Here is a 52,272-nt window from a genome sequence, read left to right as displayed (position 1 = left end):
ACTCGGCCCAGTGCCTCTCGGACCCACCCCACTCCTGGTTGCTCTCTTCCCCTCCACCCCAACCTGGAACCCCGCCCCTTCGGTCAGAGCCCCTCCCTGGGCCCCTTCCCCAAGCCTGGTCTGCCCTCTCAGCTGCCGGGGTTCTCCTCTGACCCTGGGCCTGGGCCAAGACCCTCCGGGCACATAGTAGGCATTTTGAATTGAAAGCCTCCCCGGGGCTCCTCGGGCCTCTAGCGCTAAAGGTGAGGAGGAATTAAGAGGTGTGGATTGGGCCTTCTGACCCAAAAGAGAGCGTAATTGATTTAGCCGGATCTCTTCCGTTTGCAGTCAGAGAAACTGAGGCCCTTAGGGTATAAGTGACTTGGCTCGTCGCAAAGGTAGCAGGGCTAGGATTTGAACAAAATGGATTTAGAGCCCGCAGGGACCTTTATAGCGTGTCTGGTCCAAACTTTTCATTTTACAGATGAGGACCCTGAGGCCCCAGGGTCACACTAGTGACAAAGTGTGGCAGAACCCGGGTATGAAGCCAGGAAATAGGATTCCAAATCCCACTGTCCCCTAGGCCAGGTCCTCTGACTCTCTCTCCAGAATCATTCCAGCACCTACTCCAATGGAAGTGCCTTTTGTCTCCTGGGTGCCTAGCCCGGGATGCCTAGTGACCACAAGTTAGATCCCACAGTTTGGGGCAGGAGGGCCTTAGCTTAACTATGGTCAAGGACAGAGGCATGTGATTTTCTCAGGTCACAGGGCAGTCAGATTTAAGTCAGGAGGGGTCCTCTGAGGCTGTAATCTCCTCATGGTACAGGTGGGGAAACTGAAGCCTGGAGACTCGTCTAAGGTCATCTTTGGGGCTATTGGAACCCATGCTTCTGACTGCAGTCAGTGGTTTTCTACTGAATCGGGAGGCCTCCCAGCTTTGTCATTTTACATGAAGAAAACGAAATGACTCTGAGATTGAGAGAGCAAAGGGACTCCCCCAAGGTCATACGAGGAATATCTACTTCTCTCTAGGTGACTTGAGAGGTGGAGGACATATTCTTGTGACTCACAGTGGTGACAGCAGGAAGGAGGATCCTGGGGATGGATCTGTGACCTTCCAGAGTTCTTTATTTAAAAGTTCTGAGCTCCAGGAGGAGGGTGTGTATGTGAGTGAGGAGGGGGGGGTGGGGAAGTGGCAGCCCAGAAGGGACCCGCCTTCTCTCTCCAAACTACCCTCAGGCCCCATCTCTGACACCAAAAATATCCTGACTCTACTGCCTCTGTTTCCCCAGTGCCCAGAAATAGCCTTGACCTTTGGGGCCCTGGGGAGAGCCTGGTGATCCTTGATCCCTTGATCCCAGGACTTTTAGAGAAGTCTAAAAAGGAGAAAGGCCAGTGGCCGGGGGGTGGGGTGTTGGAGCTTTTTTTGCTCCAGCCTACTCCTGTGCCATAGGAGGCTGGGTGACTGCCTGCCTGCTGCCAGTGACACCCTGTCCCCTCCAATGCTTTGATACACCCCCACCAGGGGACGATGGGGCTTGTCACCAGAAATAAATAGCCCCTGAGTGTTTAGGGGAGGGAAAGGGAGGGAGGTGAGGAGGCTCTGCTGGGACTGTTTGCAAAATAAAGGGACAACAAACTGATCCTGGAAATAACCTTCCAGATAAACTGGCTCCAGGGACAATTAAGAACAGAAATTCAAGTCCCAGGAGAGATTCCCCTCCCTCTGTCCCCCTGTGAGGCTCTTGGCCTCTAATTCTGCTTCTCTTTTTGAGGCCTAAGTGGGGTTCAGAGCAGGGTGCTAAATTTATTCTGAGCCCTGTGGTGAAGGAAAACTTGGCCTGGGAGGCTTTTCATGTGGTCAAGGGGCAGATCCTTTCTAGTGTCTGTATACCAGTTTTCTTATTTGTAAAATGAGGGGGTTGGCCTAGATGGTCTAAATTTCCTTTCAGCTGAAAGGATCTATGAGGAGGCATCAATAGTGGAGGGTCTGAACCTCTGGATACTGTCTTGTGGTCTGGCCTACTGGAGAGAGCCTGACCATTTAGAGGGAGGGGATTCTGCCCTGGGAAGAGGCGGGAACCTTGGGCAGAAGGGGAGCATCCAAGAATGGAATAGATTCCTGGATCCTGGTCCTTGTGGGAAAAGAGTGAAGAAGAAACTAAAGATTCACAGCTTACTGAAGGAGGCTGAAATATTTGTCTTTATCACTTGTTAAGGGGTTCAGTTATTGAAAGGCTGGGCCCTAGGGGATGGAATGGCAGGAAAGAATGAAAGATATACAGAGAACATCAGATCTAGGAGGAATCTTCGACCCCAGAGCACCACAGAATGTAAGGAACCTGAGGACAGGTCAGAACTGGAGGGCAACTCAAAGGTAGTGTGATCACTTATTTTACAGAGGAGAAAATCAAGGTCACATTTAGAGAAAGAGGCAGAGCCAGGGCTAGACTTCAGGACTTCTGACTTAGGATCATAGATCTCAAGCTGGAAGGGACCTTAAAAGTCATCTTGTCTAACTGCATACATGCTTCTGGTATGGATCAGCTAGGGTTCAATGGGGAGTCAAAGGGTGGTAGGAGGTTCAATGGAGAGGCAAACAGAGGAAACTGAGGCCAAGTGACTTGCTTACGGTCATATATGTAGTGACGGTGGTAGAATTTGAAGATAGGTCCTCCAGATCAAACCCGACACTCATTCCACTGTACCAGACTATGTGGTATACTATGACATTGTGTACCTATTATGTTAAACTCACAAAAAGATGGTCCCTGCCCTCAAGGAGCTTACAGTCTTATAGGGAAGTGAGACCTGTACTCAAATAGTATGTTGTTCAGTTGTTTTCCAGTCATGTCCAACTTTCATGACCTCATTTGGGATTTTCTTGGCAGAGATACTGGAGTAGTTTGCCATTTCCCTCTCCAGTTCATTTATAAAATGAGGAAACTGAGGCAAGCAGGGTTAAGTGACTTGCCCAGGGTCACACAGCAAGAGTCTAACACTGAATTTGAACTCAACAAGTCACGAAGTTGAATCTTCTTGATTCCAAACCTATCCACTGTACCACCCAGCTACCTACTCAAACAACCACAATACAAAACAGACTGTAAAAGCACAAGAGAGCTGGCAATGTAACAAGAGAATTATGAGGTAGAGATCCTTTTTAGCTAGCAGAGGTAGCCAGGGAGTGGGTGTTAAGGATGGGTAGATCTTAGAATCCTAAGATTTAGAATTTAAATGGACCTTAGAGACCTATTGGAATCACTGAATTTTGTAGTCAGTCAATAAATAATTATTAACACCCACTCTATGACAGGCACTGTGCTAAAGGGGAAGGGTGTAGGGTGAGGAAGGTGGGATAACCAGGGAAGGTAAAAGATAATCCCTGCCCACAAGGAGCTCACAGTCTAATGGGAAAGACAACATGGAAATGGTAGGGTGCAAACAGGTTATATAAGGATAAATTGGAGATAATCAACAGAGGGGAAATACTAGCAATGAGGGGGATTGGGGAAGACTTCTGGGGAGGGTGTGATTTAACTGGGTCTTAAAGGAAGCCAGAGAAACCAAGAGGCTGAGATGAGGAATTAGAGCATTCCAGGTGAGAGGAAATGGACTGATTTGGCCAAGGTCATAAAAGTAGTAAATAGCAAGACTGGGATTCAGAAACAGTTCACTGATCATTTTTGCTTGGCTATACTGCTTGTGGAGCAGTTAGGTGGCACGAAGGGCCTGGAATCAGGAAGACCTGAGTTCAGATCTGGCCTCTGATACTTACTAGCTATGTGACCCTGGGCAAGTCACTTTACCTTATTTGCTGCAATTTCATCTTCTGTAAAATGAACTGGAGAAGGAAATGGAAAACTACTCCAGTATCTTTGCCAAGAAAACCCCAAAAGGGGTCACAAACAGTTGGACATGACTAAAATGATTGCACAACAATGTGGCCTCTGCTCTGGAGAAGGCTGCAAAACTGGTCATGCCTTCTTGCCTTCCTCCACAGCCCAAGGTCTCCACCTGGCCTGTCTGGAGCTTCAAGGATCTGGGTGTCCCTTTCCATTTTGTCTTCTTTGGCTTTTGGGGGATATGCCATGGGGGTCTCTGTAGGGTTCGGGCCACTTGGACTTTCTGTTCTTTCCTTCCCCCACCCTAAAGGCTCCATGGAACAGGTGCACAGAAGCAGGCAGTCAGGCAGCTGCCCCTGATCCACCCCTGGCAGCAGGAAATGGCACGTGGATGGGGACAGTGGAGAGGAGGGAGGAGGAGTAATGTGCAGTGAGGGTTAGCAGGGGTCGGTTGCAGCACACACATTCCTTTTGTCCAGCCAGGGCTTGGCCCCAACGAATAGGAAGGAGCTCAGTTGCCCCACGAAAGTGTGACCTCTAAATATAAAAACTCCAAATGGGTTGAAAATAGCCTTACTTTTCCTCTCTGATGGCTAAACTGTTTCTCTGCTCCAACCCCTCCTTTCTCCCACTTAAAGAAAACTTCCTTCCTCCTCAGAATTAATTAATCTTTACTTCTGAGTGCTGCCTACAGCCTGTGCTAGATCCTAGGTCCTACTGGAAGATGAGGATGTGGGAAAGTCCCAGGGAGGAGGTTGTCTGAGGGTACTCTCTTTGGGGTACAATTGGTCAGTAGTGACATACCTTTAAATTTCCAGGCATCAAAGGGAAACCAATATTGCTTTGTATACTCCCAGAAAGGCCCTCCCTTTTGAGAGGTAGAGTGACTCAGAATGGGAAGAAGATTGGACTGAAGGTTGGAAAGCCTGGGCCTGAGTTCTGGCACTATTACTAACTTGGCTGAGTAACTTCATCTCTGAGTCTGTCTTCATCTATAAAATGGAGATAATAATACCTATCCTGCAGGAGCATCAGATGATATAATTGTATGTGGAGGTGCTTTGGAAGCCAGGACATAGTTGAGGCATTATTCAGTAAATTCTTACTGATGGGTTTATGACTCTTGGGGATGAGTTGGTGAAATGGGTCTTTTCTTCTCAATTAGATTCTTATGTCCTTTAAGCTATGTCTGGAGGCAGATTGCAGAAGCAGCTATTCCCAAGGTGGGTTTTGTCATAAACCTCCCATCCAAATCCCCCAGCATTGTAGCGAGGACACAGAATTCCTCAGACACCCTTTATCTGGAAGTTCTGATCAGAGTAATACTAGTTGATATGGGGTAGATGTGGTGAGAGCCACCCAGAGGAAGGAAACCCTTTTCTCTGTAAAGACTGGATTGATCCCAGATTCCAGGATCCTTGAGACACTGTCCCCCTAAGAGTACGTTTGTGTCAGAGAACACAAATCGACAGTTAAAAGAATATCTTGAGGGGCAGCTGGGTAGCTCAGTGGAGTGAGAGCCAGGCCTAGAGACAGGAGGTCCTAGGTTCAAACCCGGCCTCAGCCACTTCCCAGCTGTGTGACCCTGGGCAAGTCACTTGACCCCCATTGCCCACCCTTACCAATCTTCCACCTATGAGACAATACACCGAAGTACAAGGGTGTAAAAAAAAAAAAAAAAACAAATAAAAGAATATCTTGAACTTGGATTGTTAGAGCTGGGAGGGCCATTAGAACCCAGAATGTCAGAGCTGGTTGGGGAGAGGATTAGAACCCAGAATGTCAGAGCTAGGAAGGAAGTTGGAAGGAGACTTTGGACACAGAAGGTAAAAGCTGAGAGGGGGGTGGTTAGGACATAGAAGGTTAGAAGTGAGAGGGCTCTGAGAACATAGATTGTTAGAATTGAAAAGAACCAAATGTCATCTAGTCCAGCTTACTCATTCTATATGTGAGAGACTTTGGCACAGAGAAGGGAAAGGACTTGTCCAAGGTCATACAGTTTATTTGTAGCAGAGCCCAGAAGAAAAGTTTCTGTTATATATTTAGATTCCATATCTAGAAGGGGTCATCCCTTCTGGCAGCAAGTTGGAGGTTATTATTTCTATTTTCCAGATGAAGCAACTGAGGACCAGAATTGCTCATCAAAGCATTCAGGTAGGATTGGGGACATCTAAAACGAGAAATGGTCAAAGACCCCAAATCTAACAGAGTAGACAAGATGTGTGTGAAAAGTTAAGTAACGTATGAAATGTATGGGCATGGTGACTTAGAAGAGTATTTTGCCCAGGATTCCAAAATCCCTGGGGTCCTAGAGAAGGGAAATCTGCTGAGATAGAATTATTGTCAGGAAGCTTTAGTTTGTGTTGTAAAAGAAGCCCTGATTGTAGTCCAAGTGACCAGAGGGTCCAGGCTTCCCTACTAACAAGCTCTTGGTGTAAAGGTTTCTCCAGGCACAAAGGAGAGAGATTGGGTAGCTGGGATTTCATCCTACCTCTGACAGTTTTAGTCTGTATAACTTTGAGTAAATCATTGATTTACTTTGGGCCTCAGTTTCCCCATCCGTAAGATAGGAGGCTGAAGAAGATACTCTCTGAGATGTCTTCAAGCTTTGGGTATAGCTATGACCCTATGCTTTTGTGTGAGTTACTTGATTGGCTCAAAGGTGGATTTGGGTTTAAGTTTTCAATTTTTCAAAATGAAGGGTTGGTCTCTTAGATCCTTTTCAATGAGAAAATCCTAGGACCCTGACTCCTTCCTCCTGTACTTGCTAGGTAGGTGACTCTGGGCCAACAGAAACAGTATTTACATTGTTGCCCTCACAGGACTGCAGTGGGAAAAGTGCTTTGTAAACCATAGCACAGAAATGAGAACTATTGTTATACTTTCTGGAACTCAGTTTCCTAATATGTAAAATGAGCATAAGAACATGTGTCTAGCTTTTCTCCTGAGTGTCTTTTGGGGCCATAAATGGATATGAAAACAGTTTGTAACCTGTAAACTACTATATGGCCAGGAGCCAGAGGAGCCTCAGTTCTCATATTTCAGAGGAACTGTGGCTCAATTTCTTTCTGCTGCCATGGCCAAACATAAATGGTAACCAGTAACATGGGGCTACTATAACAATCTTAAAATAGCAAATTAAGCACAGAAGGATGAAAATAAGCTACTACTGTTAAGAAAACATGAATTTGGGTTTCTTGTGCCTGGCTTGGCCTCCAAGACAATGCCAACTCCATGTTTTGAAGTGCCAACACAAAGATGGTCATATCCTTGGACTTGATCTCCAAGTTCCCCTTATCAGACCATAATCTATTGGCTTTTCACCTTTTCTTCTGTCTTCCCTTACCTAACCTGACTCTTCATCTACTTTGTGATCAACAATCCCTTGACCCCTCTGTGAGAATTTATTTTTCATATAAATTTTTATAAATTTCATATAAAATTTTCATTTAATTCAGTACATATCAATATGTATATTATGTATATATTAATTCAGTATATATCAATATGTATATTATGCATATATTAATTCAGTATATATCAATATGTATATATATATCAATAATGTATATTAAGGAGAATTCCTATGTATTCTTGTGTCTGGGATTTGGGTCAGAGATACCATCCATTCTGCCGTCTTTTGTATTTTCTGTGTTCTTGGGAATCCCAAGGAATGCCTTTTTTTTTTTTTTTAAGCCCTTATCTTCCACCATGGAATCAATTCTATGTATTGGTTCCAAGGCAGAAGAGTGGTAAGGGCTAGGCAATGTCCCCAAATGAAGGGGACAAGGCTCTTTTCATATGTAAATGACCCATCCCCCTGTGGTGATGGGGAGGGGTGGATAGGTTGATGGACCACTTCTTAATTATCTATCACCAGTGAAAGATATCTTGGGATGGTCAAGGGAGGGGCTGAATAATAGACTCCTAAAAATCTATTTATTAAGCTGCATGACTCAGTTCAGGTTGTCCCTGGTCACAAGAGAACCATGGAGACACATATCACTTTATTGACTATGATGCTGGCCTAACCAATAAACTTGATATCAATAAACTTATAGTCTTTACCCAAAAAATCAGTTTCTTGAGATATTTTTAATTGTAACATCTCAGTTCTGAGATATTTTTAATTGTAACATCTCAGTTCTTTCTCAGGCCTTCTTTCCTGAACCAGCTACTCTTTCCTCTTTCCCCCATTTTCAGTCTGGGTGAACCAATTCAAATCTGGCAATATAATCCTCTCAGACTCTCAGGCCTATAACCCAGAATTCATCCTCAACTCCTCATTATCTCTCACTCTCCATATACAATCTATTGCCCAGATAACTTATCATCAGCCTTAGATCATTCCCACCTTTTGTCAACTTTGCTTCTAGATATGTGCAGCTGCACAAATGTAGAAAAACTCACGCAATTATTCTGACTGGATCCACTACAAATTTGTGTTACATAATCTTAACTGGGCCTTCACTGCTGCTAGGCAATCCTACTATACTTCCCTTATCAACTCACTATTCCAATTCTCCACAATAGTTGCTCAAGAACTTTTCTTCCCTCTTCAAACCTCCCATGGTTCCCTTTCCCTAACTCTTTCAGCTAAGAATCATGGCTCAAATTTTACAGAAAAAAAAAAAATTTGATCCTTCTTCTCTCTTCCTCATCTCCTGTTGCTCATCTGCTACTCCTCCTTCACTCATTTCACATGATAAAATAGCTTGACTCCTTACTAAGGCTAACTTCTCTACTTGCTCAAGTCATGCTATTACTTTCTGTCTCCTTCAACAGATTGCCTCCTCTGTCATCCCCATTCTATCACTTATTTTCAATCTTTTCCTACCTATTTGCTCATTCCCTGCCTCCAACAAATATACTCGTATCTACACCATCCTGAAAAAATTTCTCTTTGCTATTATCTTCCATACCTGCTATTATCCTATAACTCTTCTGCCTTTGGGGGTTAAATTCCTCAAAAAGCCATCTATAACAGATGCCTCCACTTTCTCTCTTTTTAACCTCTTAAAATCTGGCTTTCAACCTCACTGAAACTGCCCCTCCAAAGTAATCTCTTACTTCCAGTTCCTATGGTCTTTTCTGAATCTTCATTCTCCTTGACTTCTCTATAGCCTTTGACATTGTCGATCATTTCCCCCTCCTTGATACTCTCTTCTCTCTAGGTTTTTGGGGCACTATTTCTCTTGGTTCTCCTCTTACCCATCTGACCCTTCTTTTGTTGGATCTTCCTCAGATCACACCCTTTAACTGAAGGTGTCCACAGGGTCTGTCCCGGGCCCTATTCTCTTCTCCTTCTATTACTGCTTTGCTTGCTGATCTCATTGACTCCCATGATTTAATTACCTCCTCTATGCTAATAATTCTTAAATCTACTGACTTCTAATCTTGCATCAGCCACTGTCCAGTAAACATCTTAAACTCAAAATGCCCCAAACAGAATTCTATCTTTCCCCCTAATTTCCCTATCCTCCTTCTGCCTTTCCTATTACCATAGTGAGTAACACCATCCTCCCAGTCTCTAAGGCTCACAACTTAGGATTTATCCTCCATTCCTCACTCTCTCTCATATCCCATATTCAATCTGTTGCCAAGGCTTGTCGCTTTCAGCCTTGCAAGATCTCTGGTGTACACCTCCTTCCCTCTAGTGCACTGCCTTCCTCATCTCGTGTCTGGTGGGTTGGCCTGCCTCAAGTCTTCCCCCCACCAATCCATCCTTCATTCTGCCACTAAAAGTGACTTTCCTAAAGCAAAGGTCTAACCATATCACATCTCTACTCCATAAACTCCAGTGGCTGCCTCTGGCCCCCTCGATCAGTTACGAAATGCACTATTTGGCATTCAAAGCTTTTCATAACGGGCACCCTTCCACCTTTCCATTCTTATTCTACCTTACTCTCCAATAAGGTATTCTTAGCTCTCAGCTGTTTCATGAACAAGACAGTCCATCTCTTGGCTCTGGACATTTCCTCTGGCTGTTCCCCATGCCTGAATGCTCTCCTCCACTCCTGGCTGCTGACTTGTTGGCTTCCTTTAGGTCCCACCTTCTTCATTCTTTTCCATTCCAGTGCCTTGCCTCTGTTAATTATTTCTAATTTATCTTGCGGATAGCGTGTCGTCACCTCTTAGATTGTAAGCTCCTTGAAAGTAGGGATTCTCTTTTGCCTCTTTTTGTATCCCCAGCGCTTAGCAGGGTGCCTGGCACAAAGCGGGCGCTTAACAAATGGTTATTGATTAATTGATGTAGTTATCGTCTTTCCATGAGATTGTATGTTCCTTGAGGCCAGAGACTGTCATTTGATTCTTTTTGTAACCCCAGAGCTTCATAGTGTTTAACAAGTGGCTATAGATTGATAGCCTGGCACCAGCAGAACACTAAGCCTACGTGATGGAATACATGAACCCGCCCGTTTCCTGCGCCAGAGCGCGACGTCACGTGCTCAAACCCCAGAGAAACTACATTTCCCAGAAGGCTCTTTGAGCAACCCGCAGGTTCGGGGACGATTCTTCGGAGGAGATCCGAGACCATAGGCCGAGGTAAAAAGTAGGCGGGGCCGTCCAGCGGTGCGGCCTGTTTCCGGTTAGGCGGCTGAGGCGCGGCAGAAGCGGAGGCGCTTCTTGAGCTCTCGGAGGAAGGAAGCGACATGGCGGCGGCATTTAAAAAGGCGGCCAAGTCTCGGCAGCGGGAGCACCGAGAACGAAGCCAGGTAGGAATTCCTCACTTCTCCCCTATAGCTTCGCGAGTGTCTAATCCCGCCGTGACTCCGCGGTCCGGATCCGGCCCTTTTCACCCTCGGCTCAGCCTGGCGCGTGCGCACGTGCTGTACGGGCTCGTTGACGCGTCCCCGCCCCCTCATTTACACACAGGGTTCTCTGGGCTCCTACCTGGTGCCACCATCCTGTGTCAATTAACAGGGGCCCAGAGGCCCAAGCTGCAGAAAACCGGAGTTCCAGGAAGGGTGAGCAGAAACTTACCGTCTACAGAGAGCTGCTGGCAGAATCTAGCCCCGACCCAGGTTACCCAGTTTTCAGGCTAGTACTAAAGTCAGAGACCTTGGATTCCAATCCTGCCTGTTAACACGTGTTGGCAGACCCAGGGCCAATCAGCCACTCTCAGTGCACTGTGCAACTATGTTTGAGAGAAGATGCCAGCTAGCTTCTGTAGAGGGAGCTTCTTCATGTGAGAGTTCTGTTTTACAGATGAGGAAACTGAGGCCAGGGAGAGGTTAAATGAATTGGTTAGATCACAGAAATAGATTAGCCTGGAGACAAACTCAGGCTCTCTGGTTATAAATGTGGAGTTCTTTCCCTGTCTGACATTCAAAGCCCTTCATAGCCTTCCATCTTTCCAGACTTCATGCACCTTATTCTTCCACATCATAATGACACTGACTAGGATCCTGGTGGTTCCACACCACCACCACATCTCTCAGCTCTGGTCATTTTCTCTGGTCCCCCTTTCATGGAATGTTCTCTTCTTCATTTCCACCTGCTGACTTCCCATAAATCCCAGCCAGTGTCTCATCTTCTAGAGTAAACCATTTCCAATCCCTCAGTTCTAGTGCCATCTCTCTGTTATTTCCTATATGTCCCTTGTATAATTTGTAGGCATTTGTTGTTTAACAGAAGAGTACAAAGGTCTGGGCAATGGGGTTAAGCGATTTGCCCAGAGTCACCCAGTTAGGAATTGTCTGAGATCACATTTGAACTCAGGACCTTCTCTTTGGCTTTCTATCCATTGAGCCATTTAGGTACTCCTTCCCCATTAAATTTTGAACTCTGTGGGCAGGGACTGACTTTTGCCTCTTTGTGGATCTCTAGCACTTAACATAGTGCCGGAAACATAGTAGATCCTTAATAAATGTTTATTGACTGGCTGGCTTGCTCTGTAAATCATTGTGCTAGAGTGGTGTAGTATGAGAGTCTTCCACTGTTCCGTAGGAGACCTGAATTCTATCACTGCTTTCTGTTGGTGATTTGTTATTAGACATGTGCCAAGTATTGTGCCAAACTCTAGGGATTTAAAAAAAAAGGCAAACAACAATCCTGGCCCATAAGGACCTCACATTTTAACAGGGGGAGACAACAGGCAAATGATTGTACATTCCAATTTTGTACTTTCCAATTATACATTCTGTTATAATTATGGGAGGTCTCTTGATCTATTTGAGATGGTAAATTGATGTACAGAGAGAAATAAAATGACCCTTTTCCCTTATAACAGTTGCCCAGGCAGGATCCTTCAGGTCTAAGAGGTATATCCCTTCAGGACCCACCTGGGGTTAATTGATATGTTGATTTGGGCTCTTTAGCTAGGATCACGCCTAGTATTCTGACTTTGATTTCTCCCTTCCCAAAACAAGCTTGGAAACTGCTTTAGGAAGGTACTTTAAACTTTATATTAAACAAGAAGGATATGGGTAAAGGACTGTGGTATAGGAGACCCTATTCTAATGATTACTAATGAAATCTCAACTGCTAGCAGATGAAGAATCAATGTAGCTTCCCTCTCGTTCAGCCTGGCCAGGACTAAACCAGAGTAGGTAAACTGCTGGGATATCTTTTACTTCTTCTTCAATAGATCTTCAGCCTTACAGTTGAGTTATTTCCCCCTTTTCCACCCTCTTCTTCATCTCCTGCCCACTTCCCGGATCCCTCCCCGGCCCTGGGAAACCTAGATATCTAGATGATGAAACTCCTAATATCTAGGGGCAGTAGACACCAAGGTGGTGGTCAGGTACAGGTTGGAACGGTATCTCAAGTACAGGAAGCGTTTGCAGAGAGATGTTTGCACCCTCTCACTCCAAGACCAGGATCCACCGATCTCTAGCCTCAGCACAGGTCAAAAACCCAGAATCTCTTCTCAGGATTCTCAACTGCCTTCCTCCTGCCTTTCGCATGACTTCCCTGGGAACATTCCATCCAACTGACTTATTTGTCAATCAAAGGTGATCTTCAAGCTCCCAGAGATTCAATATAACAATTCCAAATTATATACAGGGTAAAGTGGAGATAATCAATAGGGGAAGTGCTAGCATTAAGTGGGACCTAGAAAAGGTTCTTGCAGAAGGTAGGATTTAGCTATGACTTGAAGGAAGCCAGGGAAGCCAAGAGGTAGAGGTGATGAGGAGGGAAAGAATTCCAGGCATGGGAGATAGCCAGTGAAAATGCCTAGAAATGTCAGGGTTGGTAGATGGAGTGTCATGTAAAATCTACATCAGATTTCTTGCTGTCTAAAGTGGGGGGGAAGGGAGGGAGAGAATTTGGGACTCAATGAAAAAAATGTTAGGGGGCAGCTGGGTAGCTCAGTGGATTGAGAGCCAGGCCTAGAGACAGGGAGGTCCTAGGTTCAAATGTGACCTCAGACACTTCCCAGCTGTGTGACCCTGGGCAAGTTACTTGACCCCCATTGCCTACCCTTACCGCTCTTCTGCCTTGGAGCCAATACACAGTATTGACTCCAAGACGGAAGGTAAGGGTTTAAAAAAAAATGTTAAATTTTTTTATATTGGGGGAAAAAAATAAAATGTTATTAAAAAACAAACAAAGAGCAAGGTGGTCAATGTCACTGGATTGTAAAATAAGTGGAGGGGAGTAAAATGCAAGAAAACTGAAAAAGAAGGAAGGTGCTTATGAAGAGTTTTAAATGCCAAACAGATTTGATTTTGATAATAGGGAGCCTGTAACTTGTTGGGGAGGGCTGAGCTACATTGTAGTGACTTGCCTTGAACAAGCAGTTCTTTGGGCTCATAAGATTTATAGCTTTTGGAGATCATCTAATTCATCCCCCTTATTTTACAATCTAGACCTATAGAGGATAAGTGACTTTCCCAAGGTTTCATGGCCAAGGTTAAGTGACTTGACATCTGATGTTCTTTCCAGACTAGTCTGCTAATCAGACTAGAACATTTGTAAAATGAGGTTCTGTGAGGACCCTTCCAGCTTTGACATTTCTTTGGTCACAGAGTTGACGTTATAGATAATAGGGAACTATTTGAAATGGAGTGATATGATAAATGTGCCTAATTCACTCCCCTCCATTCTTCTGTTGATACTTGTCTTCCAAGGACAGATCCTGATTCCTGAACACCTTGCTGTTCATTCCCTCAAACCTCCACTTTTCCTTTTATTTATTATATAAACCTTTTTAAAAATTTTTTTAATTTTTTTTAAACCCTTAACTTCTGTGTATTGGCTCCTTGATGGAAGGGTGGTTAAGGGTGGGCAATGGGGGTCAAGTGACTTGCCCAGGGTCACACAGCTGGGAAGTATCTGAGGCCAGATTTGAACCTAGGACCTCCCGTCTCCAGGCCTGACTCTCAATCCACTGAGCTAACCAGCTGCCCCTTCTAAACCTTTTGTTTTTGCCACATTTATTGCCAGCTACATCCCTCTCCACTCTACCTAGCCTTCTCTTTTAATAAAGATTAAAAAAGAAAAAAAATCCCAAAATTAACTGACTCATGGAGTAATTTCTGACAATATATGCAATATTGCAAACCTGAAGGCCCCCACTTTACCATCAAATGAAGTATTGTCTGATCATTTATCATTCTGTTTTCCGCTGTCAATTTCACTTGATTGTTCTTTTTAACATTCCTTTAGTCAATGTATTTATTGTTTCTTCATGGTTCTGTTTGCTTCATTCTTCTCTAGTCCATGTCTTTCTTTGTCAGAAATCTTCATTTTCAGTGTTTTCTTCATTGTAGTATCACATTAATATATCATAATTTACTTAGCTGTTCCCCAGGACACTGGATATTTACTACCATAACAATGGTAGGTGCCAAAGTAAATGGAGCTCTGGGCTTGTAAACAGGGAGACTTATGTTCCTTAGTTCAAATCCAGCCTCCAGTACTTTCTAGGTGATCCTGGGCAAGTCACTTAACCTTGTTTTCCTTGTTTTCTTCATCTGTCAAATGAACTAGAAAAGGAAATGTTAAACCACTCCAGTATCTCTGCAAAGAAAACCCAAATGGGGTCATGAATATTTGGAAGACTACTAAAACATATATACTGAAACTATACGTGCACATACACAAATACAAACAGGCTTGCTTACCTTCTGTAGATAGAACAAATAATAAATCTCACACAAAAAATATTGCCTTTTTTTAAATGTTTGTAGATATTGGGAGGAATATAATATAATTTAATTAAAAAACATCCATTTCAAAGAGATTTTTGTCATAGTTTTCTGCATTAATGGTTATGAGGTACATTCACCATTGTGTTACATTTAAAATTTTTTCTTAAATTAATTAATTAATTAATTAGTTTTTATATAAGCCCTTACCTTCCATCTTAGAATCAATATTGTGTATTGGTTCTAAGGCAGAAGAGTGGTAAGGGTGGGCAATGGGGGCCAAGTGATTTGCCCAGGGTCACAAAGCTAGGAAGTATCTGAGGTCAGATTTGAACCCAGGACCTCCCATCTCTGGGCCTGGCTCTAAATCCACTGAGCTACCCAACTGCCTCCCGTGTTAAAAGTTGGGAGCCACTGGTCAGAGGATTTTTAAAGCCCTTTCTTGCTCTAAATGCTCAGACTAAGTGGTCATGATATATGTGATTGTGGAAGAGGATCTTACAAGAGGGGGAAAAAAAATCACAGGTTTCCCAAATATACTATTGTTTGGAAGGATGACAGAAACAGTGAACTGCCCCACAATTGTTGAATATATTAGCAGAGTTCTCAAAGTCAGATTGCTCTATAAAAACTGGAGTAACTGCAGAGTGACCATACTTCCAGTGTCAGAGTCACAAATGCACAAATACATGCTCAAACCTTGTTCCTCCCATTTCATCCTTTTGGCCTCTGTTCCAGGGTCATACTCCAACAGGTAGAAAGCTTTCCCTTCCTTCCTTAGGATGTACTGTGACACGAGACATACACATTATGTTCACTCTATTTGAGTTTCTACAAACTCTTGGATCCCATTCACATTAATTTGAGTTCTGCTGGCAACTGCTTGAATGGTGCAAAGTCATTGTTGCCTCCTGCTGTCCTTAATTAGCTAGAATGCCTGCCATGGCCAGGTTTTTAAACCTACTGGTGTCCAGCTTTATGTGTCTTGTCCTCTGGCAGAGGATGGCATGGAGGGAATGGGGTGGGAGGAAGCTGGGGTGCAGAGACAGCTCCAAGGGCATAGATTTACTTGTTCTTTATAGGTGCTCATGGCAGTCAAGTGGGAGGTTTTATTGGGTGTGTTGTGTGCTGGGGAAACCAAACACCATGTTTTTTTTCTTCTAGCCTGGCTTTCGAAAACATCTGGGCTTTCTGGAAAAGAAGAAAGATTATAAACTTCGGGCCAAGTGAGTTTGTTCTTTTATTCAGGTTACTGCAAATAACATGATAATCTTTGAGCATTGTAGTGAAATTGCCTCAGTGTCCAGAAGGGGATTCTTTCCTGTCATTGATAAAATAGCTGAGACTGGCAGCCTCTCATACAATTTTCAAATGGCCCCAAACTCATCAGTTGTTTAGACAAAGGAATATTTCTCTCAACTTCAGTTGCAACATGATTTTTCATTGCATTTGGTTCCAGATTCATTTCCTCAGAGTGACTTTTTGTGTGATGGTCTTGATATTTGAGCCAAAAAATAGAGCTTTTTTTCCCTTCTCTCCTTGAAATGCCAGATGGTATCTCAAAATCCATTTGTTCCATCTCTTACATCCCCATGAAATGTGGACAGGAGAATTTGGAATCTAGCTGTGAAAGATAGGGCTACAAGGACTGCCCCCGATCTCCCAAATAATGAATCCTTGATAGCAGTTATCATTGTCTTTTTTCTCAAGTATTCCCTCTCTGGCCTTTCTTGGCCATTCCACAGGGTGGCTCAGGTGCTCCTAAAGGACCTATTCTTGGGCCATAAATTTATTTTTTTAAACCATTATCTTTTCTCTTAGAATCCATTATTGGATTCTATGTTCTATAGAATCCATATGTGGATTCTAAATCATAAATATCCCAAGGCAAAAGAGTGGTAAGGCAATAGGGGTTAGTTGACTTTCCCAGAGTCATATAGCTAAGAAGTATCTGAGGTCAGATTTGAACCCAGGCCCTCCCGTCTCCAGGAGTGGCACTCTATCCACTGAGACACCCAGCTGCCCCTAGGGCCAGACAAATTTGAAGGCCCTTTAGTTCCCACAGGAGATGGTAGACCCTGGTGCTGAATCAGGGGTCCAAAAACTTTGAGGCTTGTCCTCTCTTAGTGCTGTTTGATGTTGGGTGAGACACAGAATGTCTCTGAGGCTTGGCTTTCCCAGTTGTAAAATGGGCATGTTAATATCTGTCTTCCTTATGGAAAAGTGCTGGGTAGCCATATTAGCCATAATTGACACCCTTGAATCACGTTCTTTTCATCTAGGGCTGGTCTGGCATCAGAGCCCACCCCCAGAGGCCTGGTTTCCCCCTTCTTAAGGCTCTGGGCTTCTTTAATGGTAGGAATGGGGCTAACCTGAAGTAGGCCAGAGAGTCATTGCAGGAATGGTGAGAGGGAGAGAGGGACATCAGGCCATAGCTGATATGAGCACCAGACAGTGGACAAAGTACTTTATGTGCACTGTGACCTGTCCTCACAACTACCCCCATGTCAGCAGTGCAGTTGTTATCCCCATTGTATAGATGAAGAAACCGTTAAATGACTTATCGAAGGCTAGGTGGCAACTAAGTGGCAGAGTGGGGAGTTGGGCCTTGGTTTTCCTACTGACATGCAGCTCTTCTTGAATTCAGAGCTGACCTTCTGATATAACTGTGTGACTCTTGGTAAGTCACTTAACCCTCACTACCTCAGTTTCCTCATCTGACAAATGAGCCAAAGAAGGAAATGGTAAACTGCTCTAGGATCTCTGCCAGGAAAACCTACACGGGGTCACAGAGAGTGGGACACGCCTGGAATACTGATGACCCTCTCTGGCTCCTGCGCCCCAGAGAGGCCTTTGCTTGGCTGAAGAGGAGAGGAGTCTGGAGCTTTTTTCAGTTGCAGGAGAGGCTCAGTGCCAGCTCAGGCTCTGGGGGTGGCAGTCACTGTGGGGCTCAGGGTAAGGGAGCCCCCGAAGCCCCGAGGGACAGCCTGGTCTGAGGCAGCCGTCTGGTGACTGTGGCGTGCTGTGTTTCAGTGACTACCACAAGAAACAGGAGCAGCTCCGAGCCCTGCGTAAGAAGGCCCTGGAGAAAAACCCAGATGAGTTCTACTTTAAGATGACACGGGTCCAGCTGCAGGTCAGTGTGCCATGATGGAGTGCCGGCTGCACAGGTGTTGGGCCCTGCTCTGCTTTCACCACAGGCCATGCATGTTAGGAGGGCTGAAGTTCTTCAAGAGGAAGTGACTGGGATGGGGAGGGAGCTTAAAGGTCTTCTCTGGGGGGTGGGGGGTGGGGGGACTAAAGGAGAAGGAACTTTGTGGGGAATGATTGTTTTCTTACAGTCTCTGAGGGGATGTTTTGTGGGGAAGGGATTACCTTTAGTTGGCTTGGCCCTTGAGGGAGAACTAGAATAAGGGATCACCCTTAGGAGAAGGCCCATAAGGAAGCCCTCCTGTGCAGCCCTGGTGGGGGAAGGAAGCCCCAAGGTGTCTGTCTGTCTGTCCAGGAAGCATTAACTCTCCATGGGTGTTGTCTGGCCTCCTAGGATGGGGTCCATGTGGTCAAACAGCCTAAAGACGAGGTGACAGCCGAGCAGCTGAAGGTGATGAAGACGCAGGACATCAAATATGTGGAAATGAAGAGAGTGACTGAAGCCAAGGTACCCCGAGCTCTTGGGCCCCATGTTTCTCCCCTGCCAGTCATGTGCTTGCTGCTTGCCTCACTTTCCCTTTGGGCCAGTGGGGTATCGCTGCAGGTTGATCTGGGGGGGGGGAGTACCCCAGCCTTTCCTCACTGGAGACACAGCGTGGGTTGGGGTGGGGGGACAGGCTAGCTTGAAGCTTCGGAGTTGAGCCCCCAGAACCCCAGCCATTGGGCCCTTGACTCTCCTCTAGAAAATTGAACGGCTGAAGTCGGAGCTCCACCTGCTGGAGGCTTCGGGGAAGCAGAAGAACCAGCATGTGTTCTTCTTTGACACCAAGAAGGAAGGTAGGGCTGGGGCTGGGGGAGGTCCTGGGCCCTCCCGGGGCATTGCCAGCACTCACTCAGGAAGCTCTGCCCCTCTGCTCTTGCAGTGAAAGAGTTCGATGTCGCCACTCACCTGCAGACAGCCCCTGAGCTTGTGAGCAGAGTCTACAACCGGCCCAGGGTAGAGACCTTGAAGAGAGAAGCTGTGAAAGGCGAGACGAGGCGGAGCCACATCCAGGTGCTGTTTACCCCTACCCTGGCTCTTTAAACTCCTCTGTTTACTTAGACTGACTTCTGCTACCAGAACCTGACTCTTACCCTTTGGTTTGATTGGAGACTTTGTGGTCTTGTTAATTTATGGTGGCCCAGTGGATAGAGTCAGGAAGACCTGAGTTCAGATATATATAGCCTTGGATACTATCTGTGTGAGTGAACCTCTGCCTCAGTTTCCTCATCTATAAAATAGATATAATAATGGTACTTATCCCCAGAGTTGGGAGACTAAAAGTGAGATTTAAAAACATTTTTTAATGATAAATTTATAAAGAATTTTGCAAACCTTGATGTGCTATGAAAATGCTAGTGATTATTATTTTGGTACTAAGGTGTGATTGGAAAGAGCCATTAATGCAGGTTTGGGCCAACAATACTTTGGACCCTCAGCTTGTTTGCTTTTTTTAAAGAGAATTTTAGAGCTGACTGAGATGTTAGTCATTTACTGTAATCCCCCCTCCCCCCTCCCATTTTATAGATGAAGAAACTGAGCAATAGTGAGGGGGAGCTATTTCTGCCAGGTCATGTACCTAATAATGGACACAGCCATAACCGTTTAGTCCAGGATCGTTTTTATTATAAAACTAATCAAATTGATGTAAGCGTAGCGTTGGACTGGGAGTCAGGAAAGTGACGTCTGCCTCTTTGTGACTTCATGGACTTCTCTAGGGGCTTTCTTGGCAAAGACACTGTAATAGTTTGCCATTTCATTTTTCAGGATCCCCATTTCAGATGAACAGTGGAGGAAAATAAGGCTTAGTGACTTGCTCGGGTCACACAATTAGTGGGTATCTTAGGTCTTCCCAAATCCAGACCAGCTCTCTGTCCCTTGTACTTGCCTTCTAGTCTTCTCTCTGTCCCTCTCCCTTCCCCTTTTCTCCACCTTCCCTTCTGTTTAAGAATCAAGATTAGGAATTGCTTCCAAGGCTGAAGAGTGGTAAGAGCTAGGCCTGTGTTGGTGATCCCATGGCCTGTGTGTCGGAGGGGGCTGCTTCCCTCCTCTTCTCCATACTCACCTGAGGACATTTCTCACATGACCTGCCTCTCTGCCAAACAGCCAATGGGAGCTTCCTTCCTCCCATCTGGGGTTAGGCGGGGGCCTCACATGCAGTGTGAGGGTTGCAGTTTGGGCACTTGGTTCACCATCAGTGGGCTAGGTAGTTGGGGTTAAGTGACTTGCCGAGGGTCACACAGCTAGGAAATATCTGAGGCCACATTTGAACCCAGGCTTCTCTAGACTAGCACTTGATAAAAGTCTTCAAAGTTGCTTTTATAATATTGCTGTAGAGTGAACATTTTTCTTTTGGTTGTGCTTCTATAAGCCTTTCCGTGCTCCCTTGAAATCATCTCTGTTTCTCACAGCATGGTTGTATTCTATCACATATACATACCGTTAAAATATGTAAATTTTAGACATTTTTATTTGTTTAAAATTTACAAGTGAATGTATTGAGAGACTAGGTAATCTCTGAGATTCTTTCCATCAATAATATTCTCTGATCCTATTGGGAAGATTATAACTTTTAAAAATTTTCCCTTCAGTTTTAAACTCAATAGTAAATATTGGTTCCAAGGTGGAAGAGTGGCAAGGGTTAGGCAGTTAGTGTTAAGTGACTGGTCCAAGGTCACACAGCTAGGATGTGTCTTGAGGTCAGATTTGAACCCAGGACCTCCCATCTCTAGGCTTGGAGATAGATTTGTTATTTAAGGATGAAATAATTGGATTCTTTTGGTCTGAGACTTCGTGACTATATATCCTCTCCTCCTTCCCCAATATTTTGGTTATAAATAACTCACAGTTATGTATCAGCAGTTGACACAATGCTTCCATGCATGTCATCTTACTTGATCCCCACAACAGTGTTGTGAGGTGTGTTCTCTCTCAGTTTGTAGATGAGGAAATGAACCTCAGGGAGATTGTCATTTGTTCATGGTCCCAAAGCTCAGAGATGTACAGTAGGTGCCAGGACCTGGGTCTTCTGACCATCCACTGAGCATGCCACCTTACCTGATGGATTGCTATTAGGTTTTCCCTTATGACTCTCTTCCGTGATTTGATTGGGTTTATAAAATGTGATGCTCTGTTTTTCAGAGAATTGAAATCTCAGTTCTGACTGATTCATTGAAAAAAAAAAATTGTCCATGAGTTTCAAGCAGACAGCTGTTCTGTTGTGATTTGAATCATTTACACAGCATCAGCTTTGCCTCCAATGTTTAATTCACAGCAGTTTCCTCTAGCTCAGAGGCAGCTAAACTTGCTTTAGTAATATAAATACCCCTAATTAGTTTGAATATATTGGGCAATCCCATAAATTTGACAGCGTGTGCAATAAAGTGAAAACAAAAGCTGTCTGAAACCGCTGTTGGGAGACTGGCATAGTTGGTGAATTGTCGTAGTCTCAGGTCCAAGAATATTCCCTTTACATAGACAGCAGTTAGAGCAGAACTGCCAGGAGCAGCCAGGCTGGTTTTCTGGCGTTTCCAGTTGTGACAACCGCTGTCTGTGAAATGGCTTTAGTAATAGGTAAGTGTGTAGTTGACATTTCTAAATCTTTACCTTCTGCCTTAGAAACAATTCTAAGAAGGGTAGGGGCTAGGCAAATGGGATTAAGTGATATGCCTGAGATCACACCGCTAGGAAGTATCTAAGGCAGTGATGGGAAAACTATTCCCTGTGGGCCAGATCCAGGCCTTAGTTTGCCCATCATGCCTTAAGCAATTCCCTAATCACTACATCTGGATGTCGGGGCGTAGATGGGCAAACTACGGCCTGGATCTGGCCTGTGGGGAATAGTTTGCCCTTCACTGGTCTAAGGTGAGATTTGGATCCATGACCTCCTGACTCCAGGTTGCCTCTGGCTTCCCCAAGTTGTTGATGTTTCTTGAGTATTAAATGGTGGTTCCCTGAGAGATCATTTCGTAGCTCCTTGGTTTGCATGCTTTGCACCTGTGGATAAGAGAGTTGGGGTGCTGGTGTTTGGTTGCTTCCTTTCTTTTAGCTAACGGTGTTTGTCCCTTGTGATCAGACTATTTGGAGCATTTTGCTTAAGGTGGATGGATTGGAAGAGAATAGCCTCTAACTCCAGTTACTCTGGAACTAGACGACTGACAGCTTTTGGCTCACAGTAGTTGCTGAGATAGGTCTAACTGACTCCATTCTCTGTCCAGGAGACCTCACCTCTGAAAAGGGAAGTGAGTATAAGGAAGGATCAGTGGGGACAACCCTCAGAATTAAGTCAGGGTCATTTTCCTGATTTTGTTAGAGTCTCTCAGTCTGCTTACAAAGGACCAGGCTGTGCTTTCACCTCTGTTGGACAATAGAAGCCATTTCAGGAGTAGAAGAAGGGGAAGGTTGGAGTTAGGAGGTTCTGGCTTTGGGTTTTGCCTCTATCGCTTACATGCTTGTTGCCCTTGTGTAAGTCACTTCTCTCAGGCTGAGTTTCTTCCCTTGTATAATGGGCTAATAACCATCCATAATTCACAGGGTTTTTGTGAATGATGCTTTTAGTAAACCAAATCATTCTCCAGAAGGGTGCTGTGATTATTGGAGATTCCAAGTAAGTGTAGCAGTTCCAAAAGTTGAAGCAATCCATCCATTTCATCCTGGTGAGGCCTTCTTGGAGTCCAGAAAAGAGCTTGTTTAAATCTTGGCAGATCTGTCCTCCCATTGGGTTTGGAAACATTTCTTAGTGACTTTTATTCCATTTGTTTGTTTTGCTGAAAATACGTGTATTTTTTTCTCTTACAGAAGCTAGCTAGAGAGAGGAAAAGGCAATACAGCCTCCTGAAGCAGCGTATCGAGAGGGAGAAGGAATTGTTTGTTATTGCACAGAAAATCCAAACACGCAAAGATCTTCTGGTGAGTAGAGAAAAGCCTTAGGCCTTCGTTTCTTTTAAAGGTCTTAACTGAGACTGGATTTCATCTGTGTGTAAATCAGGCGCGGTGAAAATGTCTGCTCCTTAGGGGCACAGTTTGAGCCAATGTCTGTTACTCTGGGAGTGTTGAAATGTTCCTTGATTAAGAAGGTAATAAGGGGGTTATTAGTCAGTGCTTTGGAACAGCATAGGGTAGGAACGGGCAGCATTTGAACTTTATAGCTTATGAATAGCTCTCCGTAACATTTAAACAGGTTAACAAAACAGTGAGTGCCACTCATTGGTGTTTAAAAATAGACGATATTGTGTAGTTAAATAGCAGAACTGAAGAGTCTAAGATGACACTTCCATATTATTATCATCTAGCCACTAAATGTCAGCCTCTTTAGATACTCATATACTTTTAGTTACTTTCACAGAAATAGTCTATTCATTTGTTTCTCTGTTTTTAAGACCTTCCACCCCAACATCCCCCCTGCCCCTCCATCATACTAATTTTTTCTCTCTGTTTTGCAGGATAAAACCCCCAGAGTGAAGGTGAAGAAAGAAACAGTCAACTCCCCAGCTATTTACAAATTTAAAAGCCAAAGAAAACGTTAAAGTTCTCTTGTCTGAGTCTGGTCATTCTTTAGGCACAAGAATTTTTTTTTTCTAATAATTTGTGATTCTTTCATATAGGATTTTCCTCTTTTTGGCTACAACATAGGTGAAGAAAATGAGTGCTGTTGCAAATCTACCTTCCTACCTCCTCAGAAGTGACGTAAAAGCTTTCTGAGGAGGTTTTTAGTTTTTAATTACTTTGGACTAGAGCGTGGGCTGGGCTGGGGTCCCCTGGAAGCAAGGGTCCAGGAACACCTTTCTCCTGGCCCAAGCAGCTCAGATCAGAATAGACTTGGCCCCTTGCCCCTGCCCTCTGCTCTACTGGAGTTCCCATGATTCAGAGGCCACAAATGGCTTGGCATGGCCCTCTCACCCTGGGGACCCAGGCTCCCGCCTGCGGCAGCTTCCCCCACCCCTTCCCCAAGAATCACACCTGCCTCTTGTGCCCTTGTAGGGATTGTGGGCTCGAAGCCCGACAGGACTGAGCATGCTTAGAGCAGATGGTTGGGGGGCGGGGAGAGTGCTCAGGGAGACTTGCTCACACTCCACCAGTGCCCTGGAGGGGGAACAGCTGTGGGTGGATTTTAATGATTTTTTTTCTTTCTATCATTATTAACACTTAACAAGTGCCCATGATTGCCAGGCTCAGTACAGACCTAGCGTGAGGTGGCCTTTTTCCTCCAGGAGCACCCACCAGCTTTGAAGAGAGAAGGGGGAGCAGACAGGGCACATAAACTCAAGTAACTGACTGTCTTTTGGAGGGAAGTGTAGCCCCGTGGGAGCACGGGAAGCCTCCTTTATAAGGTGGCATTGAGCTCAGTACAGAGCTTTGCAAAGGGACATAAATGCTGTGATTATCCTTACTGTCACTCCCAGCATTTGTGTTTGGGGGCCAGAGAGGGAAGTCGAGGGGCAGGTGCAAGCAGAGGCCTTCCCCTTCTCCCAGGCCCCTCCTACAGGTGCCCTCGTCCCCTGGGCTATTTCTTTTGGGTGGGCTTTGGTCACGAATGCCCGAGGTGGGGTAATCGGGTAAGAGGTCGCTCAGTACACTGGATAGCCCTTAACTAGCAGTAAAGAGGAAGCTGAGTGACCCTGGACTAGTCATTGCCCAGCTTGTGTCCCTGTCCTGGAGAGCACGGCACGGAGTCTGCCATTCTTTACTGTAGATGCCCTGTGCCTCTGTGGCTGGAGCGCACATTGGGAAAACCTGCCCCATGGAGCCAGGCGGGAGGTGAGCTAGGCCTGTGGCATTGGTTACAGTTTGAAAGGGGTCTTTGTGGGACCCTCAGGGTGCACTCCCAGGGTGGGGGCGCTTCTCAGTCTCTGGGACACCTGGTGGATGTTTCTGGGCCGTGGGGCCAGCCTGGCTGTTCTTGAAGGCCAGGTGGGGCCTGTTCTTTAGAGGGAAGGCGAAGGTTCCAGACGTGCCCCTCATCTGTGCCAGGGTGGCTCCCCATTGCCCAGCCTGACACGCTGCCTCCTTAGAATGAGAGAACAGCCTCTCGTCCCCCCAGGGATGACCTCGGGGAGGCTGAGCCTAGGTGCCTTGGATGCTTCCTGCAGGCCTTGGGCAGAAGGAGGCCCCACTGACTGGCACTGCTGTTGGCCTGACAGGGAGGTGACAGGCCCAGCAGGTGGCACTGCTGCCCCTTTCCTGCAGCCCAGGAGCTGGGCTCCTGTGAACCTCTGCATAGTAGGCACACAATAAATGTTAAAAGCCTTTGGAATGCATTCATTTTAGGGGCTCGGGCTGCTTCCCTCAGGGTTGCCCCCAAACTTTGGTCAGGAAGGTTCCCTCGAATGGGGGACTGCAGGACCAGGCTGGTGCCCCCTCCCCCTTATGCCGCCGTCTGGCTGCTCCCTGCAGGGGCTGGCGATGCCACCTTGCACTTGCTGCATCCTAATGAACATCTAGCTGCTTCATCCCCCGCTTCCAGGAGCCCATTGTGCAATCAAAGCCTCGCGCCCCCCAGCAGGAGAGAGACGGGCTCTGCTTGTGTAGGCCGGTGGGGCCGGGGCCTGTTGGGACATGACACGGTAAGACGAGTAGGTGTACGTCTCCCGGCGTTGCTGGCCTCCCTCCCTCCCTCCCGGCCTGCAGTGCCAGCTCTGGGAGCTGTGTTGGGGAAGGGGGGGCCCCGGGGCGTGCCCCGCCGGAGCCTCTGGGTGGAGGAGCCGTGGGCAGAGCAGCATTGCACCGGGGAGGCTCAGCCATACAGGTTTCTTGGGCTTGTGCAGCTGCCTCGTGGGTCAGAGGGTGCTTCCCCTCCAGCTCCTTGGGTCTCGGGGCCTCCCTGCTGAGAATGCTCCCACCCAGCTCCCCAGAGGCCCTGGGGAGGTGAGCAAATGGAGTGGGGAGGAGTTTCCCATGGAGGGAAGCAGCCGTGGGAGGTGGAGCCCCAACTGAGCTCCCAGCTCCTCAGCCCCTTTACTCCATAACCCTGGGGCCAGGAGCGCTTTGGCAGGTTATTGGGTGCGCTGGGCTGCCCTTGGACAGGGCCACGCCTAATGTACTCTGGTCAGAGGAGAGTCTCCCCATGTTTAAAGAGGCTGTTCTCTGAGTGGATCAGCTACCAGGCCCAGGAAATTCTGTCCTTCCTGCACAGCCCTTTTGGCCTCCAAACATGTCCATTTTCCCTCCCATCTGGAGGGGCCTCGTGTGGGCAGCTCTTAGGGCTGCTCTCCCGAGGAGGGAATTCTTTTGTTCAGAACAGGAGAGGGCATAGTCTGGGGCTTTGGGGGCTGAGACATTGTTCCTGGATACAGCTATGCTTTGGGGCTACTAAACCTTGAAAAGGTAGGTGGGGAGGTCTCACCCTGTGACCCAGCTTGGCTCACGAGGCTTTGTGAAAACAGTGGGCCAGAAACAGCACTGAAACTGCCCCAGCCTGAGTCATTCACACGTTGCCCCTTTAGTCCAGCAAAGGCTTCTCTCACCAGGGGGACAAATGAAGGGTGAGGCTGGTTTCAACTTTCACATTTTCGAAGAAGTGGATGGGAAAAAGCCCTACATTCAAACAGAAAGAAAGCAAAAATATCCAGGAACCCGGCAAAAGAGCCAGCTTTCAGAGCAGGACCATTGCATGGCCCCAGGCCAGAATGGGGAAACCTTTCTCCTGCCCTGCTATAGAGAACGGGGAGCAGAGCTCTGGGAGTGAAGCTGGTGACAGTATTTCTCCTCCACCCTCCCACCCCCAGGACCCTTGAACCCGACTCCTTCTCTGATGGCTTGGTGGGGAAGATTCTACTGCCTGAGACCAATGGATGGGAAGGCCCAGGAGGTTCTTTCAGCCAGCACCACTCCAGGGTCCAACGCCCAGCTATGTGTGATGCCAACTTTGGGCAAGGAAGGGAAGGGGCTTGTGCATCCCTGCCTGAGGCAGAGCATCCCTGAGTTGGGGGGGCTCTAAAATGGAGGCAGCTCAGCCATCCTGTCCCTCAGGGCCAAGGCCTGAGCCCAAGAGGGCCTGTACTTCCCCCTCTCCCACCAAGGGAGGGCCCTGGGCACAGTTTGGCTTCCTGTTAATGAGAAGGCAGGGTGGCATAGGGGCAGAGATGTATGAATATATGTTCATATACAATAATACAGAATTAAATGTATACTTAGATATTTAGGTATATATATCTTATAGGATATCTCCGCTCAGAAGAGTTGTTCACGATCCAATCCCCAGACTACCCGTCTCATGGGCTTGATTTTACAGCCTTTCCTGGAAGGTCTGCCTCAGTTTCCTTCTTTGTTCAATGAGGGAATTGGATTAGACGCTCCTCCTATAAGGGCCGAGAGCGGCAGGGTCCGAGGGCCAGGGGCTGGGTGGTCCTGGCTCCCAGAGCTACAACCCTTCTGCTGAGGGTAATGGGTCACCTAGAGGCCCGGCCTCTTGCATTGCCTTTCTCGGAGTGCAGAGGACGGGCGAAGCCCCGGGACCCCGCCTTTCAGCCCGCAGCCTGGAGGTGCTCCGGAGAGAGAGCGTCTGATGCCGGGCCTCTTCCATTATTAATAGGCCTCCAGGGTGAGACCGGGGGAGGGGGCAGGGAGAGGAGAGGGGGTTGCCTGCAGAGCTGCTCGTCGCTCGGTCGCGCTCCGAGGCCGCTCCCCTGCCCGCCGGATCAGCCCGAGTTGGAGCCCCTGCACCGAGGTGCCGCTCCCTCCCCCCACCTGGGCAGCGGCGGCAGCTCCTCCTCTCCGAGGACAGGCACGCCGGCTTATTATGCGTTCCCGCTCCCTCCCTCGCTCGTTCAGGCAGGCGGCGGCCTTCATTAGCGGAGGAGCCGGGGTCTGTTTTGGCTGCCTCATCAGCATCAGTGAACTGCGTCCCTGCGAGATTTGATACAATTTAATTAACCTAATTAAAAGCTCTGATTGCAGAGATGATTGGGGTAGCGCCAGCAGCGACTGCATAGTTATAATGAGCTGCAAGGTGTGGGCCCGAAGCCAAACGCCACGCATCCCTAATGAGCCGGGGAGCGGGAGCGCCAACGTTTATTTTTGGCAACAATGCCCAGTTCCTCTGTCAGGGAGGCAGAGAGACCCGGGGAGCAAAGACAGACCTGCCCAGCACACTCCCTCCCCTCCGCCTTTCGCTTTGGCTCTCCCCGCCCTGCAAGGTGGAAGCGGGCACGCATGCCTGCCAAACACGCTTGTACTTGCGTGCCCCCCTACGCCCACGTGTTTTGTGCAAAGCCCGACTCTCCCGATTTGCCGGACTTAGAGCTAGACCCGCTGTGGGGAGCTGGGGCTGGGGGGAGAGCCTGCCCTGCCCTCTCCGCTCCTCGCCCGAGGGGGTGCTCTTGGGGCTGGGGCTCAGCCCGAGGACCCTTTCCCAAGCCCGGGCATTCCCCCCCTCTCCGCCTCCGCTTCCACGCCTCCTCCCGTCCCCACCTCTAGCCCCCGTCCTCCTGTCAGTGTCGATTCTTCGACCGATAGGACTGAGACAGAGAGATCCCGAGCCGGAGACGGAGAGGGACCGGGAGACCCGCGGAGAATGCCAATGAGACCTCCAGGACTCTACTGCCCCTCTGCGCCGGGAAGCGGAGACCTCCTCAGCCATCCCTTCATTCTCGGCTGCCTCGTGGAGGCACGGAGGAGGGCCAGCGCCCCGCGGCTCGGACCCCCATCCCCCGGGGTTCTGCCGTTGCCACCCGTAGTTGTTCTGACTCAGCGTTTCAAATGTAAATCACAACCTAATAATATCAAAAGTGAGGGAACTGGGGGGAGGCGGGAAGGGGGACAGTGGCAGATGAGGACAAGACCAAGAGGCAGATGGGTGGAAGATAGAAAGCAAGTTAAGAGAAAGAGAAATAAAGTAGGAGAAGGAGGGAGTGGGGGCAGCTGGCGGGCTTAGTAGATTGAGAGCTTGGCCCAGAGGCGGGAGGTCCTGGATTCAAATGTGACCTCGGACACTTCCTAGCTGTGTGACCTTGGGCAAGTCACTCAACCCTTACCGCTCTTCTGCTGTGGAACCAATACTTTGATTCTAAGACGGAAGGTAAGGGATAAAAAATCCTAAATAAATAGAATGGGGAGTTACCATCCTGAACTCACAGGAGAGAAAAAGGTGAGCAATTCCTGCTCCCACCTCCCAGGAGCTGAGCCCTTCCTCACTTGGCCCTTCCTGCGTGGGGTGTGATGGACTAATACCTCGCGATCCTGGATCCACCTTTGGGAAGCTCTGATTCTGTCCCCTGCCTAGTCCCTGCATTTAATCACCTTTTGGTCACTCCTCTGGCAGCCCCACATTTCTCCTCCCCTCCGTGAAGTCCTCTAGAAGAGCTCCTGCCCCTCCCCTTCCCCTAGACCAGCTCAAGTCGTCTCCTTGGGTTTCTGGGTTTCTTTTCTTCTCCCTTTCCCTATCCTCAGACTCTAACTTCTCCCCACCCACTCCCACCCCGCACCACAGAGAGTGGCCAGTGCGAACTTCCTCTAATTACGGACTTCCTTTGGCCTTAGGACTCCCACCTTTGAAGGGAGGATAAATGACTTTTGTGGAAGAAGCAGGGAAGAAACCCTGACCTAACCCAGGTTGACAAAAATCTGCAGACCCATGAAGACTCCACCTAGAGGGTAGAGATTTAGTCATTCATTCATTCATTCATTCATTCATTCACTCACTCACCTACCCATCCATCTCCTTTGTGATACCCTAGAGAATGGGGAGAGGTGGCTGAGGAGGTGGGGCCCTAAAGAGGCCCCAAGGAGTCCTTCTGCCAGGCATCTGAAGCTACCTTTTTCTTCCCCCCCCCTCCCCCTCCATGTCTACTCTCTCTGGGACAACTCATCGGGCCTGGTAGGGGCCAGCCTGCCTCTGGGGGACTAACCATATACCAGGACCTGTGGGCAGGACATGTGTGTCCAATGACTTTAAATCGCCTCCCTGGGTCAGGGCTTCAATGGAGCCTGTGTTCTGGGCCAGGCTCAGAGCCAGCACTCCGGGCTTCCTGAGCTGACCCCCACCGCTGACATGGCTAGTGACGCAGGGAGGCTCTAAGCTCCTCCTCTGTTCCCTCAGATCCTTCAGAGGAATGAGCAGAGAGAGGTAAGCTATGAGATGTCACTCTGTATGTTCAGTCCCTCCCCGAAGGAGGCATCTCATTCCAGGGATTCTTAGTGGCCTCATGTATATTCTTTCCCTTCCTGGCCACCCCCTCAGGCCCTGATCTTGCCCTTGATGGGATGCTGCAGGATTCCATCTCTTCCAGCAAAGGAAAGGAGGAGAGGACTTCTAATTCTCCAGAGTACCAGAGCAGGATTCACCCTAAGGCTATGACTGCCAGGGCAGAGGGTGGGCAGGTGCCTGCTGGACTGAGAGTAGCAGGGAGGTCAGGCAGCCTGGACAGAACTTGGTGGAAAAGATTGAGTGAGTGGGAGTTGGGGCCTGGGTGAACTCAGCACACAATAATGTTTTGATGGAACCTCACATGATGAGGCCCTGGGATGGACAGCACGTGGCTGGCTGGGGACCACATGCTGACCTTTGGTTCCTGGCTTGAGAAGAAAGGGGCATGGATGGAGTGGGCCAGTGGCTCACCCACTCTGTTCCAAGGGGTCTTCGATCATGCAGCTGGGTGGCTGCCCCTGACCAGGAGCTGTCCTTAGAGTCTATGGACCCTGGTCTGTCCCTGGATCATTTCTCTTCTTGCTCTCTCCTCTCACTGTCTCTTGTTTCCACTCCTCTCTTGAGGACCTGTCCCCATCTATTCTTCCTCTTCTCTGTGGACTTATCTCCCTAACTCTTCCATTCTTGTTGGCTTCTCTCTCCCTGGCTCATTCTTTCCTCTCAGCCTCTCTTATATTTTTCTAGTCTCTTTTTCTGTCTTTTCCTCCTCTTCCTCCTGCTCCTCCTCCTCCTCCTCCTTCTTTTTCTCCTTCACCTCCTCCTCCTCCTTCTTTTTCTCCTTCAACTCCTCCTCCTCCTTCTTTTTCTCCTTCACCTTCTCCTCCTCCTTTTTCTCCTTCACCTTCTCCTCCTCCTTTTTCTCCTTCACCTCTTCCTCCTCTTCTTTCTTCTCCTTCTCCTCCTCCTTCTCCTTCACTTCCTTTTCCTTCTCCTCCTCCTCCTCCTTCTTCTTCTGCTTCTTCTAAGTCTTTCTCCTCAGTCTTTTTCATTCTCCATCTTTACCTTCCATCTTAGAATCCATACTGAGTATTAGTTCTGAGGCAGAAGAGTGGTAAAAGCTAAGCAATTGGGGTTGAGTGACTTGCCCAGGGTCATGCAGCTAGGAAGTGATGGAGGCCAGATGTGAACACAAGACCTCTGGCCTCTAAGCCTGACTCTATCCACTGAGTGACCTAGCTGTCCCAGGCTATTGGGTCCCTTATATAGTCTCTCGGCCTTCTAATTATCTCTTCCCTTCTTTTCTCCTCTCCTCGCCTCTTTTCCCTTTTCCTTCCTTTCTTTCTTTTACTCTCCTTTCCTCTGGCCAGAGTTGGAATCAGTGTATAAGTCTGGAAATAAGGATGCAAAGTTACATGCAAACATATGTATTCACACACACGTATACATGCAAAAAATACACACACATGTATATATACACACACCTATACATATATGGGTAAGTTTTCATGCATATGTGATAGTGGTGAGGCTATGTTTTTGTGGGTGTCTGAGAAAGGCCTCCTATTTGAAGTTTGGGCCTCAGGGGGTAGAGATATGGGGGGGGATGGCTGTATAGTGCAATCTTCATCCCTGGCCCTGTGCCAATCCAATGGCTCCCTGCTCCCCCCTCCCCTTCCTCTGGCATGGAGCCAGGGCATTGCATTCAGAAGGAAAAAGGAAGAATTTTCGGGGTGTGTAATTATTGTAATCAATTGAATTAACTAAAAATTATCATCCCGGGTGAAGAGTGAGGCCTTGCCCACCCCAGTGCTCTGCAGACATACATATGGAGACTGACATGGATGTGCTCAGGCAGGGACCCAGGTCCACATTCCTCTGTTTTTAAAGGGCTTTGGGGTTCCTATGCTGGGGGGAGAAGAACCTGGGAGAGATGGGGGAATGGAAGGCAAGCCATTCTGTGTGTGTGAGTGTGTGTGAGAGAGTGAGTGTGTGTGAGTGAGAGTGAGTGTGTGTATGTGTGTGTATGTGAGAGAGAGAGAGAAAGAGAGAGAGAGAGAGAGAGAGTGTGTGTGTGTGTGTGTGTGTGTGTGTGTGTGTGTGTGTGTGTGTGTGTGTGTGTGTGAGACCTGGTGTTTCTCTGCTTTACAGACCAGCCAGAGGTGGGAAGGACCCGGAGCAGAGAGCACACTCTGGCACTCCCTGCTGACTCTCTGGTCCTCAGTTAGGGGCGCTGAGCCAAGGGGTTGGGAGGGAGCATCTCTGAACAACTGCCCGCCTTCTCTGATCCCCCTCTCTTCCTCTCTTCCTCCCCCCCTGCCCTTCTTATGCTCCAAGATCTGTCCAGCCCCGCGCCGGCTCATTCCCCCTCCTCATTCCCAGTCCAGAAGAGGGAACCACTGTGGCTGCCTTGGGAGGAGAGCGAGGTCTCAAAGCTGGGTCTGGGTGGTCAGAACCTGGAGGGACCAAAGCCAAGGCTGGGGAGGTGGAAGCCAGCAAGGGCCTAGGACCCAGCGGAGCTCCTGCCTCTTGGGGACCGGGCTGGTGTTTGGGAGCTAAGTGCGTGGCGGCTCCCTAGGCAGCTCTGTGTGTGGGAGGCTCCGAGGCCGCCGCTGCCCTTTGATGGAGCGGTCACTTTGCCGTCTGATCCCCCAGCCCCACGGTGGGGATGGAATAGCCCTTCTGAACAGCCCCACTCCCCCTTTACTGAGCAAGAGAGCCATACATCACGGAGGGGCTGGGGCTTCATGATGCATTGCCCTAATACGTCGCTATGGCAACCCCACTCTAATCCTGTATTATTCTAATGCAGTTACTCCCCCCGCCCTCCCCACTATGATGGACGACTTGGGTCTCCGAGATGAACATCATCTCCCCTTCCCTCGGGGCCCCTCCTCCCCTTCTGCCAGGGTCAGGCTGGCTCTGCAGACCTTCCCAGGTGGCCCAGGGATGAGAGCAGACACCCAGGTAGGACGGGCTTGGCAGCGGCCAGTGCCTATCCCAACTCCAATTCTTGCCTCCAGCCTGGTTTCTTTAGGCTTCCGTCCACTCTCTTCTAGGCTTGGTGACAGGCTCCTTTGTGGAGCTAGGTGACTCAGGAGGAGCTCATCCATTTCTCTCTCCTCACCCACACTTACTCCCTCTTTCTCACTTCCTCCTTCCACGGAGCCATCCTTTCTCCCACTCTCTCCTCCCTTCTTCCTGCCCCTCTCCATGTAGCCTTTTTTTTTTTTTTTTTTTTTAAACTCTTACCTTCTGTCTTAGAAGGGATGCTAAGCATTGCTCCAAGGCAGGAGAGTGGCAAGGGCTAGGCAATGGGGGTTAAGTGACTTGCCCAGGGTCACACAGCTAGAAAATGAGCTCACATTTGAACCCAGGACCTCTCCTCTCTAGGTCTGGCTCTCGATCCACTGAGCCACCTTGTTGCCCACTCTCCAAATATTCCTTTTTTTCTCTCCATTCATATTCTTCCCCTCTACCTATCTCTTCCTCCAGCCCTCTGCCCTTCCTCAATAGATCCCTCCTTTCCTCCTTGTACGCATACCTCTCCCTTTCATCCCCTTCATCCTTCTCTCTCTTTTCTGCCTTTCCTTTTTCATTCTTGACACCATTCATCCCATCATCCCTCTCTCTTTCACTCCTTTAAGTCTCTTCTTCACTCCTTTTATTTATCCTTCCCTCCCTTTTATCTCTCTATGCATTCAGGGGACAGAGGCAGAGATGATGAAAGCTGGACTCTCCTGCTTGCAGCCCCTGCCAGCCTCCTCCCTGTTCCTGGCTCATGTACATGGCCGGAGCAGCATGCCATTGACCCACCCTTCCCCACACTAGCCCAGGAAGGCCAGCAAGGCCCGGGGAGCCCCAGGGGCAGGAGACAATGGCCCAGAGACCCAGGCATTCTTGCTGCTGGCCACCACAGGCCCCCATTGTGCCCCCTCATGCTGCCCCACCCTAATGTCCAGGCCAACCATCCACCATACTCCCCCAGGGGCCACAGAAGGGGAATTCATGAGGCAGTTTGAGGACAGTTGTGGCCAACCTTGGGTGATGGTGGGGCTGGGAGGGGGACTGAGGGCTGTTTGTGTCCCAGGGGGTGGGACTAGGGTGTGAAAGGCAGGAGGAGTCTTAGGTGCTTGCCAAGCCCGTCAGCTCCTGGACCTCCCCTCCCTCAGTCCCTTTGGGGTGTAGGCTGTTTAGAGAGGCTTCATTGTGTCGCCAATAGCCGCCCACCCCTGCTGCTGGGATGCCAGAGGTGGGGAGGGTGAAGGGGGCCTGGGGGGGAGTAGGGGTGTAGGGGACTGAGTGGGGTTGGTTCTGTAGGAAACTTTGTTCCCATCCCTTCCCACTCGGCTCCATTCTTCCCAGGCTGCCAGATTCTTTTTTCTTAGGTATTTGTAGATCTGTATATGACCCTCTGCTTCAAAACCTTTCAGTGACTCCCTATTGCTTTTTGGGTAAAGCTCAGACTCTAGGCAGGGTCAGCTCTGGGAAGCAGAGGGCAGTCTGACATTCAAGGCCCTCCATAACCTGAGACCACCCTCTCTTTCTAGTCTTTTTTTCATCTTCTTTGTTACATACTCTAAACTCGAGCCACCCTGGATGACCTCTTCCCTCTCCTAGCTTCTCACTTCTCTCTTTAGGCTCACATTGCTTCCCGTGCTGAGAAGGTTGCTTCCTACTATCCCAACCTATTGAATTCCTCTAGATCTTTTATGGTTTAAAAAAACAAAACAGAACCAACCATCCTTTTCTACCTTTATCTTTACTCACAGTTACCTCTCCTTCCTACCTTTCAAAATCTATTCAATCCTACCTTATTTGACAAAGAAAAAGTCAAGCAAAACGATGGGAAAAGTGACATTCTGCTCTAGCTACCATCTTACCCCCACTAAGAAGGGGGAGGTTTGCTCTCTTTTTTACCTGTTCTCTAGGTCCTTCACTGTTTTTTTTTTTTTTTTTTTTTTTTTTTTTTTTTTTTTTTTTTTTTTGTGGCAGTTACTTGGAATTCTGTTTCTTTTTAGTAACTTTTCCTTTTATATTGTTATGGTCATAATGGACATGATTCTTTTAGTTTTACTTATTTCGCTGCATCAGTTCATACAGTTCTTCTCAGTTGCTTCGAATTCCTCATTTTCATTGTATAATAATATTCTATTATATTTAACGTAGGAGGCAGAGGTGACATGGTGGAATGTATAGGGTGTTGGACCCTCTTTGGAGTTAGCAAGACTTGGGTTCAAATCCTACCTCGGATACTTACTAGTTGTGGTACTATGGACAACTTAACCCCTCTCACTGATAAAATGAAGGGGTTGGACCTGATGACCTCTGAGGTCTTGTCTAGCTCTAAATCTATATTAGACTATATTTATTAGACTATACTTTTTTGTGATTTGAAAAACTTTAATCAATTGATTAATTTAGAATATTTTTCCATGGTTACATGATTCATGTTCTTTCTTTCCTCTTCTTCTGCCCCCCTCCCGTAGCCAATGAGTAATTCCATTGCATTTTATGTGTGATTAGACTATACTTTTAAAAAACGATTAAAAAAACTATATTAGACTATTTAAAAAAACTATTTAAAAAACTATTCCCCCATTAATGATCACCTTCCCTCCCTAGTTTATTTTTTGCTGCCATAGAGTATTCTATTACTATTTTGGCATGTATTAGACCTTTGTTTCTGTCTTTGACCTCCTTGGTATACATGTCTAATAGTAGGATGACTAGATCAAAGGGTATGTATGGGGGGGCTAGGTGGCACTATAGTGGATAGAGGACCAGGCCAGGATTCAGGAAGACTCATCTTCCCGAGTTCAAATTTGGCCTCAGACACTTACTGGCTGTGTGACCCTGGGCAAGCCACTTTGTTTGCCTCAGATGCCTCATCTGTAAAATGATCTGGAGAAGGAAATGGCAAAAGCACTCTAGTACATCTGCCAAGAAAACCCCAAACTCCTTCATGTTCAAAGAGTCAGATACCACTGAAAAATGACTGAACAACAACACTCGAACAGTTTAGTCACTTGTATTGCTTAATTCCAAACCGATATCCAGGATGTTTGGACCAGTTCATAGATCATCTTCGGATAACTCTTCCCATCTTCTGTCATCATTTCCAATTTTCTAGTTGTGAAAAAACCTTAGGGATGTTTTAGTTTTCATTTCTCTTGTATTAATGATTTAGGACATGATTTTAAATGGTCATTTATAGTTTATGATCCTTTTGAAAATGGTTCATGCCTTTTGAACACTTATCTATTGGAGAATGGCTCTTGGTTTTATGTATTTGTGTTAACTGCCTCCTTATCATGGAGAAGAGTGATTCTCTGAGTAATTGGTGATATTCCTTGTAAATATTTTTTTCCCACTTAACAATTTCTATTATTTATCGTTGTTCCTACATTTCCATGAAAGCCCAGCTCACATATTGTTTCCTCCCAGAGGCCTTTCTTTCTTTGTCCCTTAAATAATGCTTTGCTTGAAACCTCTCTGAGGCTTAATATTGTCTATTGTCCTGAGCCAAGATTTGAACTGCAGTTCTCTGACTTCAGAAGGGCTCTTTCCATTGACCTCTTACATTATCCTACTACTACGAGACTGTGAAGTCCGTGAAGAAAGGGAAAAGGAAACATGCATGTATTAAGAGCTTACTATGAGGGGGCAGCTAGGATTCAATAGATTGACAGTCAGTCCTGGGTTCAAATCTGGACTCAGACACTTTCTAGCTGTATGATCCTGGGCCAGTCACTTAACCCTCATCGCCTAGCCCTTACTGCTCTTTTGCCTTGGAACCAATACACAGTATTTGATTCTAATATGGAAGGTAAGATTATATTTTTTTAAAAGAGCCTACTATGTGGGGCAACTAGGTGGATCAGTGGTTATAGAGTCATGCCTAGAGATAGGAGGTCTTGGGTTCAAGTCTGGCTGGCCTCAGACACTTCCTACCTATGTGACCTAAGTCACTTACCCCACATTGCCTGGTCCTTACTGCTTTTCTCACTTGGAACCAATACGTAGTATTAATTCTAAGATGGAAGGTAAAGGTTGGCTTTTTAAAAGTCTATTATGTGCCAGGCATTGTGCTAAGTGCTTTCCAAACATGAATATATTTTATTCTCACAACAACCCTGTGAGGTAGCTGTTATTAAGATCTTCATTTTACATTTGAGGAAATTGAGGCAGAGAATAAATAACTTGCCTAGGGTCACAAAGCTAGTAAGTGTCTGCAGCTGGATTTGAACTCAGGTTGTCCTGACTCTAGGCCTGCCACTCAGATGCCACCCAGATACCTCATCCCTTATCCTGGTAGGGCAGAGACTAAACCTTCTATCTTCCTCAATGCCTTCTCTAGTGCTATGTTCAAAGTAGGAGAGCTGTTGAAGTGAATTATATTCATTGGGAAGACTCAGAAATAGATACCAAGTAGAGAAACTGAGGCACAGGAGAGACTGAGTCTGTGTCAGGAACTGTTTCCAGTTCAGCCAAACTGGCCTTCTTACTGTTCCTCTTATACCCCACTTACCACTTCCAAGCCTTTGTACTGACTTGCCCCCTATAACTGGACTGTCACCTCATTTCCCTGTCTAATTTTAGAATCCCTTGTTTCCTTTGCCATCTGTGCTATTTATGGATCCTTTTATTTGTTAATAATTATCTCCCAATCCCTCAAATTTATTACATTTATTTTGGATATAGTCTGTACATATTTTTATGGATTTTTTTTTCTCCTCTGTTCCTTGAGCTTCTTCTATAAAGAATTTTGTCTTTAGGTCTCCAGGATTTAGCATTTAATTTACGTTTAATAAATGTTTGTTGGTAGACTGCTTGTTTCTCAAGTTCTTCCTTCCTCCATCTCTAATAGTCTTTACCTATCAGTCACTTCTTGAGTCCTTAATGTAGAACCCCGGTTGGGGCTTGGACTGGAGGCAGCACAACAGACTTTCTTTGGGACTCAGATGTATGGAGTCCAGCATGGAGCTGCCTAGATCATACAGGGTTCCTGGAGATTTGGGCCTGTGTCAGTCCTTTCTTCCAAACATGAGTCGCTCTATGAGCTTACGGGTCTTCCTCTGGGACTGAAGGGCAGAAGAAGCAATTCAACCGATGTCCCACAGCAAATCCACAGTCAGACTGGACCTGGGACCCTAGTGAGTCCTTGCAGTTTTGGGGTGAAGCTAAGAGCCGATGGAGCAAAGGGGAAAGGCTCTAGGTGGCCTCTGGAATTTTGCCAATATGGAAGATTTAGGGAGAGGTCACCCTTGGCTCCTTTAGGGGCTACGGATGAGGTGGAATCTGATTTGCTGTATCTCAGTTTCCTCATTTGTAAAACAGGCATATTTCTTGCTCCTTTGTTTCATTGATTTAGTCCTAGAAGGGACCTTGGAGGCCCATCAAGTTCACTGAACAGATCAGGCAACTACAGTCCAGAGTCCCACAGACAATGCTCAATGTCACTCAGATAGATTTCAGATTTGAACTCAGGTTCTTTGACTTCAAAGGGCTCTTTCCACTGGACCATTCACCTTACTGGATTAGGTTATAAGGAGCTAAAGAATGTTTTCCATAAAGAGAGACTAAAATTATTGTGGGGGGTGAGTTGGACTTGGTGTGGTGGTGATGAGAGGAAGCCAGAGAAAAGTGCGTGTGGGTGTCAGGGGTGGGAAAAGTGCTAGATGTGCTGTGGACCCAGGGGAGCCCTGGTGGGACGATGGAGAGGGCTCTCTCCTACAGAGCTCTCTGGCCCCCCATTTTGGGGTTTGCCTTGTGCCTAATGACAAAGCTTTGTAGAGAAAGGAGACTTGTTGAGAATTTTCCTTGACCCGCTTCTTGTTCTGGGCTGGAGATCCTCAGGGGCAAGAATAGAGGGCAACCCTTGAGTCAGACTGCTGACCTCCCTTGTGTAGGGGCTGATGTGTACATCCTTTGGAGAAGGCGTAGCAGAGATCTGCCTTCCCATTTCCTCTTACCTTCTGGCTCCTGGTTCCTGGCATCCTGGGGTGGTCTCCCAAGTATAGAGTTTTTCCTGTCTAGAGATGGGAATTTATGACTTATGGCAGGACCGGGGCCATGGAAAGGGTTCCAGGCTCTTTTCCCTATGGGATTTAGGAGTCCTGGGTCCAAATCCTGACAGTTAACTATTTGATATCCTTGTTTGTTCAATGGAAGATGATTACTTCTGTCCTGTCTCTCTCACAGTTGTTTTGAGGATCTAATTAGATAATGGATATGAAAGTTCTTCCTAATATAAGGTATCATTATTCTGGAATCTCTGCCTGCCAAAATCCTTCGAGCTCTAGTCCAGTTGCTGCCATCTTCTTTCCTTGTTCCTTATCCCTGATCCCTAGCCCAAATATGAATGATTGCTCCCTTTAAATTGCCACAACACTTTGTGTCTCTCTCATGTGTGTGTTAGTAGATGAAACACTGCTGAGAATAATGGAGCCTCGAGTTCAAGTCCTGACCTAGACACTTACTAGCAAGTCATTGAACCTTTCTAAGCCTCAGTTTCTTCATCTGTAAAACAAGGTACAGACTCATTTCTGTAGGACTTCTCTAGATCCCTCCCTCTAATTGGGGCTGGTGATAGCCTTTCATGCTAGTGCCTTCCCACTGTTGATTATCCTCAGTTTATCTTGTTTAAATCTACTTGTACATAGTAGTTTGTGTGGTCTCCCTCATTAGATGTGAGCTCCTTGAAAGCGCTGTTTTTTTTGTAGGGCTTAGCACAGGGCTTTATTAGATAGATACAATAAATACTTAAAAAAAATACAAACCCTCTTTCCTTCCATCTTGGAATCAATACTAAGTATTGGTTCCAAGGCAGGAAGAGGGCTAAGGGCTAGGCAATGGGGGTTAAGTGACTTGTTCAAGGTCACGAAGCTAGGAAGTGGCTGCCGCCAGATGTGAACCCAGGACCAACCATCTCTATGCCTGGCTCTCAGTCTACTGAGCCACCCAGCTGCCCCATGATAAATACTTATTGACTGAATACTGATCATTTTTCAGCAACCAGCCTTGTTTTGGGTGAATAAAGTAAAAGATATTTGAAAAGTCCCTTTGGCACTAAATTGATATTCCTATGGTCTAATGTTAGGGATGACATTCCACTCCGATTCCTTCCTTACACTATGAAAAAGAATTTGTGTCCATGCCACCTCTTTCATGAAGTTCTTTCTGATTTCCCTGGGGCCGAAGGTGATTTCTCCTTCCTTAAATTTGCCCAGAGTATTTGGTTGGGATCTCTCATTCTCCTTCCCTTATTTAATATTCCACTAATGATTTTTTTCCATGTACAAGCCACATCCCTCCATTAGAATGTCAGCTCCATGAAGGCAGTCAATAACAGTTTTCACCTTTGTCCCATCAGCACTGAGCGTGGAGGAAGTGAATCAAATTTATTAAGTACCTCCCATGTGCCAGGCATTTATGGATATTTCATTTGAAATAATAATGTGGGTTGCTCGGGAAGTGTTGGATGAGTGAAGGAACCTGAGCCTCACTCAGATGGGCAAGGTTGGAGGGTGGACACAGTGCAGAAAAAAAAATTATAAAACATGTATCCACTTTCTTAAGCTCAAGGTCAGGGCAGGGAAGGGGGTGATTTTACATTCTGGCCTCAGGCTCAAAATTAGGTTGTTGTGGGGACAGCTATTTCAGGACTCTGCTAGGAGAAAGCATTCCTGGAGCATTCAGGCATTGCTAAGGTTGCTGGATCCTTTGCTCAGGGTTGGATGCCCTCTGACCCCGTCTAGCCCTAGGAAGCATACAGGGATGGAAGGCCGGCTGCTCGTCCTCAGCAAGGCATAAGTGGAGGACTTCCTTCATCTGGTGTGTTATAGAGATGTTTCACCTCTGAGGCCCGAAACCCCGAAACATCTCTATATTCTAGATCAAAATATAGAATCTGTCTATCTTCTCTTCAGCTTCTCTCTCTTCTGGGCAGCCTGTCCCCAACCGTAGACATAATTTTTTTTTTGTTTGTTCTTTTGGCACAGACCTGCTCTTATTTAGATGAGTGCTGGAGACCGCTGATGGGAAAGGTGGCCCAGGAGACAGGGAACAGACTTTATCCCACCTAAGGCCAACAGGTCATTTAAGTGATTCTCTGAAAACAGGGCTGGGTAGTGAGACTTCAGTGTTTACCTGTTAGCTGCAGGTAACCCCAAAAGATTATCGTGTCTATCCCTCTGCCTCCAGACCTCTTGGATACTAGATGAACAAAACGTTGCCTGTCTGTAAAGATCTCTAGGAAAAGGGGTGCCCCATCCCCCATTTCTCACCTCTTCTGCATCTCATCGCACCACACCTAACATTTCAACAACTCCCAGAGCCCTGTCTCCTCCAGGGAGCTGTTCTGGTCTGTTCACAAAACAGTTTCACTTTCCTTCATGCTTCTTCCCAACTACGCCCCATCTTGGAACCATAGGTGAAGAAGTTCTACCCTTTCCACTCTTCCCTGGGCTAAATATTCCCAGGCGGTTGTCAGCAATGTGTCCCGGGCATGCGTCTATCTTAGTTTGGGAGTTTCCCAAGGGTCAGGCAAACGTGGGCCTGGGCTCCTTCTCTGACTCCTAGGATTATAGATATAGAGCTGGAAGGAAACTTACAGGGTCATGAAGTCCACTCCTCTCAGTTTACAGGTAAGGAAACTGAGGTTCATATGGATGTTCATAGGCAGAAGTAGAAGAGCTAGGATTCAAACCCAGTCTCTGTGACTTCCAATCCAGCATGGTCTCCACTGACCACTCAGTTTGATCAATAGTTCCCCGAGAAGAGCCTTGGACCCAGGGAGAGATGCCCCCGGGGTTAAAATGCTGATTCTACCATTTTCTAGGTGGAGTGGTGGGAGAGGCCTCTCTCGGGCTCTGATGCCTCACCTGTGAAATGGGGCTGCTGATTCGCGTCCCTGCCGACACATTTGGGAGGTTCTGATGAGATGTCGTGCCAAGCGATCACGAAAGAGCTGCTATTTCTGCGCCTGTGCCCCCAGAGCCTAGGGACAGGGACCAGGTCCCTCTGCTTGGCCCCGCTTGCCCTTCTTGGCTCAGCCCCAGGGGATGGCCCGAGACAGATCGACAGTATTGTCCCCCATTCCCCGGCTTGCTGTGCGCCAGTCCACCGCTAGCTAGCTCACCAGGCAGCAGCTCCAGCTTCAGGTCGCCTCCGTTGAAAGCCTGAATAATCAGGAGTCTTTGAAAAAAGAAATTCTGAAAAGCCATCAGGAGTGAGTCATTGACTTGGGGAGGCGATGAATCAACGGGGAGTTCATGAAACGGCAAATGAATCGGGTGTGAGAGCAGCCGCGGCGGAGGCTGCGAGTCCTCGAACCCTCCAGGGACGAGGAGTCCAGCAAACGGGAGGCTTCAGAATGATACACGGGGCTCTTTTCTTTATCACCAGAAACCTACTTTCCCCCTTTTCTTCTGAAAGCCAGAGAAAGGGACACACACACAGGGGAGAGACAGAGGCATGATGGCGGCCAGCCACGGCCCCAGACCTAGGACCGCACACCCTGAGCTGCCCAGAGAAGTCAGGAGACAGAGGTAGAGAGGCGGCTAGAGAGAGAGAACTTAAGAGCGGAGGGGGCCCCTCGGCAGCAAGGAAGGTTCTCAGCTGGGTGTCCATGACACAGTGTGGGTAATTAACCAACGCCCCCCCCCCCCCCCCCCTCCAATCTTTTCAGGAGAGCTCACAAGAAATAACACTGATTTTGACGAACACCCAAAATAATGTGAGATCAGGCACCAGGCATTATGCATTATGCATGAGGTCTGATTTAACATGAACATTATTTCTTGTGTATGAGACCATATGCCTCAGTTCTGCCTCTGTAGTCTAGTAATACCCAGCCGTACCCGGGGCCGGCTCAGGGCAGCGGCTCGCAGGAACGCAGGGCAGCCTGGTCCGGAGGCAGAGCGGTGAGCAAAGGCGAGAGGCGAGCGTGTACCTGAGAGCTTGTGACTCTGAGTGTGACTGACGGTGTGACCCGTGTGTGAGGGTGACTGGGGGGATCGCGGAGGCCAGGCGGAGGTACGCCGACTCGTCCTCGTCCGTGCGTGCGTGTGCCAGTGCGAGCCAGTGTCGGGGACGGGCTGACTCGGCCGCGTGACTGATGGCAACAGACGAGAAGCAGTTTGGTGAGGGTGTAAAGGACGATGCTGTGAGTGTGTGTGTGTGAGAGAGGGAGTGACAACGACAGTGCGCTGCTGTGTGTGTGTTTACAGAATGACTGTGATGAGTGTATTGAATGATTTGCATTTTATATAAGGCGGTGAGATTGTGGAGACTCAAGGAGAGAGCTGGGGACTCTCTATGGAAGTGTTTACATCTCCACTCGGTATGTATATGTGGAGGTGGATGTTTAAAAAATAGGATTACACACATGCACATTTACATCGTCCTGCCAGTGAGCTGAGAGGGACTCCGAAGCGAGAAGAGAGGAGAGGCCGCCGGAAGGTTGATAGCAGCTAATTTAGTCAACTGTAGCTTGGCTGGGGCGCTTGGAGATCTTCTGAGAACAAGCCTTCCGACGACAGTATAAACACCACCACTTTTATTACGGATTTCAAGGATCTGGCATAGTCACAGCTTTTCTCAGAGGCCTAGATTGTTGCTATGGGGTATATGTATGTGTAAGACTGACAGAGTGTGCTTAAAAGAGGAGGGGTACAACTTGGGGAGCAGGAGGGCCTCAGTTCTTGGATTTTACTCTCCTTCCCAATAATCGATAATCTCTCTCTCTCTCTCTCTCTCTCTCTCTCTCTCTCTCTCTCTCTCTCTCTCTCTCTCTCTCTCCCTCCCTCCCTCCCCATCTCTCTGTCCTGTCTCTCTCCTCCCTCCTCTCTTTCTCTCTCTCTCCCTCTTTTTCTCTCTCTCTCTTTCCTCCTCTCTCTGTCTCTCTGCCTCTGTCAATTTCTCTCCCTTTCCCTCTCCCTGTGTCTCTCTGTCTCTGTCTCCCTTTCTCTTTCTCTCTTCCTCTCTCTTCCCCATGCTCCCCCCCCCCCCCTTCAGCTCATACACTCCCCTGGCTCAAAGACCAATAGAGGGCAGTCCTCTCCCACAAGAGGCCCGGGAGGCTGGAGGGAGCAGAGGGGAGCAGAGGAGAGCTGGGAGCCCAGGGCACTGGTGCTTCAATTCGAGAAGCACTTTCAACCCACCACTATTAGGATATAGTTTAACAGCCTGAGGAGCAGTGAGAGAGTCTACCAAAGGCCCCACCGAGCCCAGACCCAGAGCGGGGAACTCGGGGAATGGTCGGGGCTAAGCCCAGGTCCATCCAAGGGATCTTCCCTCATGGCCCTCATTCAGAACCATAAGGAGGTGGGGGAAGGACAGAGCACACAGGGCCAGTCTTCACGCTCTCCAAGCAATCACTAAACAGGCCTTAGAGCAACCCTTGGCCCATTTGGCTATGTCCTTTGGAGGATAACTTCTAGCCAGGGCAGAAGCTGCCTGGAGCCAGGTGAGCCCCTGAAGGGGCTAGCCAGGTTGAATGTGATCCCCAGGGTGAGTGGAGAAACAGTGGCAAATGCAAAACTCTCACTGAGCCTCAGCTGCTGCGTGTTTGCAGCCCATATCACAGCTCGGGATCTGAGACTACCTCAGTTAGTCCGAGTCCAGGAATGGGCAAGGGCCCCCTTCAAGTATTCTTCTTTGCTGGATATTGGGTAGTAGACTCTTTGAAGGGGGGAATTCCCATGCATACATACATAGAGGAACATCTATAGACAGGAGTCTGAACATGTTTCCCATGACCGAATATGGCCTTTAAACATGTATTTAATGACCAAAACTTTGAGCTAACTCGAGTACCATCATTTTGGTGAATGGTGCCTCCCCATCTTCCCAAACCTGATAGTTGCAGCGAGGTGTGGAAATGTTAAGTACTCCAGTGCCCTAAATGGTTTCCTCTACACTCTTTCCCAGAGCCTCATCTTTTTTCATATTCATGCATGCACATGACTGTTCAGAAATACATGCTAAAAACATGGAGGCCCCTAAAAACACACAGGCATACAGGCACTCCTAACAGATTTGTGAACACATTTACCGATGCACACCAAGCCGTGAAGGCAGAGACACTGAGAAATTCATATATTCAGGATAGCTCCTCGTAGATGGAGATAGTTTTGTTCTTTGTAATCAGGTCCCCGGCACCTAGCACAGTGCCTGGCTCATCGTAGGTCCTTCTTGAATACTTGTTGATTGATGCATATATATATATGTATAATATATAACACCGATTTTGACAAACACCCAAAATAATGTGAGATCAGGCAATTATATATATGTGTATATATGTATATATACATACACATATATATGACAGAGACTGACACACAAAAATTCAGTTCACACAGCAATATACTCATATCCATATATTAAGTCACCCCTGCACTGATAGGCATGCATATTCACATACACACTGTGGACTGACTCCTCTTTTATTTCTTTCACTGGCCTATCTCCTAGTGGATAGAATGGATTTTTAAAAATCAGAGAGGAAAAATCTTTTTGCTGGGGAGACATCACTGTATGTCGAATCCAGGGACATCTGAGTCTCTGGGAAAGAATGAGCGGCTTCCCCTTGAAGGTGAGTGTGAGCACACACAGACACATCCATGCAGAGACATGCATCCATGTGCATACCAATACCCCAGCGCAGGCATTGCTGGGGCAGGAGAAGTAGGGGCTGGTACCTGCCTGCCTGCCTTCCTGACCCCTGATCCAAGGGAAAAAAAACATGTGGAAAAACTGCTCCCATGCCACTCACCCCCAAAGTCCAGGAAAAATCTAGTGCTTGGGATTCCTCTGGTCTGCCCCAAACTGGGGGTTCAGCCGAAGGGATGAGCCAAAAGGCCAACAGCAGATGAAGGTCGCTAGGCACACATAGTGGGTGTCTATTTGAAGAAATCTTTATGGTACCTTAGTGAGCAGGGAATTTTCTTGGTGTCGCTTGTTTTGAATTGGTTTGTCGGCTCCCGCTCAGCTCTGGCTTGGGCTTTCTTTCTGGTTCCTATTCTGTAGCTTATCTATCTATCTATCTATCTATCTATCTATCTATCTATCTATTTTAGGGGGGCAAATCAGTTGTTTTAAAGAGTAAACCTAAACTCTTGCAAAGGATTAATCAATTAGGAAAGCAAGCGCCATCAGAGCTAGCTGCAGGTAATCGGGAGGGGAAGCCAGGCAAAGCAGCCTCTGTTCCTTCAGCCTCCCTTCTTACAGCATCGTTCTTATCCTCTTTCTAAACGAGCCTTGTGACCCAAGAAAAGGAGATCTACTAGCATCTTACCGTCCTCTTCTAAGCTTCCCTTTAGTTCATTTCCCAGCCTGGCTCAGGGATCGAGGCACAAGGCAATAGAGAAGGGGAAAAAAAAGAAAGGAGCAAAACAAAGAAATAATTTTGAATGAAACATTTGGACTGAAGGAACAAAAAAAATTGGCTTGAGCTAGGACCCTGCTCATGCCAGGAAACTGGGACCGATTGTCCAGTGTTTTCAAGGTTCAGGGAGAAAAGTCCATTTAAGGATTCCAGTGTCCCATCACTACTAGGTTTCCTGACTCAGTCTGCCTGCTAGCCCATGCACACCAATAATTTCAGGCTTTTACATGACTGTTGATCATCCATGCTGGCCGAGATCACAAGAGAAACAGGACAAAAAAGAAACAGAGGGTCTCTGAGTTGGCGGCTTTGAAAACCCCAGCTAAGGCCTTTGTACTGAGAGAAAAGCCTCAGACCCTTTGGTGGGTGAGCATGTCCCCTTGACCTGAAGCAGAGCCCAAGGGTCACTTAGGAAATACACCCCAAAGTAAGAGGAAATTTGACAAAGGAGAAAAAGTCTTCCTCTGCCCCTGCCCTCGACCTTTGCTATATATAGGACAACAGAAGTTAAATGGGAATAAACTAAAGCCATTTCAGGTTCTGTCATTTGTCTTGAGGGCTGACGAAGCTCCCCCTCACCCCCCAAACACTTCTCTGGTGAAGGAGTTAGTTCTGAGGCCACCCACCTGGCTAGAGGATGCTGTAGGGGGGATGGAGAGCACTGTAAAGAGGGTCTAGCTGTTACCCTCATACACACTCACACACCCTTTGGGATGCAACTTTCTTTTTTAGGGCTAAAGGCAAAGGAAAATGACTCTAAGGAAAATGTTACTGTTAGCATAGGCTCCTCTAGAGAAAAAAGAGGTATATACATTTGAGGGAATATTAGGAATATTTAAGAATTTAAGAACTCTACTTGATCTTTGCTAAAGGGCTTTGGTGATACTAGCCGGGTCCCCAAATAACAGGGTTTTGGGTGTTAGGCCTGTGAATTTCTGGCCTCTGTGGAAGCCAAGGCCCCTCTCCCTATAGCCCGATGTCCTGTTAAAAACCCAACCTTCACCAGCACCCAGTTCTTGAGGGCTTTATGTAAGGCATGGAAAGGGCCTTCTAGCTTTAATGGTGAGTGTTTGTGTTTCTCCTCAAATCAAATAAGATAATATTTGAAAATTGCGTATTTAGCGTAGAACCCATTCAGAACATGGAAGGACCTTCCTAGATGCTTGTTTATTCTCCTTCCACTTTTCTCCTTCCTATTCCTGCTTTCTTCTCCTATTCCCTGGGCATTCCTTCCATAGTGGCACCCAGAATTTGGAGAAAAGGATTAGGGGATATCAAGGTGCTGCTCTTATGACTTTCTCATCAGTCAGAGATTCTGGAAGAGAACATGGGTATGAATACACAAGGGAAGAGGATGCTGTTGGTCCTTTACACCCACATTCCCCAGAAAATTAAACAATCCTTTTGACTTGGAGACAAACACATACATTTTGCTTCTGACTACAAAGTATGAGGAGAATGACCAACGGAAGAGAAGATCTGGGAGTGTGGGGGCTCTCAGTGCTCTGACCCCTCCAGGGATGGGAAACTCTAAGGGCCAACTTGCTTACATTTCAGAAAGTGGAACTAGGCCCAGGAGAACACGGAGATGCCAGTGGCCTGGGTGTGTGAGAATTCTATTCTCCCAAGGCCCCTCAGAGAAGAAATTTTTCTCAGACTCTGAAATAAACAAGAGGTGGGAGCACATGAAGTTGCTTTTGTTTAGAAGCTGGTAGGTGTGGTCTGAGGGGTTCAGAGCTGTAGACTCAGGCCAGCCACTTCCCCGGCCCCCAAGTCTGTCTGCTCAGCTTTCTGGTGCAGAGTGATGAGAACAGAAGACAAATCCTTTTTAGGGTCTTCATCTCCAGAAGGGAAATTTGGTGTAGTTTTGTACTTGTAAGCCTCTTCCTGGACACTCTGGTTTCTAATAACTGTTAAAAGAGTCAGAGCTGAGCTCAATTTCTTTTCAGAGAAGCTGGTCTGAGCAGTATTGGGCTCTCTCCTGTTTGAGACCAGGCTTCCTGGCTTACCGCCTTGGGGAAGAGAGATGCTCAGGAGGTTGGGGGCTTTATGGAAATATACCGCCTGTCCCCTGATTCTGGGTCTTAACATGTGAACACTGGGATGACACCCCCAGTTCCAGGCTCGGATTCCTGCCCCTGCTACCCATGCCGCCCCTCTTCTAGCCCCTGCTACAGCAAAGAGGACAGGACACAGCCATGGGGTACATGTTTTATGAGTAATAAAATATTTACTATAACATAAATATAAAGGGGGGAACTTCCCAGTCTACAATTTTTAGAAATTAAAATACAAACAGAATGCACCAAATGCTGTCCAAAAAATTAATAAAAATAATAAAATTAAATTTTAAACTGTAACAAACAGACCTAGAACGGGGGAAGGGAGCGAGGTGGGGAAGGAAGGGAAGGCGTGGGGGAAGTTCCAGACACATCCAGAAAATAAATAGGACCGGTCAGAAATCCGGAAATCATATTAAAATATCCTCTTCAGATTAGGCAGCGTACAAAATTCTCTAGGATGGAAAACCCCAAGCCCCTAAGATAAGCTCAGCACAGCGGATTCCTCCTTTTCCTTTAACCACTGGCCTTTGCATACATATCTCACATATTTACAGGGCTAGTTCCTCCCCCAAACGCCCCAAGCGGGACTGGACTTTTTCCCAGCTTCCCTTGGGCTCCCAGGCCCCCCGACTTGCGGCAGCTGGGGGGAGGGGTTAAAGGGGGCAGAAAAGGAGTTGAGGGGAGTCTGGAGTAAGAAGACTGGGATTGGGGGTGGGGAACCTGTTTCTGTCTCTGGGTTTAAAAATAATAACAGGGATCCAACTTTTCCAAAAAGTGTTTTCAAAATGGGATGGGGACAAAGGGACCCTGGGTGGTTTTGGGAATGCTGGGGGAGGTGAAGGCCCTCTGCCCCCAGCCCTCCGAGTCTCCCTGTAGGGGTGAGGGAGGGGAATAATAGAGCCCCCTCTCCCCCTACCCCCCTCCACCTGCAGGGGTGTAGAAAGATGTGGGTTCGGATAAAACGAAACAGAAAACATCCCCGGGATTTGGGGGATTTCGATCCATCTTTTCTTGTTTTCGGTTTTCTGGGGTGAGGTGGGGGAGTGTGAGAATAGATAGGGCTAGATGAAAGCTTTGGCTACTTCCTGTGTGACAGACACACAGACTCGGCTCTCCTCTCCTGGGCTCCCCCGCCGCTTGCTGCGCCCTCCCGCCCGCGCCCGTCGAGAGCCCCGATAAATACAGTAAACAGCGATTTAAATTAAGGACCCGAGCGGAGTTAGGCAAACCAAAAACGAAAAACGTCTCAACGAATAAATAAAAACAATAACATTAAACCCCCCACCCACCCCAAACAACACCCACCAACCAGGAGCACTGGGGAGACAGGGGCCAAGATTTGGGAAGGAAAAGAGGTGGTGGGGAAAAAATATAAGGTCCCCTCCTCCACTCCCCGCCTCTCCCCGCGGGTTCCGGAGTTTCCCTGGGCATTAACCCTTTAAGGACTTCGCTGCCCCCGGGGCCCCAACTGGGAGGTTCCTCAGCGCGTATGTCTGACTGTGCCTGCGTAAGGGAGGGTGACTTTGTGTTTGTGGATGTCGCTGAGTGTGTGTATGTTTGTGCGTGTGATTGTGAGTGTGACTGGATTTATAAGTGTGCCCGAAAGCGTGTCTGTGTGAGTGACAGAGTGAGTGTATTTTCGTGTGTGCAGCGAGCGCCCTCTCCTCTGCCCCTCTCCCCGGGATCCCCCTTTCCCCTAATCGCGTTACCTGTCGCTGATGGGAGAACGCTGCCGGGATCCGGCCCGAAACAGCCGGGGGAAGGGAGGGAGGGAAGGGATGGGTGCGCGCCCGCCTGCCTGTGAGTCTGGGGGATTAGGGCTGCCGGGAGTGGGATGGATGGAGGTGGTGGTCCGTGGGTGCGCGGGCGAGTTGGTTAAGTCGGCTCGGGGTCTCGGATCCTCTCTGCTCACGCCCAGGCTCCGCAGCTAGTCCGCCATCTCCGAGACGATTTCGGTTCCTCGTCCGTCCGTCTGGTTCGGGGTCGTGTTATGATTATTTTTTAAAAGTTTCTTTGCCTTTTTTTTTTTTAATTGTAAAATCCAAACAAACAAAAAGTCCTGTCCGCGTGGGCTGCGGGCGGGATCAGCCCCCGACTGTCCTCTAGGTCTCGCTGTCTCGGGGGCCGCTCCCTTTGTGGGTGGTGGTCTTGGCACGGTGGGCAGAGAAGGGAAGGGGCTCGAGTCCGGGCCCCGCGGGGTGAGGGGGGTCACTGCACGGATCCCTGCAGTGTGTGATGGTGGTGATGGTGCAGCGGGGCGGGCGGTGGAGGCGGTGGTGCAGAAGGTGGCGAGGCGCCCCCACCCCCGGCCCCCGGGGGTCCCAGCTCACCTGGCGCATACACGTCGTCCATAGGGGGATGGCCAGCGCCAGCGGCCGGGGTCATGCGCTTCTCCTTCTGCCGCCGGTTGCAGAACCAGACGCGCACCACCTCCTTCTCCAGCTGCAGGCTGTCGGCCAGGCCCGTGATCTCATGAGCCGACGGCTTGGGGCACTTAAGGAAGTGGCTCTCCAGAGCGCCCTTGACGCCCACCTCGATGGACGTGCGCTTCTTGCGTTTGCGTCCCTGCGCCGCGATCTTGTCTAGGTTGGTGGGGCTGCCGGTTGAAGAGTCGGTCTCCTCTAGCCACTTGTTCAGCAGTGGCTTCAATTTACACATGTTCTTGAAGCTGAGCTGCAGGGCCTCGAAGCGGCAGATGGTGGTCTGCGAGAAGACGTTCCCGTAGAGCGTGCCCAGAGCTAGCCCCACGTCGGCCTGCGTGAAGCCCAGTTTGATGCGCCTCTGTTTGAACTGCTTGGCGAATTGCTCCAGGTCGTCGGAGCTCGGCGCGTCCTCATCCGAGTGCTCCCCGACTGAAGAGGAGCCACCACCAGCAGCGCCAGGGTGCAGGTGACCCGCATGGAGCCCACCCGCATGTCCATGTCCATGTCCACCCAGGTGGGGGGGCGGCGACGGCTCCAGCTGCGCCTCGTGTCCGTCTTCGTGCAGCCCGTGGTGCAGGCCGGGCCCCGCGCCGCCCCCGCCGGCCGCTAGCATCCCCGCGAGGCCCCCGCCCCCGCCAGCTCCTGGGTACGCGGCCGCTTGCGCATAGAGCCCTAGAGGCTGGGGCTGGTGACCCCCGCCGGCCCCGGGTGACGGTGACATTGCCGGGCCTAGGTGATGAGGTGTCCCGCCTTGAGCCCACGCTGCTCCCGCATGGGCCGCCCCCTGGTGCACCAGCCGCGCGTGGAAGCCTCCGCCGTCGTCCCCGCGGCTGCCGCCTCCTCCCTTCCCGTGGTCCAAGTGGGGGCCACTCGCCCAGTCGCCCCCGCCGCCGCCGCCCGTAGGTAGCCACTGGTGATGGGCCAGGCCCACGGGGTGCCCCGCGCTTGCTCCCAGCCACTCATGGTGCATCAGCTTCTGCACCTCGCGGTACGCGGCCCCCGCGTGGAGCCTCTCGGCCGCTGCTGCCGCGGCAGCCGCCGCAGCTGCGTCCGGGTGCATAAGCGGCCCGGCGCCCCCGGCCCCGCCGCCCGGGCCCCGCGGCAGGTACTGCGCGGTGGTGGCCATGCCGCCACCGCCGCCGCTGCCGCCGCTGCTGCTCCGTCTGCCGGCCCCGCCGCCGCGCTCCGCCGGCTTAAAGCCGGG

At 48.2% G+C, this 52,272-nt stretch overlaps 2 protein-coding genes across 2 annotated transcripts; one reads left to right on the top strand and one right to left on the bottom strand.

The window, feature by feature from the left end:
• The first annotated feature begins 10,399 nt into the window (after positions 1–10,399).
• On the top strand, positions 10,400–23,640 carry UTP11 (UTP11 small subunit processome component). Its single transcript, XM_044671475.1, has 8 exons — positions 10,400–10,540; positions 16,085–16,146; positions 17,954–18,056; positions 18,465–18,578; positions 18,814–18,907; positions 18,994–19,124; positions 22,908–23,018; positions 23,552–23,640. The coding sequence occupies exons 1-8, from the start codon at positions 10,478–10,480 to the stop codon at positions 23,633–23,635; spliced, it is 762 nt and encodes a 253-aa protein (XP_044527410.1). The 5' UTR covers positions 10,400–10,477; the 3' UTR covers positions 23,636–23,640.
• A 26,731-nt stretch (positions 23,641–50,371) lies between these two features.
• Positions 50,372–52,194, bottom strand: POU3F1 (POU class 3 homeobox 1). Its single transcript, XM_044671474.1, has one exon. The coding sequence runs from the start codon at positions 52,192–52,194 to the stop codon at positions 50,854–50,856; it is 1,341 nt and encodes a 446-aa protein (XP_044527409.1). The 3' UTR covers positions 50,372–50,853.
• Between the last annotated feature and the right edge of the window lie 78 nt (positions 52,195–52,272).

Source organism: Gracilinanus agilis, chromosome 3 (assembly GCF_016433145.1).
Source record: "Gracilinanus agilis isolate LMUSP501 chromosome 3, AgileGrace, whole genome shotgun sequence".
Taxonomy (NCBI): domain Eukaryota; kingdom Metazoa; phylum Chordata; class Mammalia; order Didelphimorphia; family Didelphidae; genus Gracilinanus; species Gracilinanus agilis.
This window is presented reverse-complemented; position numbering and strand designations above follow the sequence as displayed.

What these genes read in the sequence shown, in the direction of transcription:
- UTP11 (XM_044671475.1), top strand. Translation starts at nt 10,478, where the DNA reads ATGGCGGCGGCATTTAAAAAGGCGGCCAAGTCTCGGCAGCGGGAGCAC. An exon ending in AGCACCGAGAACGAAGCCAG is followed by an intron (nt 10,541 to 16,084) that starts GTAGGAATTCCT and finishes TTTTTCTTCTAG; the next exon opens with CCTGGCTTTCGAAAACATCT. An exon ending in CGAGGCGGAGCCACATCCAG is followed by an intron (nt 19,125 to 22,907) that starts GTGCTGTTTACC and finishes TTTCTCTTACAG; the next exon opens with AAGCTAGCTAGAGAGAGGAA.
- POU3F1 (XM_044671474.1), bottom strand. Translation starts at nt 52,194, where the DNA reads ATGGCCACCACCGCGCAGTACCTGCCGCGGGGCCCGGGCGGCGGGGCC.